A 72089-nucleotide genomic window follows, 5' to 3' on the forward strand; every position below is an offset into this window, starting at 1 on the left:
CATGTCATATTGCAGTACAACTAACATGGCAGATTCAGTGCAAACGACACGGCAGATCCAGCATAATTAACATGGCAAATCCAGTACAATTAACATGGCAGATCCAGTACAATTAACATGGCAGATCCAATACAAAATATCATGACAAATCCAGTACAAAATATCATGGCAGATCCAGTACAAAATATCATGGCAGATCCAGTACAAAATAGCATGGCAGATTAACTACACATAACATGGCAGATTAAGTACCCATAGCATGGCAACTGCATTTATCCATTCAACGTGTTTTCCTTCAACTTCTGATGCCCCTCAGGAGTCATTCTCCCAACTTAACAAAAAATTCACAACATCTAGGTTACAAAACAAAATGTCCACAAGGACCATGTCACAGCGCCCCAATGTTTCTTACGGATTGCCTGTCCCTTTCTTTGTTTTCTTGTGTTTTGCTTGAATCTCCAATCCCGATTTGTATCTTATCTCTTTTGGACGCCCCTTTGTGATGGAATGGGGCGGGTTCCTGACCTGGGTTTGTGTGCTTGCTGTTCCAGATCCTATCTCCGAGTTTTCTGACGATGGCCCCGTGGATGAAGGCACACTTGACGTGCGGGGGAACCGGTGTAAGGCTTCCTCAGCTTTCCTCTTCTTGATCTCATCAAGCTCTCTTTTTAGGGCCTTCCTGTGTTTTTCTGCGACTCTCGCTGTCTCATCACTCTTGCATGCTTCATCAATTAGCTCAGCATAGTTCTTTGTCAGCACAACGTGCCTCACGGCTTCCATGGTTGACTCCGGTCTCTCGTCATGTACAGCCAGGACTGCGTTTGTTGTCTGCGGCGCCAACGCGTCGTCAGCGTCCCAAGTCCATCGCCGCCTTATGAAATGGCAGGGCATCCGTGTCACCACGTTCATGTCCATTACTTTTAGTATGTGACAACACACAATGCCGTCCCGTTCAAACTTGCAGCATTGCCAGTAGTATTCGCCTTGGCCGATCGAGGCTTTCACGAAGTAGTTCCTTCCCTTGTCCGGGTCATCAGGTTCTGAATCTGACATGCCCAAAATAGAACACACTTTGAATGTATGTTTGTTCACCTGGAAAGCCGTGAACATGCTGGCGCGCTTTATTTCTTCCTGGAATCTGCAAGTTATGTTTGTTTTTTGTTAAAATATGGTGTGCTGTTTTTTGTAGCACATTATGTTGTCGTGACTTATAGAAGTACATTTCGTTTGAACATGGCAACTGTAGTACATTAAACATGGCAACTACAGTGCCTTAGACATGGCAACTGCAGTACATTAGACATGGCAACTGCATTGCATTAGACATGGCAACTGCAGTACATTAGACATGGCAACTGCAGTGCATTAGACTTGGCAATTATAGTGCATTAGACATGGCAACTGCAATGCATTTTGAACTGGTCATTGTCATTTCCATACAAACACCCCCACTGGAAGCGCAGTGCATAAAACATGGCAACTACATTTATTAAACATGGCAAGCTTAGTTGAGTAAACATGGCATTTGTATTCTTAGTAAAAATGGCAATTGCATTTTTAGCAAACATGGTAAATGCAGTTCAGTAAACATGGCAAATGCATAACATTTTCAGTTGGCATTGCCATTTGCATACCAACATGCCCATTTGGAAGTACAATGTATTACACATGGCAAGTGCATTTCATTGAACATGGCAACTGCAGCTGATTAAGCACGACAAAACAATAGTTCAATAAACATGGCAACTGCAGCTGAGTAAGCATGGCAAACAGTATTTTCATTAAACATGGCAACCACACATCATGGCAACTGCATTGCATTCTATATGGCACCTACTACATGCGTGCTTTGCGCAAATAAGACTGTAACGCAACTGACTTATTTGATAAAGATCTTGTTGGTGTATATCTTGCTCATTTGCCTCTCCATCGGTAAATACATTAGCAATTTTGGCTGCTTCAGCGCGGTGTTCGCTTCTTGCTGTAGCTCAGATCCCAGTATTTTTTGTTGCAAAGCTATGTACTGCTTGGCAAATTGAAGCAATGAGTTGCCAGGGCTCACGTACCGCTTCAAAACAGCATTGAACCCCTCGCTGCGCTGCGTAGTCTGCAGAAATGGGAAGAAGCACTGCATGAAGTAGGCCGGCACCCAGTACATTCGCTTCTCCCATAGGCTAGCAAGAGTCTCATTTTCTTGTACTTGATATGTTTCAATCATGGCCATCCAGCTCCTTTCAAACTCCTCCACTGTCAAGCTGTGATCCACGCACAGCTCGAATGCCTTGTGCAGCTCTGGACAGTCATCAAAGAACGGTCCTAGCGTCTCCTCAGCCTTTTTTATAATGTGCCACATGCAGTGCCTGTGCACTGCCAACAGAAAGACCTCCTCTATGCCTGCGCGCATGCTAAAATCATGGTCTATTATTATTTTCATCGGTGCAAGGCCATCCATGCACTCCAAGAAGGTCTTGAACAACCAAACGTACCCATCCGTGTCTTCGTTCCGAACGAGCCCGCATCCGAACTGCAACGACTAATTGTGGTTGTTTATTCCTATGAATGGAGTGCACGGCATCTTATACATATTAGTGAGATACGTCGCGTCGAATGAAATGCAATCTCGGAAATGTTTGTAGGCTCTTCTTGCAGCACCATCCACCCAATACATATTCCTGACACGGTCCTCATCGTCCAATCTTATCCTGTAGAAGAAATCTGGATCTTCCTTCGCTTTCTCATCAAAGTAGGCCATCGTGGCTTCTGCATCAGCCAACTTGCTCTCTCTACGGTATTTTGCCTTTAGATTTGTGACGTCAGCTGGTATGTAGGGCATGCTACTCAGAGTGCCATTTTTGCAGTGGATGAGTGATAGTATCTGCACCATTCTTGGTGGACCGATGTTACAATCATGTAGCAACTTTATGAATTTCTTCTCGAGTGGGGTGAATCCTTTATGGGCGATCAGAAACTTCACCAGGTCAAACTTCTTTATGAGTTGGTGATTGTGCTCATCAAAATATTCAGTCACCGCCCACTGTGCTCCATCTACGTTTAGCTTACACCGGACAGGGCATTCCGTCTTGAGAATGATTCCTCTCTTTCATTCCGTAATGACAGGCGCAACACCTTTCCCCTTCTTGTTCCTTCGTGCCTTGTGGCACCTCATCTCACCTCTGCTGTATTCGTTTGTTTTCTTAATCTTCCTATGGTATTCGGTGTTGACCGCAAACCCATGGAACTTTGCATATGTCTGGTAGAATTCCTTTGCTTCTTCGAACGATTCAAATCTCTGCCCAATGTACGGTGGCTGAGGTACCATGATCTCTGATTGCCCACCATCTTCATCCCATTGTGCTTCGTCATTAGTTTCATGATTCACTTCAGTATCGGTGGCAGTTTGATCTACTTGAGTGTTCCCAGTGCTTGTGTTCAAAGGGGTGCTTGTCGGCATTGCAGGAATGATTGCCATTTCTGACTCTGACTCGGTATTGTTTGCGACATGACTTGTGGCTGGCTGGAGGACTGCGTCTTCCGTGCGCTCAGAGCTTCCCGCAGTAGATGCCCCTGCGCCGCTGTTCATTGTAGTTGTAGTCAGTAGATGTCCTGTAATAGAAAAAAGGACAAGCGTAAGATCTTTTGCTTGAATGACATGTTTATCGTAACGGAGTACATCAACTTCAAGTGATTTGGCATGACATCATTCAAAACAATCAAGCTGTTAGTCTGCATGTCAACATGCATGGCAACTGTACTTGTCTAGTCATGGCAGCTACTGTCCAACAAACATGGCAACTACTGGTTTTTCACTAGTTGCAGCAGTCATGCATGGCAACCAGCTCATTTTTCAGTAGGAAAACTTTGATTCTATGTGCATGGCAGCTGTAGTCCTGCATACATGGCAAATACTGCCACCAACACATGGCAAACTAGTGTGTTCTATCATCAATTTTTTTATATCATAGTCTCGAGCTCACTATGCAAATTTTTCATTTTACCTTGTTGTGCTGCATGTGCCCATCTTGTGTGGTGTGTAACACCAAATTGATGTGCTCTATCTGCATTGTGTGAAGCTTGCCATGAGACGTTTGCCAGGGTAGAAGCATCGTAATAACCTGTAAGCATGGTATTAGATGGGTAATGCATGGCAACTGCAGTTGTCCAGGGATGGCAACTGCAGTTGTCCTTGGTTGGCAACTGCAGTTGTCCATGGATGGCAACTGCAGTTTGTCCAGGGATGGCAACTGCAGTTGTTACGGGATGGCAACTGCAGTTGCCAACTATGCTCCTTCTGCTAATTCATCGTCTGCAACTTCACTTTTTATGGACTCACCTGTGTATGACGTCGATGGCAGGTACATGGGTGCCTCCTGATGCCACGTGTTGCACGAAGGCTCTGCATTTTTTCCCGACATAACTCGTGAGTCTTTTGCCATCCTTTGCAAGTTTATTTTTCATGTTCAGACCAGTATGTTTCATTTTCGTATGCGTTACCCTGATTTGCCACATTAGCTACTTGAAGTTGGCTGCCCATACATTTGTCAGTGTTAGCGCCCTGTGACTGAACTTGCCATGGTGCCCCCCTCAGTGTGTTTTGGTCATAAGAACCTGCAAAAAAATGACAGTGTAGTACATAAGTAGAATGTCATCTTGATCGTCGCGAACATGGCAAACTTTATTTTTCTTTTATTTGCATGCATCATACCAATGCCTGCGTACTGTTCTAGTAGTGGTAGCAACGGCCCTGCAGAAATGAGTTGACTGTATTCTGATGCATCCCAAGGGGGCGTTTCTGGCCTTTGAGAACCGAAAAGATCAGTGCCATCTCCGTGACTCATTCTTTTTCCGTGTCTCGTTTCTGCCACTGTGCTATCAATCTCTGCATGAACAAGAACGCATCAACAATCCACAAAAAATGTATCCTTGTGATGCTTGCATGTAGAAGTTAACACGTCAGTGTTATCACATTTTCATGCGTAGGCAACTAGCATATCATGGCTAGTAGGACATGTACGTCCACTATCTTTTCTAAAATCTGGGTGCTAGCCATCCATTCGAGTCGATGGCATCAGCCACTACAAATAGGATGGCAAGCAATAAGTTGACATGGTGGCAGTTGACGACAATGATAGGTGGCAACTGTTGTTAGACACCAGTGGCAATTAATTTTGACACCCCCCATTATTCCAAATTTCTCAATTTTCTCTACCTTCTTATGGATTCCTACACATCCATTCATTTACCAACTACGTGCATCAATCTACAGAGAACTTATGGTTATCTCAAATGTAGTACATGGCAGATCTAGTGTACTCTGCTTAGCAACTGCGAAGACACACAACCCATGTAGTGTATTACCCCTGTAGGATGGATCTAGTTGCCAAGCTCGTCGATAATTTTGCAATTTCCTGTGCCACGTAGAAGGATGAGAAGCAGTAGGGATGTAGCGACCCGACCCAAATGGATCAAGTCTCTGTGCTTAAGTGTCATCCCTGGATCGGTATGCTGACACACACAGTACTCGAGGATTTATAACAGAGGTAAATCACATGTATAAAGTAACGTAAATACTATTACCTCAATCCAAATAGCGGAAGTAACAAGGTTGTGGATTCCCATCAACACTAACGGCAAAGTTGAGTGTAGAAATCGTAACCCTAACGTATCACTTACTCATCGTAAGATCCTGCAACATGAGACGTTGCAGCCACAAAGGGTCAGTACATTGAATGTACTAGCAAATTCACACCATAGAGCAATGATGAATAATAACTATCACTACATGCATATTTGGCTGGTGGAAAGCTCTGCGGTTACAGTTTTGCATAAAGCCAATTTTTCCCTACTACAAAGGAATAAATTTTATTTAACTATCATGGTAGTTGTTAAACATTGAGAATGGTTGACAGCATTCTCAATCCCAATTAAGCATCATCATTAGACCCAACAAAATTAATTATAAGTAACATGATGAGATCAACATGATAATCCAAGAACTAGATACTCAAGATGTCCATAACCGGGGACACGACTAATCATGATTAGTTTGTACACTCTGCAGAGGTTTGCGCACTTTTCCCCACAAGACTCGATCGCTTCCGTTGGATTTCTCGCACTGCATGGTGTTTGAGAAACGGATGACCGAGACATAGTCTTTCAGAAACATTAACTCCCTACTCCGGGTAGACCATACCAAACCTACAAAACCCACTACCTGCTGATCTACCTGTTCAAGAGCTTCACGTAACTTACTCAGCTATGCTAGACCCCATAATAGCTTGTGGCTGCACACGGAAGTTTCTAGCATGAATAATCTTATGATCCCTTTGAGCCTGGGTGGCGGTCCATAGGATGATCACACGATAAACCCCGGGATATCCAAAAAAATAGGCAATCACTGGGTTCCCCAGGTGCCTCAATCCACCCAGATGTGTATTTAAGTAGCCACCTTAAGTTGAACCATTAAGTAACAATCTCACATCTGTCATGGAATACACTCAAACCCAAACCACGTCTACGAGCATAGAATTGCGGTATAAGCATAACATAGAAGTAACTCCCAAGGGTTTGATAGTAACAGGACAATAGGTTCCTACCTCATCAACTACTCTCCAATACCCACATATTAATTAGATCATACTAATGCAATGTTTGAGGGTTGAAACTAATGCATAAAAACTGGGTATGAAAGGGATATGATCAAAGTGTGAACTTGCCTGTACTGTTGATGAAGAAACTTCGCACTCGACTCCTGATAGTTCTATTCGCCACACTCCGTTCAATCTATCGTGAGCAATCAATAGTAACCACACATAAGCAATCACTCAAAGGATCAGAGAGAACGACGAAAACAAATCGGAAAACATGAAAACCAAGCAAATAACTCTTGAAACATAAAACAATTCCTAACAGTACCAAAATTGTGTGGATTTGGCCTTATCAGAAAGTTCATGTCAAGAGCTTCAATTTGCAAAAATAATCAACTAAAACGGAGTTATAGAACTCGAGTTATAGACGAAACATGATTGAATACTAATCTGAACTAAACTCAACTTTTATATTGTCAAAAACATGTTTAAGTTGGTTTCTGGATAGAGGGGATCATAAGGAAGAAGTGGGCGTTGGTTTCGTTGGATTTGGATAAACGGTGTAAAATGTGTGACCATTTGAAGAACAGGGACTAAACTGTAAAATAAAACAACTACATCTAGGTCCCTGGCAGAAAAATAAAAATAAAAAGAAAAACTATACCGAACGAACGTTCGCTACCGAACGCTAACGAACGAAAACCGTTCGCTCCAGAGCCTAAGCTAATGAACGCTCTTTAAATAAAAAAACGCTTAGAGAAAGAAAAAAACAAATGGATCTGGATCCTTAGATCCAGATTGGACGGACGAGGAGGGGCAGCGGTTACCACGACGGCGGCGGCGAAGTCCGGCGACACGGAAGAGCGGCGGCGGCTCGGCTTCGGTCGGGGCGGTGGCTCCGGGCGTCGGAGAAGGCGGCGAGGAGCAAGGGGAGGGGCGACGTGGAGCGGCGGTTGCAGTGGTGGCGTCGGCGGCGATTGACGGCGATGAGGGCGACGGCTGCGGCCTCCGGCGGTGGTGGCGGCGGCGGTGAGATGCGGTGATGGCGGCGCGATGCGAGGGGGAGAGAGAAGCGGGGCCGGGGTTCCGGATTTATAGGAGGAGGGCAAAGGCGGCGCGGAGGTGGCCGGGTCGGCCACGGCGCCGGCGGATCGCGTGCGCCGGCTGGACTCGGGAGGAGTCCCGGTCGGGGACGACGGGCGAGGCGGCGCGGGCGCTGGGCTGGGCTGGCGCCCTGTTGGGCCGGCCCAGTTTGGCGGCGGAGGAAAAGAAGGTTTTTTTTGTTTTTAAACATTTTCCAGGCAAACAAAAAAAAGATAAAAAAAAGTAAATATATTATATAGGCATATAATATATCAAAATTTTCAGAAAATTATTTTCTACAACTTGAACATTATTCTACCTTCAAATAAAATACACAAAAATTCTAATAATTCAAACAGTGCTACTGACCTATTTAAAACTCAATAAAATCATTTTAAATAATACCAAAATAATTCAAATTTATTTCTCTCAGATTTTATGATGTAGGGAATCATTTTACCCTAATTTCCATATATTTTATTTTTGGAGAAAAATAATTTGAATAGAACCCAAATAACTCCAATTTGAAAAATAGTTTCCAAAAGGACTTTAAATTGGATTTCTTTTAAACTCCCAACTCATATTTCATATATTTTGAAGAAGTCATTTTATCTTCTCTCGTTAAAATCATTGAGTTGCTTGAAGTTTCTAAAATTGAAAATAGTTCCAGATGGAATTCAAATCTTTTCAAAACCCTTTTCATTTATTTAAATGGAAGAAGCCATGTCATCTTCTCTCCAGGGTTTTGTATTTGAAAAGAATTTGGATTCAAAGAGATCAGAAAGGAAAGATGAAAGTTTGGGAAAGTCCTTTTATTCCCTCTCATTTAACTTTCAAAAGTTCAAATTTCACTCAGTCAATCACACAGCAATCAAACAAACAATCTATCTATCTATTTATTATAACATTCCAAAATTTAGAATTTTGGGATGTTACAAACCTACCACCCTTAAAATGAATCTCGTCCTCAAGATTCGGAGAGGCTAGAAAGAAATAGGTTAGGTTCGGGGTCTTCTCAAAATCCATCGATCATCACAGGGGCTCTGGGGGTGCTACCACCCTTAAAGGCATGGTTACCACCCTTAAAGGGGTGGGGGTGCTATGCTCGTAGACGTGGTTTGGGTTTGAGTGCATTCCATGACAGATGTGAGATTGTTACTTAATGGTTCAACTTAAGGTGGCTACTTAAATACACATGTGGGTGGACTGAGGCACCTGGGGAACCCAGTGATTGCTTGTTTTTTTGGATATCCCGGGGTTTACCGTGTGATCATCCTATGGACCGCCACCCAGGCTCAAAGGGATCATAAGATTATTCATGCTAGAAACTTCCGTGTGCAGCCACAAGCTATTATGGGCTCTAGCATAGCTGAGTAACTTATGTGAAGCTTTTGAACAGGTAGATCAGCAGGTAGTGGGTTTTGTAGGTTTGGTATGGTCTACCCGGAGTAGGGAGTTAATGTTTCTGAAAGACTATGTCTCGGTCATCCGTTTCTCAAACACCATGCAGTGCGAGAAATCCAACGGAAGTGATCGAGTCTTGTGGGGAAAAGTGCGCAAACCTCTGCAGAGTGTACAAACTAATCATGATTAGCCGTGTCCCCGGTTATGGACATCTTGAGTATCTAGTTCTTGGATTATCATGTTGATCTCATCATATTACTTATAATTAATTTTGTTGGGTCTAATGATGATGCTTAATTGGGATTGAGAATGCTGTCAACCATTCTTAATGTTTAACAACTACCATGATAGTTAAATAAAATTTATTCCTTTGCAGTAGGGAAAATTGGCTTTATGCAAAACTGTAACCGTAGAGCTTTCCACCAGCCAAATATGCATGTAGTGATAGTTATTATTCATCATTGCTCTATGGTGTGAATTTGCCAGTACATTCAATATACTGACCCTTTGTGGCTGCAACGTCTCATGTTGCAGAATCCTATGACGAGTAAGTGATACGTTAGGGTTACGATTTCTACACTCAACTTTGCCGTTGGTGTTGATGGGAATCCACAACCCTGTTTCTTCCGCTATTTGGATTGAGGTAATAGTATTTACGTTACTTTATACATGTGATTTACCTTTGTTATAAATCCTCGAGTACTGTGTGTGTCAGCATACCGATCCAGGGATGACACTTAAGCACAGAGACTTGATCCATTTGGGTCGGGTCGCTACAAGATTTTAAATAATACCAAAATAATTCAAATTTATTTCTCTCCAATTTTATGATGTAGGGAATCATTTTACCCTAATTTCCATTTATTTTATTTTTGGAGAAAAATAATTTGAGTAGAACCCAAATAACTCCAATTTGAAAAACAATTTCCAAAAGGACTTTAAATTGGATTTCTTTTAAACTCCCAACTCATATTTCATATATTTTGAAGAAGTCATTTTATCTTCTCTCGTGAAAATCATTGAGTTGCTTGAAGTTTCTAAAATTGAATATAGTTCCAAATGGAATTCAAATCTTTTCAAAACCCTTTTCATTTATTTAAATGAAAGAAGTCATGTTATCTTCTCTCCAGGGTTTTGTATTTGAAAAGAATTTGGATTCAAAGAGATCAGAAAGAAAAGATGAAAGTTTGGGAAAGTCCTTTTATTCCCTCTCATTTAACTTTCAAAAGTTCAAATTTCACTTAGTTAATCACACAGCAATCAAACAAACAATCTATCTATCTATTTATTATAACATTCCAAAATTTAGAATTTTAGGATGTTACAAGGGAGATCGGGAGATTCACCTGCTTGTAGCTGGTCTTCTTTGAAGGGCGTTGTTGGATTGGGGGTGGGGGGGAGGGGGTGGGGGGGTGGGTGGGGAGGGTGGGGGTGTGGTTTGCGGTGAGATTGCCCTACGGATCTGCTCTGGTTGCCATGGCAACTAGAGAACGCCGGCGATGGAGGTAGGGGTTCGGGAGGTGGGAGAGGATGTCGGCAGCTGAGATTCGGGAGGTGGGAGAAGAGGCCGGGACGACTGGATCGTGCGGGCTGCTAGGTCCTCTGGCCCGCACGTCCGGGCGGGATTGCCACACATCGAACGTGCGGGCCGTGCCTTTACGCGCGCGAACGTGGTCGTGCGGGCTGGTTGCTGTCATGCCACACGAGGCGTGTGGCACAACTACCCGATACACCACACGTGTGGCAGTTATCGGGACCTTTTTTAAGACTAACCGCATGTTGTTTTTTTCTTTTCTCCTGCAAAGTACCTGCTTTCACAAACTATACATCATCAGAAATAACACAGGCCTTGTCGCCGTCCTTAAAGACGTGGAGAAATCCATGGAAAGGGATGGACCACGTGGTGAGCTCCTTTCTCTAGGAGAAGTCGAAGTTATTCTACTATCTACTTGTACAGAGGCTGACGCGGTCAGCTTCACTTGCTGTGTCTGTATGACGCCGACCGTTGGAGGGACGCAGGGCGATGGTGCGTCCCCTGTCCCCCCAACGGTCCGAGCAGGCGAGGAATGGGATCCAACGGCTGGAGGGAAGGATGGGTTGCGGAACTTCCTTGGAACAGCATGTGCTCTTCCTCTTCGGCTACGCGCGCTGACTAGAAACGCACGCTGTCGTCTCGCTTCTGAGCCTCCTGGTCGTGCGAGTCCCCTGGAATGGAACACGTACGGGCTCTACTCTTCTCTCCTTTCAGAGTCCCACCCTGCGACTGTACTCCTTTCTTCCACACCTTGTGTTTCACTGCCAGATAGTCGAAGTCCAAAATAGATTGCCAAATGGAAACCCATATAAACCGCGCCCCTAGCTTACTCTCGATCAGCTTCAGCTTCATGTTCAGGCAGCCACGACGATTGAGCGTTGGTACACAGCACAGGCAACTGCAAGGCCACAGGTACCTCCAGCTACCTCACTACATAGCGCAGCAGTCTGGGCAATGGGGGCGTGCGGCGTCCTGGCGGACATTGCCACTGTTGCGCAGCTGTCCGGGCTGCACGCCATCATGCTCATCGCCCTGGCCGCGCGTCTCCTGCGGATTCCGCAGTGTAAGATGGAATGCGCCAAGCTTGAGGAGTGCGCGCGCAAGCTCCGCGCGCCACTGCAGTGGCCAACCACCGGCCAGGAGATAGCGACGCAGCATCCGGCGCTGGCGGGGCTGGTCGTCGTGGCGCTGCTCGAAGCGGCCGGCCTCGTGGACTCGTACCGCAGGAGCACGCTCTGGTGCCGCGTCCGGACGGGCAGGAGCACGGAGACGCGGTTCCGGGAGATGCAGAGTCGCGTCAACTACTTGCGCGCGCTCATGCTCTGCGTGCACGCCAATCTCCTCACACAGCGACCGGCCGTTCATCCTCCGTCAGATACCAGCAGTAACCCGTGAGATTATTCGATCGGAAAATGATTATGTACTCCGAGAGTGTATACTCTCACTGCTCACACACCACTTAGGCTGGTCATAGTGGGGAGTAACTTAGACTAGTAACATACATATGTTACTAGTCTATGTTACTACCTTCATAGTGGGTAGTGTCATAGGTGTGGTAACATAGTTGCCTTCATTTATTACTTTGTAGACTCATTATGCATTGAAAACCGCTATGTGATGGTAACATATTATGTTACTCTATTTGCCTCTCTCCTCATTAACTACTTGCCACATCATCATTTTTGCTTATGTGGCATCTATGTTACTACCTATGTTACTCGCACTATGACCAGCCTTAGACCAATCGATTATATCCTTTTATTATCATTTTGAATAGACTTTATTACTAGTAATTACTACTACTAGGTACTTAAATGAGTTCTATAAAAACTTCCTTCTGGATCCATATGACTTTTCATTGTATTTTGATATCTTATGATATACTATTTGATAATTTTGTAGTTGTTGATCCGTTTTGTAACAAGCATGGGCACTTGTATGAGCTTTTAGACAAGATGAAGGGCTAGGCTGAAACTGCTATGTTTTTGTGTGTCTATCAGTTTCAATGTTTTGTGTTCCCCACAAAAAAAAACAATGTTTTGTGTAGTTTGCACTCCTACAGTGGAAAGAAAGAATCTACTCCCTCCGTTTTGTGTGGTTTTAAGGATGCAAAAAGTTCTCCGAGGAACCGATAGGAGCAAGAAAGTTTACGTACAAAGTTGGGAAGTTTTTGAAGGGAACTTAACAAAACAGCCCACACTCTTCACATTGTTTAATCAGAGCATCTATAATCATATATAGCTAACCAGTCCTCTCAAATGTCCGTGGACTCGTTCGGCTGCATTCGTCGACAGTGACGGTTACACCTCAAATGCCCTCTTCCATAACCAGATATCTCATCATCAAATCCTCAAATCCATACAATTACATGCGACGTAAAAACCTAGTCTAAATCTTCGCTGCCGCTCGTTCGCCACCATGTTCGTGTCCATGTCCGGTGGTCGGCTGAGCCTCTTGATGTGAAGGTGCGGTCGCCGGCGAGGAAGAGTAGGACATGGGACATGGACCCAACTCACAGAACTCGAGGGCCCGCTGCCTTCCATGCCCTACTCTTCCTGTTCAGGCCCGGTGGCCTGGACGTCGCCGGTCGATGTGAGGTCCATGATAGACCCCTTGTGGTTGGAGCCCGACTCCTCCACCATGACGCGGTTGTGGCGCTAGGGGGTGTCGGTCACCCGTAGGATCCAAGCGCCATTTGTGCGGACACAATGGATTCGCGCCGGATCGAATCCGGTCGCTGTCGGGCGGACTCCACCCGAGAGCGGCGGAGCGCAATGCGGACGGCCATCTCCTCCTCGAGCCAGCAGGAACGAGGTCCCAGTCCATAGATCCGGAGATCTCGGAGTTGGATCCACTGTCCTCCATACCGGAGAAGGCCGGAGATCGCTGGAAGAGAGCTTGGGGGCGGAGTGGAGTGGCTAGGGTTTGGTCTAGGATGCGGATGGGGACAAATATATGTGGCATCGAGATGAGTCAGCATGGAACGGATTTGATGTGGCGGACGTGTCCGGACCTCCCATATCCGCCCTAAATTCGGGTTGGATATAAGAGGCGCTGGTCAGTCCAGGTGTATAGGGCCAGTTTAAGATACATGGGTCAATTTTTGTGAAAACAGTATAGGAGGGTCTAGGGAGCCCGCCTGTAGACGCTCTTAGTCTGTTTAGGAAAGCAATCATAAAGTCCCACCAGTAAGAAACCCCCGCGGGGTTGGAAGCATATGAAATTTTCAAGAAAAAAGCTAAATAGAAAATATGAAGACATTTGCCAACCAGGATAACCATTTTAATATTATGTTTAATAGCAAATGTAATTATCCATCCTTCATCGGATATAATTTATCCCAATCCACACATGGTAACTTGTACATTTTTAATCCTCTCAAGATAATAACTATATTGCGAACCAACCTGTGGTTGGATGGTTAGAGGGACTGTGGTATCCCCAGCCCACCAGGGTTCAAATCCTGGTGCTCGTATTTATTCCTGGATTTTCGGCGATGTATATTCAGTGGGAGGAGACGCTTCCGTCGATGACGAGGCGTCTACGGTGACATCATAAATCTCAAGATGATATGTCGGCCCAGTCTTTCGGAGGCGCTCATAGGGGTAGGGTGTGCGTGTGTGCGTTCATATGGGCGAGTGTATGCGCGTGTATATGAGCGCTTGTGTCTGTACTGGTGTTCAAAGAAAAAGATAATAACAATATTAAAGCTTTTGCCTGTTGTATTAAAAACATACAATAGAAGGCGAATGAGTAATCTCACTAGATGCATGGACATCATATTCATATTTCTTTTAAACACAGTACATATGCAAACCTTGATATGTTATTTACAGTCAATTAATGTTGTATCGCGACTCTTTATACATAATTGCATACTTTAGATTTAACTTTTTCAGTGCTTTTCCCGACTTTGTTGTTATTTCACCGGAATGAAAAACCCATTTTTATCTTGAGCAAAGCTTCACTTCAATCATGAAATAGGTAGTTGACCTTCCAAGAATAGATTCTGACCATGTCTACCATAAGATGGTTGGATAACCGCAACACAATTGGAACCTACTTGAACTTACCGATAAACCGGTTTCGGTGGTTGTGGCAGTTGGGGGCGATGCTCCCTGTTCAGCTTGTTGTGCTCATGTTCTCAGGGCTCCCTTATGAAACTTGGCGGTGGAATAGGTACTCAGGGCAAAATTCTTGCACTTGCTCTAGATGATGCCCATGATGGCGGCATTCTTAGCTTGTGCGTTGTATGCCTTCCTGAAGGCTTCATCGTGGTGTTCATGCTACTGCCGGGAGTTTCAGGTGGTCTTCGGGTAAAACCCAAGCTCCATCAGAGTGAGCGGCGACAACACATATGTCTTTACCTTCTTGGAGGCATTGGCTGGAATCCTCGACTCTTGTGGAGCGGTGGATTCATGGTAGTTGTGCACGATCACCTTGTGGTTTGGGCGGGCTCCGGACGGTGGATGTACGCCGAGACATCAACCTCGGGTGGCCCTGCAACGACAGTTCTATGGGATGGGCTCGTGGCTTGGAATGGCATGTGTGGTGACCTGGTGTTGCGAGGGTAGCGAGGGTTCGATCTGGCTGGTATGTCGGGGTGGCGGCCCCAGAAGTTTGGTGCGGAGTTTGTGGTTTGCGGTAGTCATCTCGTATAGCAAGTGCTACAAGGCGCTGGAGTCATGCGGCGTTGCGGCTCAAGTGCTGGTGGGGGATGTCGCAGCAGCGACTCCAGAGCCCGAGGTGTGTTTTTGTTGCGATTGTGGCCTAGGGTCATGCGGTCGATGGGGCTTCGTTGCTTATGCAGGACTTCGGCTTGGTTTCCCTTATAGTTTCTATCATAAACAAGGCCACTTTGTTAGGTTTACGATCTAATTTCCCTTATAAACTAAAACAATTTTGTTCATAATGCAATGCGAGAGCTCCTGGTTCTCTGGCGAGGTTCCTAAAAAAACTCCCATTTTTCTCCAAAAGGAGGGCAAGCCCTTGCCCAATAAAAAAACAACTTGATTTTGATATACAATTCCTTGGATTTCTAAAAAATAATTATATGGCTATTTAGTTGCAAATTTGATTTTAATTACCTCTTCTCAAAGTATATTATTTGCAAAACCACTTGTTTGGCCTTCCTTATAGAAAAAGGTCTCGTCCTCTGTTTCTAGTTGAATTTAATGAATTCAACTTTGAATATTTCTCTAAATGACAAACTGCTAGCTTTACAAAGGGATCACATCATCATCTGTTTATCTAAAACTTCCCCGAATTTCATGTAAGCATCTCGGCAGTATTACCAATTCCAAACATGCAATTCCTGCCACCCAGTGCCCAATTAAATATTGCAAATTAACAGAAGGCCAACAATTCTACAGTGCCCTGTACAACTATTCAAACTTTCATTTCTTTTTCCCTAGCTTTTACACTGATAGCGGCCCCCAGGAGTCCAGGACCCACTGGCTTCTTACCCAGCATGCAGTGCAGCATACGTGAAAAATCACAAAACTGGCCCTTTGGCCAAAGTTCAACACAAAATGGCCCTCTTTTGAAAATATTTCATAAAATGGCCCTACACGCATGACGCCCGCAGCCGGGGTGCCATGCTAGATATCATAACACCCCGGTCAAGGCCGCCATATTGGTCAGCGCTCACTTGCCACGTTGGCAGGGCTTGCCACCATGGCGCCCTAGGCCAGGGCGCCGTGCTGATGGTCATGACGCCCCTGCTCAGGGCGCCATGCCCCTTGCGTGAACAAAACAGAGTCTCCCATGTTTTCTCCTCCACAAACCCTCACTTTTCCCCTTCTCCACCCCAGTCGCCCCACTCAAGCCCCTACCTAATGCCCACAAAATTTCGTGGATCAGAGCTCCAAATCGGTGATTTATCCTTCCCTTCGATCCCTCAAGGTATTCTCCATCATTCCTCCTTTTTTTGTTGGTTGAAATCTCCACATTGTGGGGATTTGGGGAAACCCTAGGTCGTCCAATTTTGCTATTTTTGTTGATGCATTTTGGTGTTTATGATTCTAGATGGCGAGGATCGTCAATGTGCATCATGTGGACTTTGTCTCCTTTGAGAAGGGAGATGCGGAGTATGGTGACCCGAAGAAGAAGCTGGTAGTGATTGTGTTTCCCACAAGTCCTAGCCTTGAGGAGGTTTTGGTTGAGCTTCGAAGAAGGTTGAATTGGATGGAAGAAAGCGATGGAGTAGACTTTATCGGAAGGTATAATGTTGGGTATGGGCAACATATTCGTTGGAAGATAATGCCTCTTGACTCCGAGTTTCATTGGGAAGCATATAAAGAGAGTGTGTTGGTCTCACAAGATAAATCATTTGAGTTATTTGCCACAAAGGTTGTTCGTGCTCGGCTGCACATTGATTTGAATCGGTGTGCATCTTCATATGATGTTAGAAGCCCGGTTCGAGATTCAACACATGTCACTCCAGATGTGCATGACACAACAATGAGCCAACCTCCAATGACCCAATGTTTAAGCCCCGACGGGAATGACCAAGTTGATAATGAAGACTTGCACATGGATGGTGGTGAGTTTGAGGGTGATGAATCGGAGGCTTATCTTCATGACCATTATGTTGGTGATGTTGAGGCAAATTGCATGGAAGAGGACATGGACCATGAGATTCCATACAATAGGTCCTATGCGTGGGACTCGGAGGATGAAGGCCCAGATGAAGAAATAGATGAGGATGGTTTGACGGCTAAAGAAGCCAATGCTTTCAAGAACGTAATAGGCCGTAGTCACAAGACATCATTGTTTCGTGATCTAAGCCTAGCCGATAAGGCGATTGTTGATGGTGGCACAAGTAAAATTCTTGCACCAAGGTTAACTTCAAAGCGAGATACCAAAGCAAGTGTGTATGGTGTTAGTGAAGGAACAATCTTTGAAAGCTTGACAGAACTTCAAATATGGGCCAAGGACTACGCGGTTAAGTTTCATCGGCCATTCATTGTGGAGAAGTCAAACTCGAAAGTGCGTTATGTGGTCAAATGTGAGGAACACAAGAATCATTGCCCTTGGGTTATCCGTGCAAGATGTGTCAAAGGCGGGCCACAATGGAAGATTACAAGTTTCGTGTTTCACCATCGATGTAGTGGCAAGGATATTGATGATGCTAATGTAAAGGATGATCACCGTCAACTGACCTCCAAATTCATTGCATATCGATTTTTACCCTCCATAAAGATACTCCCAACATATCCCATTCGGGCTTTGATGGAGATGGTGAAGGAGGTTTTTGGGTACGAGGTGAAGTATGGGAAGGCATGGAAGGCCAAGCAAGCTGCCTTTGAGATATTGTATGGTGGTTGGGAAGAATCATACAACCGCCTCGCGATGGTGTTGAAAGCAATTGGATGGAATACCAAGCAAGGAAGGCGGATTCACACAAAATCCAGTCCTTTGATAACATAGAATTTATTTACCAAGTTGATGAGCACAGTGGAATGTCGCGTGACGGCGTGCCATATGGAGGTGGCTCCTTCAAGGTTTATCTTAAGATGGGCGCGTGTTCATGCGAGAGGCCTACATTGTATCATCTCCCGTGATCTCACTTGTTGGCTGCATCTCGCACTAGAAATGTGAGTGTCAACATGACCAACAATGTAAGATTGGAGGAGTATTCGATCAATGCGGTCAAAAATACATGGGCTGCGAGGTTTCATCCATATCTAGACCAATCTAAATGGCCGGAATACCATGGAACCCCACTATACCCTAATTTGGAAATGAAGGTGGTGACACATGGAAGGCGGAAGACAAAGCGTTTCTTGGGTGACATGGATGATTGGGGTGGTGGATTCCGTAAGGAATGGGGGAGCCAACATTTCGCAGAGCCTCGTGATATCAGCCGTTGCGGTGAATGTAACAATGAGGGGCACAATAATAGAGGTTGTATCTCAAGGGGCAAAAGAAAGAGATCAAAACGAGATGGTGATGGTGGTGATGGTGGTGTGAGCCACGGTGATGGTGTAGCTCAAGGACGTGGCCGTGGTGACGGTGGAGCTCGAGGACGTGGCCGTGGTGACGGTGGAGCTCGAGGACGTGGCCGTGGTGACGGTGGAGCTCGAGGACGCGGCAGTGATGACGGTGGAGCTCGAGGACGTGGCCGTGGTGATGGTGGAGCTCGAGGACGTGGCTTTGCTTACTGGCTTAGGACGTGAATCTTATGTATGTGTTGGTCATGTTAGGTGTGTGGAATGTGTGAACTTATGTATGACGTGATCCTTTTGTATGTCCCGCATTTATGTGTGACATGAACCGTTTGTATGTCCATGAAACTTTCTATGTCCCGCATTTATGTGTGAACTTATGTATGATCTGATGTCTTATTTTTGTTAAATAATATGGATCAAACTAAGTCCTTAATCTGCGGGAAACTAAGTTAAAAAAATGTGCAGCACCATGGCGCCCTGGGAAAGGGCTTCATGTAAGTATGCACAACGCCCTAACTTGGGGCGCCATGCATGGCACGCTGACTTAATTAGCATGACGCCCTGAACATCAGAGAGCAAAATTTGGGTCCTTATCCGTTTCTGCAGCCAACAGGCATGGCGCCCTGACCCAGGGCGTCATGCTGTCAACAGGCATGGCGCCCTGCCCCGGGGCGCCATGCTGTCAACTAGCTATTTGATGATGCTGATGCTGGCTATTTGCTGAGTACTGCTGCTGCTGTTGCTGTTGCTGGAGTTTTGCTGATGCTTCAAGAACATTAAGTGGAAGAGAGCCATCACAAATGCATCAAGTCTCATACATAGTTCAAGACAAAGTTTCATACATAGTTCACCACAAATGCATCAAGTATCATACATAGTTCACCACAAATGCATCAAGTTTCCTACATAGTTCAAGACAAATGCATCATTTCCTTCCTTCCCCCCTCTTAGCCGGTGCAGCATCCTTCCCCTTCACTAAGCGCCTTCTCCTCTGCAACGACACCTCCACCTCCTCCTCCTCTGAAGCGGCCTCGATCACCGGGGCCTTACGTGCCTTCCTGTCATATTTGTGCGGAGTATACTTTCCACGTCTTTGACTAGGCTGGGGTGCATCGGGCATCTGCGAGGTGTTGATCTCATCATGCGTCTGTTTTCGCCGCCCTCCCCCTCGCCATCAACCGAGTCATCGAGTGGGTGTTCTGTGGCACTTGATGATGATCTCGACCTCTACGTAGAAGGCATTGCGACATCGATGGAGTGGCAGCCTAGTAGAGCACCCAGGCCACGTGCCCAAGACTTGCTCTGCTGTGAAATCAACATGTCAAAGTAAGGAGACAAACATTAACAAGTGAGTATTGAAATCAATTTACGAAGTGTCATACCTCAACAAAAGCTTTTAGCTTGTTGTACGCCTCATCACCTGGAGGGTACTTGAGTGCCTCGCTAGCGTCGTTCACATGCTTCGAGAGCTCGGATTGCTGTTTAAAAAGACAAAATAAATCATGTTCGGCTCAATGTTTCTTATGGTTCCAACTAGAGATAACGGTAACTTACCACAAAGCGGACAACGGGCCATCTCTTATAAGTTTGTTGTACTACATGTTGGCCATCCGGTCAAACCCCGGATTAGGTTCATGCAATATGTCATTTGGATCAAATGACGGCGGTTTTATTTGAGTACGAGTAATGGAACGAAACCACACGAGATAGTGGTTGAATGCTTCCGTATCGAAAGCCCGCGGGGGAGGCTTAGAAGTAGGTTCACGCAATGAGAGTTCAATCTTATTGATCTTGTGCTTGAACTCCTGGATGTACATGTCATGCTCACGATTCCACTTCTTTATACTCTTCTGCTTCATCTTGTCCAAGCTGCTTATTCAAATTCATCATGTTCGTTAGTAGCATGAAACAATGAAAAGAATACCTTCATGTAGTATTAAGCATTTACCTATGCAGATGTATCGAAGTGTCCTTGAACTTTGGCGAGGTCTCCTGATATAAGCCAAACTGTGTCATAACCCGCTGTGGCTGATGAAACTCAACGGCATAGTAACAAATCAATGGGCAACGCATCCGCCATAGGTTTGCTTCTTCATAACACTTTCGGTTCAATCTGAAAGTCAGACTTCTGCCAATATTACCTGCCGTTCCGTATGGCTCCCAGGTCACCTGTAGCGTCAAATAATAAAATAGATGCTTATTATGATTTTTAGAAAATCGAAGGGGCAACACAGTCAACAAACTAACCTGCTCTGGGGTCATGATGTCGAGCTCGTTGCAATAGTGCAAATACATGGTCTTTGAATTGCCAACAAAACCTTCAACCTTGTCCCACTTATACGCCCATGTAGGCATACGGTCCGGGTCATCATGATCATCCCATGGCTCATAACCAAGACCCGCAGGCGTTGGCCGCCCAACTGGCAAGCGTTCCCAACTCCAGACCGACAAGAGAAGCATGGGACCACCGATATTGTCTTCCTTTGACTTGGCGGTGTTCTTTGGATCCACGCCCCTACGGCAAGCCTCGTCCAACTACACACAAATAGTAGATATGTCAGTACAGACCATATAAAATATCTACATTGTTAAGATACTATGCAAAACTAGTTACCTGCCGATACAAATAAGCTAGTGCCGCCGTACCCCAACTCAGTCCATGTTCCCACCCAGCAAACAACTTTAACCACATAAAGGAAGCATTCACGCCCGTGCCATCCGAGAAAAGAGTTCGGCTGACTACATACCACAAGTATGCCCTGCAATACTGTTGCACCGTTTCATCATCAACATCATCCGGGCACTTACTAAAGTTCTCAGCAATCCAATGATAACTAGCACCGGCGGACTTCCCTTGCACCCCCGACTCCTTCCCAATGAGTCCCACCATAGTCTCACGCCATCCCTCTGAAACTGTGCTAAAACAAATAGGCTCTCCTTTGATAGGAAGTCCAGTGATCATTGTAACATCCTGCAAAGTCACCGTCATCTCTCCAGCAAAGAAGTGGAAAGTATGTGTCTCAGGGCGCCATCGGTCAATTAGTGACGTGATCGCACAAGGATTCATCTTCAGCATCGAACGAGACACGAGTGAGACAAATGGGAGAAGCCCAGTATTTCGGATATACTCCGTGTATCGCTCGTCATATTCCATCTTCTCATGAACTGCACAAGACCTCAAGTGAAGCTGATAAAAACCCTTCTTTCATCTGCCATGAACCGTGCACGATGAAGTAGATCGTACGATGGATGGATCAGAGAAGCCATCCTACAAAATTACAATGCACATCGTAAGCCTCCTTTTCATTTGTAAATATCCAGAATAATGGAAATATAAACATACATACAGGTGCAAATACCCATATCCATACAACAAATGGATACATACAACTACAAATCCGTACCTAAGCCAAATCATCCATACAAGTGAATATGCACACACACATTTGCACACAACCTTCTATTCTCTATGTCAAATTTGCTACCAAATACATAAAAACTAAAAAACCCTACTATAAGTACCAAATACTAATCATGCCATACATATCCCTACCCATACATTTCTAATACAAATGCAAATATCAACAAATTTTGAAAAAGGGGATGAACTAGGGTTTCTACACATGGGGTGAATGCAACAAAATTAACCAATAAAAAGAGGAGAAAGTTGGGGGATTACCTAGAGGATTAGAAGGGGGAGAAGATCCACCGGTTTTCCCCTTCGATCTGTCCTTCTTGGCCGCGGATTTGGAGGAGGGAAGGGAGGGGCGGCGGGCTGGGCGGTGAGAGGAAGAACAGAGACGAGCCTCTGTCTCTCTGTAGTGAATCGCGGCGGCAGGGGTAATTTCATCGAAGGGGCATGGCGCCCCCGCCCAGGGCGTCATGGTCACGCCCATAGCGCCCCCGCCCCTGGGGCGTCATGCAACCACAGATGGGCCCAGGCGTACCGACGTGGCTGGTCAGCGCCACGACATGGCGCCCTTGACTGGGGCGTTATGATGTCTAGCATGGCGCCCCAGGTGCAGGCGCCATGAGGAAAGAGCCATTTTATAAAATATTTTCAAAAGAGGGTCATTTTGTGCTGAACTTTGACCAAAGGGCCAGTTTTGTGATTTTCCACACAGCACACACTATGACGCCCCTTCCGTGACGCGGAGTAGCACGGAACCTCCCAGGAGGGAGAGCAGCATGAGTTCCAAAGAACTTCTCAGGAACACTGGAACAAGAAGCGGAGAGCAGCAGAAGTTCCAAGGAACTTCCCTGGAACTTCTCTCTATTCCTTAATCAAGAAAACGAATTCCTCGTTAACATATATACTCCACTAGCTTGTGTGCCTGTGGGCCCATCCCACTAGCTTGTGTGCCTGTGCAGACCCGGTTTCAACAAGCAATGCAATGAATCACCGTCCCTGTCAAAAAAAGTAATGGACCCAACGATGGAAAATAATGGATTAGATTCGCTTTGCATGTCCTTTTCTTTGAAAAATTCAGAATACACTTTGAGCGGCAGCACAACCCCCTTTTTTATTTGAATACGTACAGGTGAAAAGAAAACTTTATAATGCATCTCTTTCTAGATTTAAGGATTTATATGTTTTAAAAGTTCTCAGAAATCAGAGTTCATTTTTCTATTTATTTTACAAATGGATACATACTGTGGAGTGAGCTAAATGGTTGCTGAATTTGGACAAAAAACTATTCATTTTTAAGTTGTGCAGAAAAACTAAAAAATGAATATCCCTCCCTCCCTCCCTCTCTCTCTCTCTCTCTCTCCCTCTGCGAAAAACTATTCATTTCTAAGTTGTGCAGAAAAACTAAAAAAGGAATATCCCTGTCTAAGGTAAAAGTTCACTCATCTTCATGGCAGCGTAACGATTACACAGGAGTTAGATTGTTGCATGTCATTTCTATTGAAATCAAGCAAAACAAGGAGAGCGCAACCTTTCTATTTGAAAAAATAAAAATCCGACGAAGGAAAACAAGCATATAATAATAAGAAGGGGTGGATAATACTCCCAAAAGCATCTAAGAATAAAATTGAGCAGAGAAAAGTAACGCATAGCCAGAATCACACACATTTTATTATGAAAAAAAATACTACTATCTATTAATAGAAGGGAAATTCGACATGGATCTTTTCGAATTAAGGTAAATTCTGAGTGGAGGCCTTGGCTGCTAAAGTCGTCCTGTGGAGCCCACCCTAGTGGAAAAAATTGGCAGCCGTATGGTGCCCTCGCTTGGGTAAAAAGAGGACCCAACACAAACATAGCACGCTTAGCCATAGTAGCGAGGAGCCTCCACACAACTCAGCTGAGGAACAGCTTGGGTGGTCTTCAACTCTTTATCATGGGGAAAAAGAGGAAACATGATCAGGGAAGGGACGACGAGTCGACCTCCTCCGATGCCAAGCGGTATAGGTCTTGCCACTGCCAGAACAGGTTAGTACTTTCCCTCCTCACTCCCTTTTGCTGTTTGCTCTGCTGTTTTCTCTAATTTTCCTTTTGACATAAAAAATTGTAGAAGGATGTTAAGTGATGGAATGTCTCGGGAGGGGTTTTCAGATACCTTCTGTGACGCAGTAATCGAACTGAAAGACGCCATACAGGTATATTCATCTCTTGATTCACCGGAAAACTGGAGTGTTTCTTTTCTCTGTCGATAAATATTGCACTGATTGGGTTTTTCTTTGTGCCAACATTACTTTGACACTCTGGATTAAGCTTGAACCCTATTTCTGTTACTGATATGCTCTTCTTGAAGACACAATAGCCTTAATCCTATTCATGTGATGGAATCCACAGCATATAAATCACCTACGAGCTGGTTTATGGACCGTATGGTTATGATCTCACCTAAGTACGTTGTTTCTAATGCATACTGTCGTGGAATTAACACATCAGATATCCTTAGTGTGAGGACTTAGTCGCGAGGCCAACGCATCTATGTGGTAGCTTGAGAGGGGTTGAGCGGAATCGAGAGACGCAACACAAGATAAGGATTTAGACAGCTTCGGGCCCCGGAAAACATCATCCGATAACAACCCTACATGTTGTTTGAGGCTAGATCTCATTATCATCACGAGGGAGTCGCCGTAAACCGGCTCTCCTCTAGTTGTGTCTAGCCCTAGAGATTATTGTTTGCTTCTCCCTCCTTGGGGAGCCCTGCCCCTCCTTATATAAGTTAAAGGGGCGGGTTACATGTAGAGTCCATCTCGGACTAAAAACTTAAACTATTTTGACTTCCCTTCTTGGGCTTCTTAACGTCTGCCGGTTTAATATTGTCTGCCGGTTTAACATTGTCTGTCGGTTTATGATTGACTTAACACCTACAGGTGCTACCATCTGTCTTAACTCTGCCGGTTTAACACTCGCCGGTTTACCGTCTGCCTTAGCCATCTGTCTTAACTGTCTACCGGTTTAACACCGCCCCGGTTTACCAAGTCCCAGCCGGATTATGACTCCGGCCGGGTCATACCGCGGGGTATATCCCCGACATTAGCCCCCAGTTTAATTTGGGTTTATCCATGTTAAACTGATCCCGACATCCTTAAATCTTTGTCACTTCCTTCTTCTAGAAAATCCGGTTTAATAGGCCAGCTTCATAATTAACTTGCTGACATTGGTTTCTCATAGAAAATATATTGTGAAGAATAACTCCCTTGATTCAGCTCCCAATGCAAAAAATATTGGTCCTTGTAATACTCATCTAATCTTCAGCCGGTTTAAGGATGTAGAACTTGCTGGTTTATGATTACCACCATTGTCGGGTTATAAAAACTGATAATTCTGGGTCATGATTGTTGCCAACGCCGGTTCATGATTGTTCCTAACGCCGGTTCATGATTGTTGATGATGCCGGGTTGCAGACATAGGGTCATAATGATTGGTGACGCCGGGTCAATCTGGTTTGCTCAAAACAGAGAATTTGAAAATAGTTCTTCGATAATAATATAATACCTGTAGCCCCCAAGTCTTGAACAGAATAAAGTGATGATTTGAGACTTGTTTCCATATAATTACTGCCACTTTGAAGAAATCCATGCTGTTCATCTCAGTCACTAGCAAAAAACTGAATACTCCATATATGTAGCCCCCAAGTGACGGGTTGTCATGCTTGCAGCAACTTGAGACTTGAACTTGTATTATGCTCATAAAAACTTCAACCAGTGTAGCCCCCAAGGGCTGGGTCATTATGCAATAATGAGTAGGGACTTTGTAAATATAATCATGTAGATTTGAGCAATGATGTATAGCCCCCAAGGTCCGGCTCGGTAAGATAATATTGAGCTGGGACTTGATATATACTTCAATGAAAATAACATCATATGATGTGACCCCCATCTTGGGGCTTGAATCCACGTCCACAAGGTTAAGAGCCTTGTGCTTTACCAACTGAGCAGTGGACCCTTCAATATAATGAATAAAAAACTTTGTACCTTGAATTGTTGACAAGAGCAATTGGTAGCCCCCAAGGGCCGGCTCATTACGGTGTGATGAGTCGGGTCTTCAACAAGGTGAGCAAACAATGACTTTGCATTAGCCCCAAGTGTCATGGTGCATGATTAGAGCGATATGAGACTTGTGTATTTGATGTAATCTCAACTTAAATAATGTAGCCCCCAAGTGACGGGTCGTAAGCCTGCAGCGACTCGGGACTATTCCCTCTATTGTAGAATAAATCATATCAATTGATAATATGATAGCCATTGCGCTAAAGCGACTTTGAAAACCTCAACCATAATATTGGTTATTGATAACCATAATAAAAATCCAGCCATGTTGGCTATTAAAGATTTGAATAATATACCCAATGATTTATAAGCACCGCAATGCTTCGCGTACGCCGCTGAGCTTGTGCAGTGCTGTCACCGGCGGTCTTCCCCGACCCTCGTCCTCAAGCTTGATTTTGCGAAAGCCTTCGACTCCATTGACTGGAGGAGCCTCCGTCGGATCATGCGGGCTCGTGGCTTCCCCGAGCTTTGGTGCGACTGGATGGACGCCATTTTCCAGTTCTCTCGCTCGGCCGTCCTCCTCAACGGCGTGCCGGGGCGGTGGTTCGCGATCCGATGCGGGCTGCGCCAGGGGGACCCGATCTCCCCCTACCTTTTTCTCCTGGTGGCCGACGTCCTCCAGCACATGATCCGGCATGACGGTGTTCTGATGCACCCGTTGGTGGACGGCGAGCCCCCGGTCGTGCTCCAGTACGCTGACGACACCCTCATCGTCATGCGTGCCGACCCGGCGGGGGCTGTCCGTCTCCGGGCCATCCTGGACCTGTTCGCCGCTGCAACCGGCCTCACCATCAACTACCATAAGAGCACGCTCGTCCCCATCCATGCGGACGCCGCGACGATCGTCGGGGCGGTGGCCGCCATCCAGTGTACGGTGGGGGCGTTTCCTCAGGCCTACCTCGGGCTCCCGCTGTCCGTGGACAAGCTCAAGCTCTCGGACTTCGCCCCCATGATTGCTAAGGTGGATCGGTACCTGGCTGGGTGGCGTTCCCGCCTGCTATCCCCCTCGGGAAGGCTCGTGCTGATCAACACCGTCCTTGATGCCATCCCGTCCTACGCCATGTCTGCCCTGCGCCTCCCGCCCAAGGTCGTGGCTGCGCTCGACTCCCTCCACCGCTCCTTCCTCTGGAACGTGGCGGACCGCGCCTCGGGTGCCTAGTGCTTGGTTGCCTGGTCCAAGGTTTGCCGATCGAGGGCGGAGGGCGGGCCGGGGGTGCGGGATATCTCGGCTTAGAATGACCGCCTCCTGCTCAAACTACTGCACCGGGTCCATGCAACGACACCCGCTCGGTGGGCGCGGTGGCTCTGGAAGGATCACCGTGGGCGCTTGCTGCTTGGCGCTAGCGCGGCCACGGATAGAGGACCGCACTGGGCGGACTTGCCGGCGCTTCTCCCCCTCTACTGTGGGCTCACCAGGGTTGCCGTTGGGGCGGGGGAGGAAACCTCCTTTTGGCACGATTGCTAGATGCCCCCCGGCCCCCTGCGTTGTGCCTTCCCGGCCCTTTTCTCGCACGCCTCCCTGCCTGAGGCCACTGTTGCCCAGGTGCGGCGGGAGGGGCTGCCGGCCCTCCTGGTCCCGCGTCTGACCCGCGTCGCTGCCCGGGAGCTGGCCGAGGTGCTCTCTGAGTGCTACCCTCAAATGTTGTCGGGATGACGCGGTGCTCTGGCGGGGTAGGTTCCGCGAGGAGGATCCTGGTCACATAGACGCCTGGCTTCTGGCGCTTGCTGCACCGCGAGGCTGATCCCATGACAAAACCCTCCCTCCTCCCCCACCCCTCTTATCTTTGTACATGTTTCTGGTTGTAATTTGCTGTCCACGCGTGTCGTTCCGACCGCGCCCCCCTGTATCTGCTTTTTGGTGGAAATATAAGATTCAGGTGGGGGAGTTCTCTCCCCCCCCCCCCGGTGAAAATTCAAAAAAAAATTATAAGCGCATGATTCCAATGGCGCAATCCGAATATATACTGGCGACTTATAGTCCAAAGCCAGGCCGGGTTAATAAACACCGGTTTATAAGTGATTATGTACTGACAACTTGTAGTTGAAAGTCCTGCCGGGTTAATGAACACCGGGTTAATTTGATGACTGATAGTCATACCGGGTCAATAGATGCCGCTTCAATCATAAATTTATGAAAAAGAGAAAAATGTTGACAAAGGCAAATAAAACCGTGTAGTCAAGGTGTCGGGGGTTGGGTGCGACATATGCCAAAGGATGGCTTATCATGGTGGGAGCGAGTAGAACGTCGCCGGTGCCAGAAAACGGGATGAGGCGAAGACATGCACGCCGGCGAATCTTACCCAGCTTCGGGGCTCTCCGGGGAGATAACACCCCTACTGCTGCTCTGCGGGGTCTCCGCATGATCACTAAGGCGAAGTGACTACAAGGTTGCTCCTAGAGCTGTATTCTGGAGGTAGGAGAAGGCAAGGCTAGCTCTCTTCTTCCTATATGATCTGGTCTAATGCTAATGGATTCGAACCCTTTGCATGGGTGCCCTGGGGGGGTTTATATAGGCCTACCCCCCGGGGGTACAATGGTAATACGGCTGGGTGCGGGTCCCAGCCGCCTGTCTCTCAGGCTGCCGTCTCATCTGCCGACTGCTGGGGCCCGCCGACTAGCGGGCCCCGCCAGCGAGTCCGGTATTGTAGCCGTGCTCCTGATGACGCAGGCTCAGTCATGGGGTCATGGCAACAGTGCCGCCGTCTATCAGGCGATCACTGTCGTCACTCCCCGTCTTGTCTGGTTAATGGCGCGTGGGACCCGTGGGAGAGGCCGACCAACTATAGGGGGCCGACCCCCACAGGGCCGCCTTCGGGGCGTATCCACCGTCTTCCATGCTCTCACTGATAGGCCGGTCCGCCGTCTCTGAGCCGTACAGGTAGGCCGTCGTGGCCACAGTGTGCCGCCCACTGTGGCTGAGGTCAGGGAAGGCATGGCAACAGTGCCGGGCCACGCTGGAGATCTCCAGCGGTACGGCACACTGTAGCCATGCCGGCCCCTCGTAAGCAGGAGGTGACGGCCATGCCATGGTCATACCCGCCTCGCCTATCGTGACAAGAGTGGAGTCGCGGGCCGACTCTCTATAGCCGGCTTCTCCGGAAGTCGCCGGCCATGAGTCGGCTTATCCTGGAGTCGCCGTCTGGGACTCGGCTTATCTTGGAGTCGCCATCTAGGACTCGGCTTATCTGGAGTCGCCATCTGGGACTCGGCTTATCTTGGAGTCGCCATCTGGGACTCGGCTTATCTTGGAGTCGCCATTTGGGACTCGGCTTATCTTGGAGTCGCCATCTGGGACTCGGCTTATCTGGAGTCGCCATCTGGGACTTGGCTTATCTTGGAGTCGCCATCTGGGACTCGGCTTGAGGGGCGCAACCTGCCCCGATGTCTTGAAAGGTTCTGGGGCTCGGGTTAGCCTACCTGTGGCCCATTACTCCGACACAAGGCTTTTCAAGGGCTGCCAGGCCCAGATTCGAGGCTTTTCATGGGCTGCCAGGCCGCTGAGTTAAACCATTTTGCAAAGCCTTTCAAGGTGGGCCTCCAACTAACCAATCGTCATTTTAACTTTGACAAGTTCAGGGTCTGTATAAGATTGACTTGTCAAACGTTCGGCGGGTCATGCCAGGATTACCTGGATAGGAGTTACTTACTTGATGAAGGCAGGTTAACCCGGGGTTTTAGGTGAATACACCAGGCTTCCAAGCCGTGCTTGATAGCATATTACAAGGGTCCTTTCAAATTCTTTGTTGCATTGCACAAAGAGCCTTCAAGTAACTTTGTGAGCTATGCTCTATGGGTGCCTATGTTTGAGTTGTGCATAGCAACAAAACTCTCTTTGTCCCCTTGGGTGTGAAGCTCCCAAGCTTTGTTGTGGCGTGATAGCCGGATTAATGGACAGGAATCCGCTTTGTCAGATGAAGCCCCCATTTGTTATATTTTTGAGTTGTGCTCGCCGGGTGCCTATGTTTGAGTTGTACTGTGCGACAAACTCTCTTTGGCCCCTTTTGACTTTTCGGAGAACTCGAACTTTGCGAGAGATATTTCTTTTTGAACCAGATGTTAAACCGGATTTTGAAAGCTTCAAAGCTTTATGGGAGATTGATTTCCCTTGAACCGGATTGTAAAACGGATATTTGAGAGCTTCAGTGAGACTGACTTCCTTTGAACCGGATTTTGAACCGGAATCCTTTGATGACCCAGAACTTCTTCACTGAGCCGGGATTTTGTCATATACTTTTTGAGCCGGAAATTCTCGGGCGGCCATTAAATTTCCATCAATATAGCAATAGCCTTCGGAACCGGGTTATCTTTCCCTCCATCGTCCTGGCGTTCTTACATTCGCTTAAACTGGCAAGATTTGCTGAGTCATGTCATCATAGCCCCCGAGTCTTAAGACGACTCAAGGAGTTGTTTTGAGATTCTCCATATTTAACCATAGCAGAAGGTGTATATCATTGGTGTTGATAACACGATGTAAATCCACAGAAGGTTGATGTGACTGCGGCGGGTTATAAATGATCCCGTATGAGCCGTGTCAGCAACTCGGTCAATGGTTCCTTCCAACTGGTTGTTTGAAGTGGACCAAACTGTAGTGGCAGCGATTTGTGCGCATGCCCATTTATCCATCCAATGCAGACCGCGGCTGAATGATAGTTTGCCTCCAAGGTATTGGAAGAAAAACTGGGCTACCCAAGCAGTGACTTGCTCATACTCAATAAACAGCTCATGCAGATAGGTGTGGCCCGGTGTGTTGATGTAGACTAGGCCGCGAGGGACGAACGGTAAATACAACTGCAACATCAGAGGCGGTACAGACAGATGAGCCGGCCATGGCGTTGTAAGCCGGTGTGGACGGGCGAGTCAATCACAGGCGCGGTCCCGGCAAGCTGATGTAAACCGGGTCGTAAGGGCGGCGTCTTGCACGCATCCATTCACCGTGTAATGTGGCACGGACGAAAACCGGGCAGGACGTTGCCAGCGCGTGCTCCGTACTGTCAGGACCCCGACTCGATGTCACATCGATCTAGCCGGTAACACCTCATATCACTTTGCGGCCTCAAGCACGGTATTCCCACGGGTGTCGCCTTACCTTTGCCCGGGACCGTTTGCGTCTTTTGGCTCACGTATATGATAGTGTCGCTAGCATCCATATGATAAGGAGCCCGGGCTGACATGACTAGTCGTAAACCCAAAGTGGCACAGACTTACAGGGACAGGCATCCATGACCCAGCTTCGAACGTGTCGGTCATCAGCAAGTGGGTCCGGGCTGTAGCACTGGGCTAGCAGGACTCCGGTAAACCGGGCTGTAGCGGGCTAACAGGACTCCGGTACTCAATGCGTGACATTTCCCCGAAGGGACAGACACAGGAACGAAGAAGGACACATGCCGGCCAGCCTAAGTGTTCCAGAGCAGTAGCAAGCTACCATGGCTCAGCGGTAACACTAGGAGACATTTCCCGGTAAGAGAGGCTACTAAAGATAAACAACTAGATAGCCAGATCCCACACATACCAAGCATTTCAATCATACACACAATATGCTCGATATGTGCAAATACAACGAAGCATCACAACATGACTCTACGACACAAGTACTTTATTTAAGGCTCAGGGAGCCATACATAACATACACAAAGGTACGGGTCTCACGACCCAACATTCAAGTCATACAGTCATACAACCAGCAGCGGAAGTAACTTGTCTGAGTACAGACAACTAGTAAAATAAAAGAGGCTTGGAAAGCCTAGCTATACTACGTGGTCCTTCATAAGCTCAGGATCACCACCTGGGCCTTTAGCCTACTCGTTGATGTCAACGTCTACGTAGAACCCATCAGAAGGGGTTGCAGCGTCTTCTGTAAAATGTAAATTATAGCAACATGAGTACAAAGGTACTCAGCAAGACTTACATCAGATCCTACATACATGCACATTGTCAAGAAGGGTTGGTGGAGTTATTGCAGCAAGCCAGCTTTGACTCTTGGCTAGACTATCCTACGATACCTCAACTTGAAAATGGTTTTGCGCACACGAGTCCACTACTCACCACTTCAATACACTACCGAGGATCCGCCTCCGTCTTCCTACGGAAGAGCCATCCTCGGCACTCACACTTATCTTGAGGCTTTTAGCAGTTTCCATTTACTTGTCTATGAACTGTATAGGCAACCAAGTAGTCCTTTACCGCGGACGCGGCTATTCGAATAGATCATGATAACCCTGCAGGGGTGTACTTCTTCATACATGTTTCCACCACTTAGCGTCTGCACACGACATGTGCTCGGCAGACTTCAAGCGAAAGCCGACGTGGGTGTAGACCACGACCTACCTAAACACCTAAGCCTCTAGTCCAGGTTTATCGCCTATCCAGGTTCCATCCGCAGGGAGTCCGGCCGAGGTTTCCCATACGGCCCCGAACGATGTGAACAGGGTTCCCGAGATACCTAACGGGTATTCGGTACACCCGGCCACGTACCTACCGCATCACAGCCCACCCCTATGGTCAGCGCTGTCCACGGCCTCCAGTAGGCTACAAACACCAGAAACTACTTGCAACTCCTGGACAGAGAGCTAGGGTGAATAAGAAGTCGAGCGGGGTCATATTTCAGGGCCCAATGCATGGTAGTAGCTGTATCTTAAATCACACATACAGATCTCAGTGCTTAAGGTCGGCTTCAATGAAACAACCCACCATGTACTCCTACATGGCCTCTCATCGATACCTTTACCAAATCGTGTTCACCACACCACTCTCATTACCGACATAATCATTTCACTCTAGCCCATCACCCAGATGAACCAGACCTGACACTACTCTAAGCATAGCAGGCATAGCAAGGTAGGAACAACACATACATATGGCTCAATCAACTCCTACACATGCTAGTGGGTTTCAACTAGTTACTGTGGCAATGACAGGTCATGCAGAGGAAGTGGGTTCAACTACCGTAGCACACAGCAGTTTGAAACGCGTTGTCTTAATGCAGTAAAAGAGAGCAGGAGCGAGAACATGGGATTGTATCGATATGATCAAATGGTTGGTTGCTTGCCTGATGGTTCGATGCACTGATACGGTTCTTCGTTAGGGTAATCACGGTACTCCTCGGAGGCAGATCCTGCCGCAAAGAACACTGATACACAACCATCACCAAACAATGTGCAACAATACGATGCATGCATGAAACATGGCAATATGAGTGTGTTGGGCTAATGCAACTAAGACCAGAAGGGTTTGAACAAATTTGAATCAAAGATTCAAATTTCAAACTCAAACATGGCCCTTTAAAGTGTTTTTCCTTGTTCTGCATTAAACATCAAGTTAACTTGTTTAGTCATGCATGAAAATAGTACAGATAGATAGATTGGATTTTTCTGATCATTTTTCATATATAATTTGTCTGATTTGGAGTTACAGAATAAAAGTTATGAATTTTTGAAGTTTAAATTATATTCTGGAATTCCTATATTAGAATAATTCCAGAAAATCAATTACTGCGTCAGCCTGACGTCAGTGTGACGTCAGCAGGTCAACGGAACAGGTCTGGGTCAAACCTGACAGTGGGTCCCGCATGTCAGGGTGATTATTTAATTAAAGTTTAATTAAAACTAAACATGTTTAATTAACAGGGCTGGGCCCCACCTGTCATTGACTCAGGGGAGTCAACCAGGGCCCACCCGTGGTCAAAGTCAAAGCCAGCGACGCCGGCGTTTAGCCGCCGGCGAGCCCGACGCGGCGGCGGGAGTGGTTTTGGCCATTTCGGCCACCAAATGGGCCGCGGAGACCACCGGAGTGGAGCTGAGGGCAAGCCGCAGCTCTTGGTGGAGTCCGTTGGGGTCGGGGTGGCCGGAGTTGGCGCCGGCGACGACTTTGGCGGCCACCGGGGTTCGGCCGAAGATGAACTTGGCGCTAGAGGGGGCGGTGAGGCTCGGGGAGTGGCTAGCTAGGTGCTGCGGGACTCGGTGAGTAAGATGGACAGCAGCTTGTGGCCGGAGGGTGGCCGGAAGCACGTCGGCGACGAGATCCGCGGCGGTGCGGGCGTGTGATCCTCGTGCGGTGGCTACACGGCTCGGGAATGAGAGAGAGAGAGGGTCGGAGGAGTAGCTAGGCTCACAGCGCTCCCGTAGAGGCCACCGGCGAGGTCGGGGACGAGCTGAGGCGGCGACGGCGTTGAAGGGGATCTCCGGCGACGGCGAGCTCGGGCGAGGTTGGTGCGGTGGTCTCGGGCCGCACGAGCACACGGGGCTCGGCTAGCTCGATGAAGTAGACGGCGGCGGAGCTCCTGGACAGAGTGGCACGGCGTGGGGTGGACGGAGGGCGTGGCTACGGCGAGGAGGTGGCGGCGATGGCGTCGGCCATGGCTGGGGCGTGCAAGGGGGAGGAGCTGGAGAGGAGAGGGGGTGTCTGGGAGGTTCGGGGGAGAGAGGGAAGCCGATCCACGGCGTTAGCCGGGCGAGGGAGGCGGCGAGGCGGCGAGCAGGTGCGTGGCACCCATGCGGTGCTCGCCGTCGAGCACCTGCCTGCCTGCCTGGCCGGAAGCAGCTCGCTGGCGCGGTGCTGGGCTGGGCCGGCAGGTGGGCCGGTGCTGGGCGACAGGTATGTTTTTTCCATTTTCTTCTGTTTTCTATTTTTTTTAATACTTCTGCAACTTTGTTGAATTTAATAAAATACCTAGACAACTCCAAAAATCACCAAACTACTCCTGGTCCATAGTTGGATTATTTCCAACATGAAACATTTTAGTTTGGAGTTATTTGAGCATTTAAATATTTTATATAATTTTAAATGCCCAAATTCAAATATTTATGATTTAATTCAAAAACCCTAGGATGGCCTAGGAAAATGTGCACCACTTTTGGCAGAGGTTCTGAACCAAGACAAAAATGATGGGCATTTTAGAAGGGCATTTCAGGTTCATTGAAAATTATTTTTAGTAACCCTAGTTGGTTTCAGGGGGGACTGGGGGTTCTGTCATCCCCATTTCAAGTTTCTGATGAAAGAGTAAACATGATGCAACACTCTAATGCATGACTAGCTAGGGTGTGACACGTACTCATAATATAAACCATGTTTTATAATGAATAATTGTCCTGCATATCAAAATATACGGTCCAAAGTAATTGTTCCCTTGATAAAAACAATATATATCAAGAAACTAATTTCAAATGGATATCACCTGATTTGTCCGGACATCGGAAGATTCATATGTAATATCCGTCAATAAGCTAACAATAGTATAGCCCATCGGGTGTATACATAATACTCTGATGATCAGTGGTTGCAGAGGTTTGCCGTAACTCCTTTTTTAACACTAGTTCCTTTTAAAAATCTTGATACCCCCACAATAGCAATCAGCTGAACACTTTGACGTGAGGCTGGGAGACTCAGAGCTGAGTCGCGGGCGGCGGTTTGAACCACAGCAGCTTGGCGCGATGACGGAGGCAGCACCCGGATGCTGATAGTGGATAAATACATCTCCTCTGGCTTTTGTGGACAGAGGCAGAAGTGAGGCTGATAAAACCCATAGCAAGCGAATATGTCTATGCCCAACTGGTTACGCGCGCAACTCCAATCCCTGCCATTGCCCCTTCATGTTGATGCGAGCCCTTGCATGTGCATGGCGCGCTCTCTCTCTCTTCCTGTGCACACACTGACACATGCATGTCTTACATCAACACATCAATGCTTACTTTATCTTCCCTCTCCTCTAACTCCATCACTTTTAATTTTCTTTTGACAATTTTAGATGGCTCATATCTTTAAAACCAAAATTGCGTTTTTGAAACTTTTTGCATATTTGAACTCGTGACGCCAAGCCCTTTAAAGCAAGATCAGTCTTGGATACATTTGAAACACATTTTTGTTTGAAATAGTGAAGAACTTTCTGAATAGTGGGTTTGCATTTTTCTGCAAACTGTGAAGAACTTCTCATTTTTATTGTAAAGTGCTAAATAAATGAAATCAGAAGTTGAAGAACTTTCTGAACAATGGGTTTGCACTTTGTTAGAAATATTAAAGAACTTTGCTAGAAAATGTATTTGAAGTTGGAGAACTTTATAAACAGCTTTCCTGAACTTTGATGAAATGTTGATGAAACTTGTTTGAGCCATGTACAAATTAAAGAATGTTGCTAGAAAATGTATTTGTGGTAAACTTAAATATAAAAAATTCAAACTAGTTCAAATATATTCAACATTGATCTTGTTCTAAAGGTCTTTGCGCCAGAGGTTCAAATATATAAAATAAAATAAAATTTAAATAATGGTTTAGAAGATATAAATGATTTAAGTTTACAAAGGGGTGGTAAATGATGGGTTTGTTTGGGAGAAAGAAGAGAGAGATACATGCAGCCTGTTGACTTGATGTGCATGTGGGATAGTTGATTTGACGTGCATGATGGATGGACTAGATATGGGTTGCGCGCGCAGTAGGTTAGACAAAATCCGCTTCCCATAGCAAGTATGTTTTCTGTATCCACCGAAACTCGGCAGCAATTTAACTTGAGCACTAGAAACTTCCTGGCATCTTTAGACTGATGGAGTTGTCTCTCCAGTATGTGCAGTTTGGTCTTTTGGTCCTTCGGTTTGTTGTGTTGTTTGACAATAGGCATTAATGACAGAAAACAAACCACCGGTTCCAGGCAAGAGACAACGGGGGCGGGTCAAGACGGATTACGTAAACTGACCGGATCAATTATCTTTTTGTGCAAGAGCTTTTGACTTTTCCCAGCCGGTTCAATGCTTCTTTCCTTGAGCATACGGACGGAGCTGACTGCTGGAGGCGGAGGTGAGGTCGTAGAAACGGCCGGCCGTCGGGGTGACGGCAGAGGTTCAAAACGAGCAGTGGCCGGTTTAAAGCGGAACAAGGCCGAGCTCCGCGGCCGGCTTCAAAACGAGCAGTGTCTCCCGGCGGCAACCTGTGGTGGCGGACCGACCCACAGGCAGCGGGGCGAGCCCGTGGTGACCCGGCAACGGCTCGAGCTGAGGTGAACCGGTGACGGCGGTTCGTGGAAGAGCACGGCTGAAGTGGCGCAAGGTGATTCCAGTTTGTCAGGCCGGCACCCAGCACGGTGATTCAGGGCATCACGAGGAAGAAGGCGACAACGATCTTGGCGACTTGGCGTCAGCGGTTTGACGCGGTAGTAGAGTGTAAGACAATAGGCTTTGGGGGGAACCGGCACAACCCTCTAGGGGTGGCCTATCATATATATATATATAATGAGGTGGTATACAACGTTACAATATACACATGTAAATACAGTCTAACACCCTCCCTCAATCTTAGCCACTTTCTAATGAATCTAGAAGGGTAAGATTGCGCCTGCAAGTCTCAAACTGTGGCAAAGGCAATGGCTTGGTGAAGATGTCAGCAAGTTGATCCTTGGAAGAAATAAACTTGATCTGTAGTTGCTTCTGAGAGACACGTTCACGCACAAAGTGATAGTCAACTTCAATGTGTTTCGTTCGGGCATGGAATACCGGATTTGCAGAAAGGTATGTAGCACCGATGTTATCACACCAAAGAACAGGAGGCTGTGATTGGGGTATACTTAACTCCTGAAGCAAGGACTGTACCCAGATGATCTCTGATGTGGCATTGGCCACAGCCTTATACTCAGCCTCAGTACTGCTACGCGAGACAGTAGCCTGTTTCCGAGCACTCCAGGCAATCAGGTTAGAGCCAAAGAAGACAGCATAACCCCCCGTGGATCGCCTGTCATCCGGATTGCCAGCCCAGTCTGCATCAGAATATGCTGAAAGACAACCAGAGTCAGACGGCCGAATATGCAAACCATGAGCCACCGTGAAACGAATATAGCGCAAAATCCGCTTAACAGCAGACCAATGAGTGTCACGGGGTGACTGCAGATACTGGCAGACTCGGTTAACAGCATAGGAAATGTCTGGTCGCGTGATCGTCAAGTACTGGAGCCCACCAACAATACTCCTGTACTCTGTCGCATCAGAAGAAGAAAGAAGCACACCATCAACAGCATTGAGCTTATCAGTGGTAGACATGGGTGTAGTCGTCGGTTTGCACTTAAGCATCCCAGCTCGCTGCAACAAATCCAGAGAGTACTTCTTCTGCGTCATAACAAGGCCAGCAGCACGAGAAGTAACCTCCACACCAAGAAAGTAATGAAGCTTCCCAAGGTCCTTGACCGCAAAATCAGCACCAAGTGAGCGAACAAGCGCAGTAGCAGCCGACTGAGAGGAGCTGACCAAAATGATATCATCTACATAGACCAACAAGTACATAGTAACCTCAGGCCTTTGAAGAAGAAACAATGAGGAGTCAGCAGTTGATGATGCAAAACCATGAGCACGAAGAGCCATTGCAAGACGAGCATGCCAAGCACGAGGAGCCTGCTTCAGACCATAAATTGCCTTGGACAGACGACAGAGATGATCAGGGCGATCCGGATCAGAGAAACCCGGAGGCTGGCGCATGTAAACCTCCTCCGCCAAGACACCATGAAGAAAAGCATTTTGAACATCAAGCTGACGAAGAAACCAACCTCGAGTAACAGCCAGAGAGAGAAGAAGTCTGATGGTAGTAGGCTTGACCACTGGACTGAAGGTGTCTTCATAGTCAAGTCCAAAACGCTGTCGAAAACCACGAGCAACCAGACGAGCCTTATAGCGCTCAATGGACCCATCAGAATGCCTCTTCACTTTGAAAACCCATTTGGAATCAATGACATTTACCCGTGATTGTGGAGGAACAAGAGTCCATGTCTGATTGCGAAGAAGCGCTTGATACTCCTGCTCCATGGCCTCTCTCCAATGAGGAATGCGCATAGCAGCTTGATACGTGCGTGGCTCAGAGGATGGATCTGCGAGAGCAGCAGACATGCACGCCGCTAACCAAGCAACTGTGCCATCGTGACGTTGCTTAGGCTGAAAAATGCCACTCCGACTGCGCGTATGTGGACGTAGAGCAGCAGCAGGAGCCGGCGGAGGCGAAGGTGACGGAGACGTGACGGTCGCCGGAGATGCAGGAATCACCTCAGGCGAGCTCGGGACAGACGACTCCGGGCTGCATGGCGAAGACTGGCCCGACGACAGGGGCTCAGAGGCCATGGGCGAACCGAGAGTGGGCGAGGCCAGCTCCGGTGACACCGGCCCAGACGGCCTTGGCGAGGCGAGAGCAGGCGAGGCCGGCCCTGGTGAGAAGGGCCCAGACACCCTGGGCGAGGCAGGGGCGGGCGAGGCCAGGCCTGGTGATGACTGCCCCGACGCCCTGGGCGAGACGGGGACCGAGGAGGCCGGCCCAGTCGGCGGGGTTGCAGGGCGCGACGATGGCGAAGGCAGCCCAGAAGCCAGAGGCGACCGGGCCAGGACGTCGATCGGCCGTGCATGAGCACGGAAACCGAGGCCATGCAGGGGCGCCATGTGCTCCTCATGCACAACAGAAGGTGCCGAGGATGAAGGCGATGGCGACGAAGAGGAAGATGGCACTTCCAGAATCTCCAAACGAGCCCCACGACCAGTGCCTGCACCATGGTTAGGCAACAATAGAGGAGAATATGCAACATCATCAAATTGGTCAGAAGCAACAGAGGATGAATGCATGACAGGTGGCTCGGTAGTGGACACAGGGAGTTTGGCAAAGGGAAAAACATGCTCATCAAACACAACATCCCGAGAGATGTAGACACGATTAGTGGGCACATGAAGACATTTGTATCCTTTATGAAGAGAGCTATAACCAAGAAAAACACACTTCTTGGAACGAAACTCGAGCTTACGCTTGTTATATGGACGGAGATGGGGCCAGCAAGCACACCCAAACACCTTGAGAAAGGTGTAGTCCGGTTGTTCATTAAGGAGAACTTCAATGGGAGTCTTCATATTCAAAACACGAGTGGGAGTACGATTGATGAGAAAACATGCAGTGGTGAAAGCATCACTCCAAAAACGAAACGGAACAGATGCATGGGCCAAAAGAGTCAGACCAGCTTCAACAATGTGACGATGCTTACGTTCTACTGAACCATTCTGCTGATGTGTATGTGGACATGCTAAACGGTGAGTGATCCCAAGCGACTGAAAGAAGGAGTTGAGGTTGCGATACTCGCCACCCCAGTCCGACTGAACATGAACAATTTTGTGCTTGAGAAGGCGTTCAACATGTTTTTGGAACTGAACAAAAATGTCAAACACATCAGATTTACGTTTGATAAGATAAAGCCAGGTAAAGCGGCTGTAAGCATCAACAAAACTGATATAGTAATTATGACCACTAACAGAAGTCTGAGCAGGACCCCATACATCTGAAAACACAAGTTCTAAAGGATGTTTCACCTCACGACTGGACTCCGAAAAAGGAAGTTGATGACTCTTCCCCTGCTGACAAGCATCACACACTGCTACATCTTTATTACTAGACACACTAGGAAGCTCATGACGACGCAAAACATGCCGGACAATAGGTGTGGCCGGGTGACCAAGACGAGCATGCCACTGTGACGGAGATACCCGAACTCCACTGAAGACGCGAGCGACGCCAGGATGCTCCAGACGATAGAGACCTTGGCAGAGCCGCCCACTAAGAAGAATGTCCCTCGTGCCCCGATCCTTAATAAAAAGATCAAAAGGATGAAATTCACAAAGCACATTATTATCACGAGTGAGTTTAGGAACTGAAAGAAGATTACGTGTCACAGATGGAACTCGAAGAACATTGCGAAGTTGAAGACTCCTATTGGCATGTCTAGTGAGAAGTGATGCTTGACCAATATGAGAGATGTGCATACCTGCTCCATTGGCGGTGTGGATCTTGTCGGAGCCATGGTAGGGTTCACGAGTGTGAAGCTTCCCCATCTCACTGGTCAGGTGCTCTGTCGCCCCAGAGTCCATGTACCAGTGGGGATCAATGGAGTAGGACTGAGTGTGTCCCTGTGGCTTCTGCGGCGGCGGACGATCAGCCATGGCGACCTGACGAGCAAAGTTGCGTGTATCCTTCCCGTCATTGCCGAGACCAAGAAAACCCCGCTGGAAGCGCTTGTGACACTTCGAGGCCCAGTGCCCATCGCGACCACAAAGCTGGCACACACGTGGACCGCCAGCCCCTGGTAGCGTCGCAGTAGGAGGAGGGGCCGAGGCGGGTGGTGGTGACTGCCCCGAAGGAGCCCTGGATGAAGCAGAGGAGCGACCACCCTTGGTGGCGGCGTTTGCCGAGAGGGCGCCGTTGCCCCTGGATCGGCGCGTCTCGACTCGTTGCTCAGTAAGCAGGAGGCGTGAAAAGACCTCGTGTGCTGGCATGGGCGTGGAGTTGCCCCTCTCATTGATGATCTCGACTAGGGCGTCATACTCCTCATCAAGACCATTGACAATAAACGAGTTGAACTCGGAGTCGGTGAGGGGCTGTCCAATGGAGGCCAGCGTGTCGGCGAGACTCTTGACTTTGTTGTAGAACTCAGTGGCGGTGGAGTCAAGCTTCTGACACTCCCCAAGTTGGCGACGGAGCCCAGATACACGAGCCTGCGACTGTGCCGCAAACGAGCGCTCAAGAATAGTCCATGCCTCGTGGGACGTCTTGGCGAAGACAACAAGCCCAGCAACGGCCGGAGAGAGCGACCCCTGGATGGAGGAGAGGTTCGCCTGATCCTGCCCTGTCCAGACACGGTGAGCCGGATTATAGACCGGACCGTGCACGCTGTCAACCAGCGCAGGAGGGCAAGGGAGAGAGCCGTCGACATAGCCAAGCAGATAGTGACTCCCAAGAAGCGGAAGAACCTGCGCGCGCCAGAAGATGTAATTGTCCGACGACAACTTGATGGTGATGAGATGGCCGAAGTGAAACGGCGGCGGCGGCTGCGATCCCATCGAGGAGACTGGCTGAGGTGAGACCACCGTGGAGACAGTCAGAGGGGCAGCCGGCGCGGTGACAGAGGGCGCGATGGCCGCGGTTGACGCCGCGAAGCCTGCCAGCGCGACGTCCTCCGCCACCAGCGGCGCAGTGGCCGAGGGCGCGACAGCCGCGGTTGACGGGGCGGCGGCGGTGTGGGCCACAAGCGCCTGCCCGGGCGAAGTAGCAGCCGGCGGGAGCGCGAAGAGGGAGCCGACGCTCCGTGTCCCGATCGGCGCCTGAAGGGAGGCGGCATCCAGCGGCCTCGAGAGAAGTGCCGCGAGGGAGGCCGGCAGAAAACCGGTGGCGGTGGAGCCGGACGCAGCGGCGGACGTCATAGCAGTCGGGCGACGGCGGCGGCGGTGGCGGCGGCGGCGGCGGCGGCGGTTTAGGGTTTTTAGGCGGAAGCGGACATAACCTAGCGTGATACCATGTAAGACAATAGGCTTTGGGGGAAACCGGCACAACCCTCTAGGGGTGGCCTATCATATATATATATAATGAGGTGGTATACAACGTTACAATATACACATGTAAATACAGTCTAACATAGAGGAGATCAGAGCAAACCACGACGGGTCACAATGGTGATTGCAATTCTGAATTTTGTAGTTTTGAGGCTGGGTGACCCGGAACCAAGGCAACAGTGAGGGTAGACGATTCAAGGCTGCCCGACTGTGACAGCTTAAAGTGGCGGATTGATGCTGCAGTGACGCGGCGGCTGGCCTCCGGAGCAAGCCTCGACGGAGGTGCGTAGCACTGTGGTGAAAACCTAGGCGAGCCGGATGGCTGTACGTACACGCGCGAGTAGAGCATAGCAGAGGAACAAGTCCACGCCCACGACCCCATCTGATCCGCACGCTCGAGGTGGCCCTTGGCATTGGTGAGCCCCCAGGAGCGGGCAAGCAGCAGGCCGGCGAGGCACATCCACGCGCGGGCCTCGGCGAGCGGGAGGAGCAAGGCGGAGTGGGGCGGGCTGAGCGGGAGCAGACCAGCGGGTACGGGCACCTGCGGGAGCCGACCCCGCGGGCGCGGGAGCAGGGGAAAGAGGTCGGGGCCACGGCCGCGCGCGGAGGCGCACGGGCGAGCAACGCGGAGCTGCGCGCTGGATTAAAGCGGTGAACCGGCGAGGTAAGGTGAGGAGAGCCGCGGGCGCTCGGCGAGGCGACGGCGGAGGCCGGCCGGCTTGGCGCGGGCAACCCGGGCTACGTCCATGCCCACAACGGCGGCAGCAGGACGACTTTAGACGCCGGCTTGAGGCGCGCTCTGACAGCTGAGGCGAGTCAGCCACAGTTTGTGTCTTCCGCTGCAAGGCCGCGCTGCAACAGCCCGGAATCAGTTTGCATAGAAACAGAGCAACGGTGACTCGCAGGTAGGCGATTTGAAACGACTCGGCACGAAGTCCTTCCGGTGACTCAGAGCAAGGCTGAAGCGGTGACGGCAGAGGTCGGCCGGCTCGCGGGCGGACTCGTCCCACAAGAACGACGGCGGCTCGGACTAGGCAACAGCAGGTTATTGGGTGCAACCACCGGAAGACGGTAGCATGTGTTATCTTCAGCCATTTGGATGGAGAGCTAATAATAGGCTAGGTGTGTAGGCATCGTAGTCTGTTTTTTATCGTCGGATGTGGCACTTTTCAGATTTATTTTTTCAACTTTTTGCTCCGATTATGAGCTTCTTTGGACTTAAGACCTTGTTACGTTTTTATTTAATAATATGGCTGCATGCATTAATTGATGCAGAGGCCAGGGGTTATTCTTCTTTTCAAAAAAAATCAGCAATACTTATTAGGAATCAGAATAGCTAAGGGGTGTCTCTTTTTGTTCCTGTCTCAATATTTCTTTACTCACTTTCTCTATAATTGACTAAGCAGCATGGACTTAATGCAAACTTTCAGCAATTTTCTATTATAGACTATGCCTATTTTCAGTTTGTTTTCTTTATAGGTTAAACTGGCCACGGAGGAAAAGCTTGATAGAAAAATTATAAGGCTTAAGCAAAAGAGGAAAAAAGATAAGAACAAACATAAGGAAGATATCAGAATACTGAAGGAAGATTTCACAATACTCAAGAAATATTTCAGAATACTGAAGGAATCTCATGAAGAGCTCAATTCAAAAATCCAAGAGATGCGAAAAGAAGGGTGTGCTGAAGTAAATCATTACAATAAATCTGCATCTCAGAGGTGAGGAGTTTCTTTAGCTATGGTTTGACTAGGATACTTAGAGCATCTCCAATAGCTTGTCTATATGGATGTCTATACTCATTTTTCACGACGTGAGCCCAAAACAGTCGTCCAACAGCTTGTCTATATGGTTGTCTAAATATACACGTCCTCTAAATCAACCTCGACAATGTCCATGCCTAGGCAATGTGAAGGTGTCGTCTAAACTCATCTGCAGTCATGATTTCTTCCTCTCCCTAGCGAGGGCCCACCCGTTATGGTCCCTGTATATAGACGTTCTGATGCAAAACTGGACGTGTATATGAGGGAATCTTTTTTGACCATTGTCTATATGAATATATAGACATTCAAATATACAAATGCTATTGAAGATGCTCTTAGAAGGGTGTGTCATCGAGATGTGGACTCTATTACATCAGTCGTTATCATCATAGCATAGGTGTGAGATAGTATTTAAATTGTGGGTGGTAAACATGCCCCATTTACAGAACTGAAACATTGAATCAATTTTAAATTCTAAGAATAAAAACTTGCACTGAACTTCTTCTAGTGATATGTTTACGATTTTAGATTTACCAAATACCAGGACACTTATCCATGGCGAAGACAGCGGCTGGCGACCCTGGGTACTTGACCGGCCTCGCTGTCTACTTGACAGTGGACGTACGTATAATAAACAATGGGCGAATCTTGTTTGACATTATGAATTCATGTGATTTACCCAGGCGACTCTAGTAGGCTTTTCTTAGGCTGGCCAGAGTGGGGTAACATAACCGGTAAAATGCACTTGGGACTAGCAAACCTGCTTATGTGGCACACAATTAAAAAAAAAAGAGAGGATTAGAGTAACATCGGTAAATATTGTATCATGTTAAATGCTAGGCTAGTTTGTGTCATGCATGACAATAAATATAGTCATCTATAGTACTACTTTATGATACTATGCACTATAAAGGTTGTATCATATACTAGTATCATATACATGATACTACTATATGATACTCCCCACTATGAGTAGCTTTATAATAAAATAATGGGGTAACTAACCAGGCCTACCAAACGGCCGATTAATAACTGAGTAATGGTCTAATTAACTTTTTTTTGACGGAATGGTCTAATTAACTTGGCGTACCAAGCATCCCGAGTTGATTCTCAAAAAGAAAAGAAGCATCCCGAATTTAGCAGCCACATCGCGTTATACTTCCAAAACTATTACTACTGGAGAAACAACACGAGCAGTCAGAATTTGAAACCTGTTCGTTTCTCACCCATCGTGGAGACGGACCGGCGGCGGTCCGCTCACCGCACTCACCCGCACCAGCAGTCACCGCACTCACCCGCACCAGCAGTAACAGCACTGTAACAACCACCAAAAACGGTACCCGGACTATAAAAAAGATTCTTCAAAAGCGATAATTCATCATGGAGCCCGGGCTCATCTACTCCCGCCCAGCAAAAAATTCAAAAAAAATACTAGAAAAATTCAAAAAATTTCATTTTTTGTGGTGGTAGATATTTTGACGCGTGAGGTGTGCCCCAAAATTCAACTTATTTGGACATTTGAGTAGCTCTCAGCGAAAAAGACAAATCGGGTCAAAACAGTGCGTGAACAGTACACATTTTTACAGACCCTGATTTTGTCTTTTTTGCCGAGAGCTGCTCAGATGCTCAAATGAGTTGAATTTTGGGGCGCACCTCACGCGTCAAATTATCTACCACCACAAAAGAATTTGGAATTTTTTAAATTTTTCTAGTATTTATTTTGATTTTTTTTTCTAAGCGGGGTGCAGATGAGCCCGGGAGCCAAAACTCCGCGTCCCTTCAAAAAGCGATATTTTCAGGAAGGAAACAATGCACAAACATTGTCATTCCCCAGCCAAAGACCGTAGGTTTTCACCGTAGAGAAAGACCGCGTTTCCAAAACAATGCCTTCAACAAGGCCACTGCGAGATACAAACAATAAAGGCCAGACCTTGGATTTTCACCCTGAAAACCAGACTCGATACTCAAAGGAGCACCGCCAACAAAGAAATCATCCAATGCTGCTGGCCCCACTCACAGAGGCTACTACTACAAGTCACGCACCACCAGGCTCACATGAACTCATGCCCGGTCTGGATGGGAACATACCCTGCAAGCCAAGTCTGAACAAGTGCCTCTAAAGCAAAGTCTTAATCACATCCAAGACCCCACACCTTCGCCACTTGCAGGTCCTTCAATCATGCCACGGTATTCTCCACATGTGTTGATCCCATGAAAATCTTGATGCAGACATGTCCCAAGATGTCAACAAAAATAGAGGTTGGCGATACCGCACTCAGCCAATGGCGGGCGGTGCGGATCCATCCCCTGGATCGGCTTGTGGACTACTTGTCCCATCATTTCTGATTAGTAAGTTTTGATTTAGAAATAGATAGGCTTAGGATTTAAATTTTGAGGTTGGGGCAGGCGGGATTGGCCGTTGGGGAAGATCACGCCTTCATGAGCTTAGTCTTTGGTTTAAGGATTTGTTCTAAGTAGATGCTACCTTCAAAATTTAAAGCATTAAATTTCATTGTTAGGACAAATCATTAAATTTCATAGATGAGGGATTTTGGTGTATTAAGCCGAACATTGATATATTATATATTAGTTCATTTTATAATTACAATTATAGGGCTATTGTGTTTATACTTTTACTACATTATTTATGTGCGTTTTTGGTTTGGAAGTTTGATGCTATTTTATATGTTGTGTATTCGAACATCCGGTATTTTTTTTGAGGGATGGTATTCATCTTCAGATTTAGACAATTAGACTCAAACTCGCCTAGACTCCACAAAAAATAGGGTTTTTATCAGTTATGCCACTAGTTGTGTCACACTATTTAGTTTTGTCACTAGGAATTTCAACTGCTCAAAAATGCCATTGCTTCATAGGCGCATGCTCAAAAATGCCACTGGAAATCATTATTGTCAGCTCAAATCTCGTTTGCCATGTTATAATGATATAAATACCTATGGACCAACATGTCAGCTCTCCCTCTATCTCACTACAATAAAATGTGGGTCTCACTTGATCCCAACAACGTTCTTATTTTCTATAAAATTATTCACCTTCTTACTCCTGACAAGTGGGGGCTACACTTATCATTGTGAGATAGAGAGAACTGACATGTGAGTCTAGGGGTATTTTTATCGTATAATATGGTCAACGGATTTGACATGAGAATAACGATGTCTAATGGCATTTTTGAGCAAACATCTAACGAAATGATGGCATTTCTGAGATATCTAATGGCATTTTTTAGCAAGCATCTCATGGAATTATGGCATTTTTTAGCAGTTGTAATTTCTAATGGCAAAACTGAGTAGTGGCACACAACTAGTGGCATAAATGATAAAAAAACAAAATTATGGCTCCGCCCTACCATACATGTTGATACACAGTAGCACTTTCGATAGAAGTGTACTAAGTTAGGTGTGATATTGTAAGTGATACAAACAATCTAAATAAACAAGTATAATTTGTACTTTCTTATATCATACTTGTTGAACCAAATTATAGAAGTGTACTAAGTTTTGTTGAGAAATTCATGGAAATTCATACAATTAATCGTTCATATTATACAATCTAGGGTCTAGTACTGATTATGTAGACAACATAGTATAATTTGAATTTTTGAACCAAATTCTCTTGTGTTCCAGTTCTTTCTCAATCAATTTGAAGCTTATTTAGTCTAATTATCTTATGCGTAGTCTAAACTGCTAAGATGGTCCTACTACCACCCACTTTAGGAAGGATGACATGTCAGAACTGAAATAGGCATCCAAATAATGAGTGTTGCAAATAAGATGGGCCTAAGCTACTTTACTACACTTATCTAGTTATGTATAAAGAGAAAACGTAGTTCACAAGATGAGTTTTTTCTTATGTGGCTTATAAAATAAGAACAATTCACTGTTGGTCCCCTCTTTTAGAATTTAACCTATCTTCTGATATGTGTTTGTCAGATCGCAAGTAAGCCAATCAACAAGGTTTCGACTAGTAATTGAAAATAATGTGAGCAGAACAATTTACAAAAAGGAAACTGTAGAGACCGAGGATGGAGGAGGTCACATAAAAGTTGCCATGTATGATGGTGTCAATCGAATTGCACATGACCACCTTCTTGCTTCAGCAAAAGTTGACCTAGTTGTCATTGAAGGATGTTTCAATGAACCGAAGCGAGATTCTTGGTCTAAAGAGGAGTTTGAGGAAAGCATAATAAAACCTCGAAAAGGAATCACAAGGCTAGTGAAAAATGGTACATTTGATCTGACTGATGGGTGTTGTGATCATGAAGGTGCCATTATTATGGATAATTCGCAACAAAGGGAAGTTAAGCTTGGAGTAATGATTGCAGTGCCTACAGGTGTAAGAGTTCTTGAAGGAGTATCAAATCCTTTCAAAGTGCAAGAAGGCAAGACAAAAAGTAATTGTTTTTTCTTTGAATATCCTATCAGTTACTTTAATCTCAGTACTAAAACATGGTCAACTTTTTCTACATGTGATATGTTACATAATCTACTCTAATAAATAGGAGCATGTTTGATACTACCACAATTTCCTTTTGTTACTTTGTTGCCTCAAAGTGATTACAACTTTGATTGAGGGAATGGTGAAACGTTCTGTCATTGTATTCCTCTATCTTGTTTACGCTAGTTGAGGTTTTTTTCCAGAGCCAGGATCAAATAAAAAGGGTAAAAAGCCTTCTCCAGTTCCAATGCGAAACTTGGCACAGACAACCAGCACCCACACAACACAACATGGTGAAGTCTTGTAATTATCGTTTTTCTTTCTCTATTTCTCTGTTTATATCAACTAACTTGTTTATGGCTCACCAACAGGCCAAAGTCCTGTTACTCCAGACGAGCAACATAGTCATCCACCACCTGCCATTCAAGATGTATTGCAGAAATCAGGTAACAAGTTAGTGCTTGAAGCCTCCGTTACCACTAGACGAGTAAAAGTAAATGATTGCAGATGATAAGCCTACACTTTCCTCATGTGCAAGAATTTGGTTGTGTATTTTTCATTTTATTTAGTTTTATTGTCTTGAAACTTCGCAGAACGTGGAAAGCATACAGAATTTCTGACTGATGACACTGCAGTGGATAATCGAGTGAGTTATCCACCAGCTATTGTGCCACAGATGGTTGAGGGAAATGGTGAAGCCTTCTATCTCAGACTTCTTTATCTTGTTTACATTAGTTAGTGTGCAAATGTTCAAATGTTTGTTTCCAGGGCAAGCCCTAAACTGCAACGGTCAACAGTTTTCTCAACAAATCCCAGTGCAAATCTTGTGGCAGCCAACCAATGCACACTCAATGCAAAATGGTAAGTGCTAGTATAAGGTATTGTTTATTTCTCTGTTTCCCAAAATAAATGAAAGTGACTGGTTTTCGGCTCGCCAACAGGTCAAGACTATAGTCTGCCACAAACAAGCATTCAGAATCCATCGCAGGCAACAGGTAATAGTTAGTGCTTCAAGCCTCCTCTACCACCAAATGAATGAATGATTGCGGATGATATAATACTTTGTATGCACCTCCAGGATATTGTCCAGTCTATCAACCCTTACTTGCTCGTGAACAAGATCAGTATACTAGTTTCTTTGATGCAAGTTGTCAACTTGCATTTCCCAACCTTTCAGCATACACGACATTGAATGATATTCACCAGGTAACTTTGATATGCATTGAGGAGTTACTAATCCGTACAATAAGACTCCAGGCGAAGCTAGCATCGGGTTACGCCTAGGGCTAAGTTAGCTTGAGTGATGCACTCTAGTGATTTTCAATACTTTGTAAGAAGGAATTACAAGGGCTGTTTTTACTAGGCCTAGGGCTATAGCCATAGCTTCCCCAAGCTTGTCTCCACCACTAACTCCAGGTTCGTAGTCTAACAAAAGTGACAAAAGTATGTATTAGAGTCCACCTGTCCAGTTACCATTGTTTCCATATCTATAAAGGATGTGTGATCCTAAGGGATAGCAAACCATTAAGCCTAAACTTTTCTACAGTACATTATGGTGTTACCAAACATATGGAATGGTTTTGAATTTTGGGTTTGTTTTGCTACATTACCTTGTGTCTAAGTGTTTTTGTCAGTTTCACCTGTCATGGGTATTAGGATGATTATATGAAATGCAATTACTCAAAGAGCAATAATTATATAAAAATTTCCCAACAAAAAAGTGAGTATATATATATATATTTTGACATTTTAATGAATTTCATAAGTGCTTTACTCTATATCATAGGAGATTGTAAATTCTCTTTTGACATGTTTTGTTTACTTTATTCAGTGGACTTCCATCCCTGAAGGGGAGATATCTGTGGGTGATGTACATAATTTAATTGTCCCGACACAAATTCAAGATACTTGTAAGTTCAAATTAGAGGCAAATACCGTTTGTCTTAACTTAATAATCATTCTGATAGCATATGCATGTGTCACTTTCATACTTTTGGACTTATTTACTTGATGAGTACAAAACAATTATTCAATTCATCAAAACATTAATATGTTTGTTTCATGCCTAATTTTAACATGATCCCTCTTACCTCCTGCTTTCATATTTCTTAATTTGCATAGAATATGTTTACCCTTATACTTTACCCAGTTTCTAAAATTGCCCCCTGGCTGTACATATTAATTCTTGCTATTACCTTCTAATTTTGTAAGATATCACTTATTGATTCCCAAGTAAACTCCACTAGGTTAACATGTCGGGGACACATGTTAGTTATCTTTTTTTTCCTCACCCAACTCTGTTTCAGCAGAAAGGGACTATATGTGCATGTGGTACATGAATGCAGGGTCAAGAAAAATGGCAAAATGAATAAAAGAAGAGGTTAACTGGGTCACTATTTGTCGTGTCTATATTTCTTTACGGAGGGAGTACATGTCAGTGGCTCAATTATTGAACTGTTGTACCTATAAAATTGATAGGTGGTGTTCGGACAGATAAGTAAAAATGTACTGAAACCAATTTTATGCGTTTTCCAAAATTCATGCGGTACACAATAAAAGATAAGCATATTGATCCTCAAAACAAAAAAAGATAAGCATATTTGCGGAAAAGCTTGTTGGAGCCAAACTTCATTGACCAAAGGGCTTGTGCCAAGCTAAGTTGTGACTATCTTGTGTGACTGTTCTGTAGATGGGTCATTTAGATGTGGTCAAGTATTACTTCAATGGGATAAGCCTCATGTGGAGCCCAAGGAACACTGGAACTTCCTTGACGAGCTCATGCCGCTGCATAGCACACAGTCAAGGTTTTATGGAGAAAGTTTCCCCAGTACAAGCCTCATGGATAAAGTCCATAAGTTACTTGCCAGCACTTCATCAGGTGATTCTGTTTTGAAGATGATTACCGGTGTTATGAGTCGAGCCATGCAGACTCCTCAGAGGAGAGGCGTTCTCATTCGTGCAATTGAGCCATATGATTCAGATGATAAGTGCGTTGGTTAATCCAAGGCTTTCTCTCTCTCTTTTTAGAAGTTTTCATTACTTCTGCTGGAAATCGAGAGGATCACTTTCATGTGCCTAACATTTTCAGGCCCCCGGTTAAGAAGCAAAGGAACGCCAAATATCAACTGCGGTTTGTCAACAGGGTTCGCAATGACTACTACACCCAGGAACAAATCAAATCAGAGGATGGGAATCTCTTAAAGGTAGCTTTGTATGATGAGAATAATCTGGTAGTCACATCTGGTCCGCTGTCTTCAGCTTCTGTGGAGGTCGTATTACTTCATGGCGATTTCAATGCTGAAGGCCAAGATTATTGGACATCACAGGAGTTCAGTGCCTGCCTAGTGCATTCACAATCTGTAGAAGAACCACCAGCCTTGGGAGGTGATCGTGTCTTGGCACTGACTCATGGAGAGGCAGACGTTGGTAATGTCAGTTTCCAGATTTCCTCCTTCCATGCCAGAACTGGAAAGTTCAAGATGGGTGTTGAGATTAAAAACGTACGAGAAGAGAGTGTTCAACAAGGAATCACTAGCCCATTTCTTGTGAGAGTTCGCCAAGGAGAAGGTATAACTTTTTGGGTTAATCTTCTTGTCGAACATGATTTCTCATGCAATTTCTGTAGGATATTTCATCCCCCAAAAAATCTAGTAAAACATTGCAGTCCTTATACAATTTTTTTCCTAAAATAATATACTACTCCCTCTGTCCGAAAATACTTGTCATCAAAATGGATAAAAAGAGATGTATCTAGAACTAATATATGTCTAGATACATCCCATTTTATTCATTTTGATGACAAGTATTTCCGGACGGAGGGAGTATATAGTAAGTAAAATTTAAACCAGGAAGTAAGATATTTAATAAAATCCTAACATACATTTCTGAGAAAAAGTAAATACATAGTAATAAACTGGGCAATCTTTTCTTTTTTTTCAGAATAAAAACTGGGTAATATTCGGCTCTTCGCAGACCACTATTATTCAAGTAATGTATTGCCACTTTTCATAAAGTATGTTTATCTGAAACTCTTCAGCCCTTTAGTAATTGGAACTGCTACAAATGTGTCATTGTCGTTTCTTAGCATTTCAAATATAAAAGCATTCACGGTAACTGAGATTTGATTGACCATGGGAGTTCCTTAATTGTCTCTTTCTCTTTAGCTTGAAATTTTTGGGTGACCCGGGCAAGTATCACCTCCGTTCACATTATAAAATGTTTTAAATATTTTAATATATACTACATACGGACTGAAATGAGTGAACAAATACACTAAAATATGTCTATGAATCCTTTGATAAAAAATAGAACTTCTTATAGTAGTGAATGGAGTGAGTACCTCAAAGCAATTGACATACCGTTATTTATCTATACCTGTGTAGAATCAAGTCACCATCGGATCACATCTCCCGAAGCGTTGCTCAGAGTAAGAATGGAATTGCCCAAACAAGTCTGCGGGGCGCTGCAGTGCGATGCCACGGAAAACGTCTGCGAGTCATCGGTAATGACCTTTATCCCCTTTTCTAACGTGTGTGTGTGTGTGTATATATATATATATACGTTTTTCATAACGGTTTTATACTAAGATGAAGTTTGGGATGGTGTCGTCGGCGCTGTAGGATCAGTCGTCGCCGGAGAGAAATGTCTTGGTGGCGTCGAAGGTGGACGACCATGACAGCATAGTACAGAGCGGGAGCGGCGTGTTATTATTCCCAGCCCCGCCGCCGTCGCCGGAGCAGGCGCGGGTGCCGCAGCCGGAGCCGGGGCTCAACTGCCCGCGCTGCGACTCCACCAACACAGAGTTCTTCTTCTTCAACAACCACTCCGTCACACAGCCCCGCAACTTCTGCGGCGAATGCCGCCTTGGGCTGGGCGCCGCGCTTGACATCGCGGATCGCGCCGCCGGGGCTCCAGCAGCGGCCGCCTACGTAGCTGCCGCGTCAGGGACGTCAACGTCGACGAAGCCCAGCACCACTGCCACCGCTTGCGCCACCTCTGCGCCAATGTCGATGGTGGAGCGGGCGCGGTTGGCCAAGGTGCCGCAGCCGGAGCCGGGGCTCAAGTGCCCGCGCTGCGACTCCACCAACACCAAGTTCTGCTACTTCAACAACTACTCTCTCACCCAGCCCCGTCACTTCTGCCGCGCATGCCGCCGCTATTGGACCCGTGGCGGCGCGGTCCGTAACGTCCCCGTGGGCGGCGGGTACAGGCGCAGCGCCAAGTCCAAGGCCTCCCGCAATGTCCCCGTGGGCGGCGGGTACAGCTGCCACGCCAAGCGCAGCGCAAAGTCCAAAGCCTCCGACGGAGAACCTGCGGCGGCAACAGGGGCAGCATCGTCTGCATTGACGGCACCGAAGCCCGACACTCCTTCTTGCACCGGCACCGCACCGCCGGGTCTCCACCACTACTCCATGTTCTGCACCAAGAGCGAGTCGCCGCACAGCAATCGGTTTGCCGACAACTTCGACCTGGCGAGCTTCCGCCTTGGCTCCCTCTTTGCTGACGGAGGCGTGCACCACCAGCCGGTGTTGCAGGGGATGTTCGACTTAGGGCTTCAGAGAGGCGGCGGCAATTGCAAGGACGGAGCCAGTTCCACCACCACGTGACAACGTCGGCCAAGAGAGATCCACAACTGGATTACCCAAGCGACAGGGGCATGTACACAGACGTCGTCATCAACGACGTCAACAGTGACGACTAGAATTTCTATTCCAGCACTAAGTAATGCAGCTACTAAGGTCTAGATGAATCCCCAAAATTCACGCCCTCCTTAGAGCATCTCCAACAGCCGTGCTAAGCGCCGCGCGCAAAAAACCTGTTTGCCGCGCGCGCTTCGGCTAATTTAGCGCTGCCGCCAGCGCTGGCTCCAGCAGCCGCGCTATAACGCAGCGCGCGCGCGCGCCGCTCCAGCAGCGCACAAAAATACAGCGCGCGCGCCGCACAAACCACATATACATTTTAAAGAAGAGGAGCAAAAATGATCAAAGAAACAATAAATAGTTCAATTTTGTTTATCATTACAACTCAAACAAATAGTTTATCGTTCAGTACAACAAATAATGCAATAAACATAACAAATAGTTCATGAACAATACAATGTCGAATACAGAAATCATCATGCTCTTTGTCGTCCATGCCATGCCCACCACTCTTCAATCAGATCATTCTGAAGTTCATTGTGCATTGCGGGATGCCGAATGGCATGATAGGAGGCAATAAAACGGGCTACCCTTTCAGCCCTCCGTTTGAGCAATACATACCTTGTAGGCGTTTTGTCGAACACCTTGCGGGCGCGGCGCGGCAGCGAGCGCTCGAGCGCTGTTCCTCGGACGACGGAGGCGCGCGAGCGCCGGCGGGACTAGGAGGGGATGGGGCGGAAGCGCGGCGGCGCGGGGATAGGCCGGGGATAGGCCGGGGAAGCGTCTGAACGGTCGCGGGGGGGAGGGGGGGGGCGCGGGCGGCGGCGGCGGCGACGCGACCAGATGGGGTGGAAGTGGGAGAGGAAGTGCGAGAGCGAGCGCTCGAGTGTGCCGCGCGCTGTAGCGGGGCCCGAAATACACAGCGCGGGACAGTGTTTCCGACAGCGCGCCCAACTTGTTATAGCGCGCGCGTCGTTTTTGCGCGTCCGCTGGAGCGACCCGCCGCATTGCGCGCGCCAAAACGGACTAATTTGCGGCGCGGCGCTAGTTTAGCGTGGTTGTTGGAAATGCTCTTAGGGGCAACTCTATCGGGGATACCCATTTCATTTAGATGTGTCCAGTTGGGTTTGGATGAAACAGAACCAAAAGGGGCACGCCGCCTGAGGTGGTTCAGCATCTCCTCCGCTTGGTCAAAGAACGGGCACGCCACTTGAGGTGGCAGGCCACGGCGATCCGAGGTTCAACATCTATTTCTTCCTACGAGCCAAGTATAGAAACGACACTACAGAGGACTAGAGGAGCCTTGGACTTCCATGCCATTTCCGAATACGGGGCCACCTCCAAACCCCAAAATTTGTTGCGTAAGCCGACCGAGCGGAGTATAGCCCATAGACATGCACAACAGTGTGTGATGTCGATAATGACAAGCACATAGACAGCGAGGCAAGCCGGACAACAGTTGGCGATTGGCACATAGGTAAGAACGAGCAAGGATTCATGGTGATCAGGGCCGGCCCATAGGCTGGGCAAAAGGGGCGACCACCCTGGGCCCCAAGATGGGAGGGCCCCAACTATAACTTATATTAGTAAGAACTATAGAAGTGTACATTACATCTAAAATATTATTAAATGGATAAAATAGAGTCTCAATTTGCAGAAGCGTAAGTTCACGCCATATACTAATAAGTTATACCACACATAGGCAAACCAATCCGGCTAGCGAAGTTGAGTTCAAGTACATTAATGTCTATTTACAATGCATGTCTTATATCATAATGAAAATTATGATAAGTAGATTTTTGTGTTTAAACCAATACGCAATTTATAATTTGATAAGTGTGTAGGCATCTCATTTGTACGAAACCAAACCATGTGAATCTGGACGAGCCTGTTAGGTAATAGAATCATACGTAAAAATGCAATCAAGAACAATTTGGTTTTCAATGATTCTATTTCTAAACCCAATTTGGAAGCCACATTTTCTATCCCTTTAGAAGTTTCCATAAATATGACTGCCTAATATACACTAGAAACCCTATTAAAATATTTGTTAGTGTATATATAATTTAAAAATCTCTACCATAATATTCAATAATATCAAAAGATATATGAGCACACGCATAGATATGCAAATGTGTATACACTATATCGTTTATACAAAATGAGACGAATAAATCTGAAAGATTGTTTTAACACTAAAGAAAAAAAATTGGTACATCATAAAATTTTCATTTTGTAGAATGAAAATTTTCAATGATAATACATTACAATTGCATACAAATAAATAATAGAACTATTATTTGAAAACATTTTATGTGGCTAAGAAATAAAAATATATATTAATCATAACTGTAATATGATACACTTAGTTTACAATAAGTATTAAAGTTTAGTATAAAAGACAATTATTTTACATCGCCCCATACTCAAAAGTGCTTTGGACAGGCTCTGATGGTGATGGAACTGGACCTAGTCGCTGAATTAAACCTTGACTGCTCTGGGAAGGGGTGCAACCAGCATCAGATCTGGACGGTGGGCTACCTGCTAGTATTTCGTCGAACAGGTTGTGGGCGCGCTGTGACAAAGCTGTGCAACTCACACGGCGCATGTACCGAACGCACACCCGGGTTGGTGGACCAGATCGGGACGTACCAATTCCTGGTGATGCTGCTGCGGCGGGATCTCTGGTACGCTAGTGTGCGAGGAACCTGGAGCAGCAGGAGCGCCACCTTCGCTCGACCGCCTGGCCTCCCTCGACCTCCGACAAAGCCTCTTTGACCCATGTCCATGGCGCTGAAACCACATTCAGGGAGACGCGAGGTGATGACGCCAATGCCACATGCCATACCGAGAAATTTTCCTGCTCTTACTTTGATCCTTGCCATGGCGCTCCCGGTCTCGCGGCTCGGTGAGAATCTGGAGGGGAGGGAAGGGATTGCAGAGGCGAGCGGAGGGAGAGCGGCGTGTGGCACTGTGGTTTGCTTGGAGTACTTGGGAAAGAAGTTGATCATGGCGTTCTCTTCGGGTTACCATCACTCGGCTTACACAGACTCTAGTCATTCCTTATTATTTTGGAAATGTTAACTGGCGACCGTTTGCCAGGGGGAGAATCCTGGTGAACGCGCTCTTTTCTGTCGGATTCGTTATCCGAATCTTGGCACATGAAATGGACACATGTCAGATTTCTAAACTGTTCGCTGTGATACAAAAGCCGGTGAACCAAGTCCTATTTCCAAACACCACCACCCACCAAATTGGCTAGCGACGTTGGGCCTTCACCGAGAGGACCTGGGATTTGATCCCAGTACCTCCTTTTTCTTCTCCCTTTTTACCTAGGTGGCAAAATATTATTATTATTTCACTCAGGTACATGACAATTTTACTAAAAAAATAACATGGCAGTATTTATAATTTTTTTGTATATGGCAGTTTTATTATGAACTAGTAAACATGCCCGTGCGTTGCAACGGGAGAAAAAAAATACCACACGCCTCTAACCTAAAGCATCAACACCATCTATTATTTCAATAGAGAGTGCCCCATGGGTGTCATGGCGTATCCCCTTCTCGTCCTCACCGACTGTGGCTGCAGTGTCTACCTCATAATACGTTCAAACATGGTCAATCTCAAGGCAACGAGCTTTGCTAGCACATGAGATTCACTGAACCGCAAAAGCACAAGTGAATGTGGAGGATGTGAAGGCCAAACTCCACGAGCTACTCCCCACATCTAGTGCATAAGCACAACTACATATTTTGCATAGATATTAGAAGTACCATGAATTCAACTATCCTAAAGACACATTAATTTGATTTTTAGCATGTCCTATGTTTAAAGCTCGCACCAAAAACCATTGGTAATATCAGGACAACATCTTCCTTATATCAACATTTGGAAGCATACACACCATTACAGTGACCTTGCAAGGTACAACCTTCCTCCGGAATTAAATGTTGCTGAAATGAGTGTATATAGATGCGTTTCAGTGTGTAGATTCGATTATTTGAGTGACAGTTAATTCCAAACGGAGGGAGTATATTCATTCAAAATACGAAGTCTAGAAAATACCTAACCTAAGTACAGTCATATGAATGATTTCAAATCCATTTCAGCGTAACATCTCAGGAGAACAGAGTTTGGTAATTTTTTTATTCATTTACCCAACATGTTTGCATCGGAATTTCAGTTTGACTATTTATTGTACATCCAGCACTAGTAGAAAAGGGGGCAATGGTCCAGGCCGGTCCAGCCCATTAGTCCCGGTTCAATCCAGAACCGGGACCAATGGGGGCATTGGACCCGGTTCTTGAGCCCCGGGGGCCGGCCGGGCCACGTGGGCCATTGGTCCCGGTTCGTCTGGACCTTTTGGTCCCGGTTGGCGGGACGAACCGGGACCAATGTGCCTTGCTCCTGGCCCACCACCATTGGTCCCGGTTGGGGGAATGAACCGGGACCAAAGGCTTCCCTTTAGTCCCGGTTCATGCCATGAACCGGGACCAATTAATTGCCTATATATACCCCGCGAGCAGAGCACTCTCACTGCTCTGTTTTTCGTGGCCGGTGAGGAGAGAGCTTTGTGTTGCTTTAGCTCACCTCCTATGCACACGAGGTGTTCGATGGAATGCCCGAGCCACACTACTTAAGCTTTTTCCTCTCCAAGCTCCACCTCCAAGCTCCATTTTTCTCAATATTTGTCTAGGTTTAGCGGTCCGTCACGTCCCGTCCCCGTCTTCACCGCCGTCGATCGCCCGCGTCGCCGGCACCACCGTGGTGAGCCTCTTGTTCTTATCTTCTTTCTGAAAGGAAAAAAACTCTTACTTGTATGTTTATATAGATACTTGTATAATTTTCTTACTTTTATTATTGCATCTTATATAGTGCGATGGTTTTGGTATCCGCCCCCGTCGGCCCTCGTCCTGTCTATGATTCAGATGTGGTATATATTATCTTTTCATAACTATTGGTTCATTTATTGTTTATGACAATTATGCCGACCAACGTGACATAGATTTTATTTATCTAGGAGGTTGTTGAACCGGAAATTCCAACCGACCCTATTGTCGAGAGGTTAAATTTAGTTGAAGAAGAAAACAATTTGTTGAAGGAAAAAATTAGAAAAATTGAGGAGGAGAAGATGATATTGGAGTTGCATGTTGCGGATGTCGTCGATGATCACAAGATCAAGATGGATGCAATGCGCTTGAAGATTAGAAAGATTAGAAAATATGCCATTCATACCGAGGCTTGGTATCATTATGCCGTTGGATCAGTTGTTACATTGGTTGCGATTATGATCGCATTTGTTTTCGCATTGAAATGTTTTACATAGTTTCAGTGTATGGTTTAATTAATTTAGATGCTCTGCAGAGCTTTATGTTGTTAGATGAGAACTATGTATGTACTTTGGTTTTAATGTGATGATGAACTTCTATTAATTTGGTCACTTAATTATATAATGCACGCAGATGAACCGGCAATGGATGTACGGTTCAAGACACACCTCCGAGTACATTAAGGGCGTGCATGATTTTCTCGAAGTGGCTGAGGCAAACAAGCAGAATGGTTTTATGTGTTGTCCATGCCCTGTATGTGGGAATACGAAGTCTTACTCTGACCGGAAAATCCTCCACACCCACCTGCTTTACAAGGGTTTCATGCCACACTATAATGTTTGGACGAGGCACGGAGAAATAGGGGTTATGATGGAAGATGGCGAAGAAGAAGAGTACGATGACAACTATGTGCCCCCTGAATACGGTGATGCTCCTGAAGATCAAGAGGAACCAGACGATGTGCACGATGATGCTGCAACGGGCGAAGCTGCTGAAGATCAAGAGGAACCAGACGATGTGCCCGATGATGATGATCTCCGCCGGGTCATTGTCGATGCAAGGACGCAATGCGAAAGTCAAAAGGAGAAGCTGAAGTTCGATCGCATGCTAGAGGACCACAAAAAAGGGTTGTACCCCAATTGCGAAGATGGCAACACAAAGCTGGGTACCGTACTGGAATTGCTGCAGTGGAAGGCAGAGAATGCTGTGCCTGACAAAGGATTTGAGAAGCTACTTAAAATATTGAAGAAGAAGCTTCCAAAGGATAACGAATTGCCCGACAGTACATACGCAGCAAAGAAGGTCGTATGCCCTCTAGGATTGGAGGTGCAGAAGATACATGCATGCCCTAATGACTGCATCCTCTACCGCGGTGCGTACAAGGATCTGAACGCATGCCCGGTATGCGGTGCATTACGGTATAAGATCAGACGAGATGACCCTGGTGATGTTGACGGCGAGCCCCCCAGGAAGAGGGTTCCTGCGAAGGTGATGTGGTATGCTCCTATAATACCACGGTTGAAACGTCTGTTCAGAAACGGAGAGCATGCCAAGTTGATGCGATGGCACAGTGAGGACCGTAAGAAAGACGGGAAGTTGAGAGCACCCGCTGACGGGTCGCAGTGGAGAAAAATCGAGAGAAAGTACTGGGATGAGTTTGCAAGTGAGCCAAGGAACGTATGGTTTGCTTTAAGCGCGGATGGCATTAATCCTTTCGGGGAGCAGAGCAGCAATCACAGCACCTGGCCCGTCACTCTATGTATGTATAACCTTCCTCCTTGGATGTGCATGAAGCGGAAGTTCATTATGATGCCAGTTCTCATCCAAGGCCCTAAGCAACCCGGCAATGACATTGATGTGTACCTAAGGCCATTAGTTGAAGAACTTTTAGAGCTGTGGAATGGAAACGGTGTACGTACGTGGGATGAGCACAAACAGGAGGAATTTAACCTAAAGGCGTTGCTGTTCGTGACCATCAACGATTGGCCCGCTCTCAGTAACCTTTCAGGACAGACAAACAAGGGATACCACGCATGCACGCACTGTTTACTTGACACCGATAGTATATACCTGGCAAGCTGCAGGAAGAATGTGTACCTGGGCCATCGTCGATTTCTTCCGACCAACCATCAATGTCGAAAGAAAGGCAAGCATTTCAAAGGCGAGGCAGATCACCGGAAGAAGCCCGCCATGCGTACCGGTGATCACGTACTTGCTATGGTCAATGATTTACACGTAATCTTTGGAAAGGGTCCCGGCGGACTAGCTGTTCCGAGTGACGCTGGGGGACACGCACCCATGTGGAAGAAGAAATCTATATTTTGGGACCTACCCTACTGGAAAGACCTAGAGGTCCGCTCTTCGATCGACGTGATGCACGTGACGAAGAACCTTTGCGTGAACCTGCTAGGCTTCTTGGGCGTGTATGGGAAGACAAAAGATACAGCTGAGGCACGGGAGGACCTGCAACGTTTGCACGAAAAAGACGGCATGCCTCCAAAGCAGTATGAAGGTCCTGCCAGCTATGCTCTTACCAAAGAAGAGAAGGAAATCTTCTTTGAATGCCTGCTTAGTATGAAGGTCCCGACTGGCTTCTCGTCGAATATAAAAGGAATAATAAATATGGCAGAGAAAAAGTTTCAGAACCTAAAGTCTCATGACTGCCACGTGATTATGACGCAACTGCTTCCGGTTGCATTGAGGGGGCTTCTACCGGAAAACGTCCGATTAGCCATTGTGAAGCTATGTGCATTCCTCAATGCAATATCTCAGAAGGTGATCGATCCAGAAATCATACCAAGGCTAAGGAGTGATGTGGTGCAATGTCTTGTCAGTTTCGAGCTGGTGTTCCCACCATCCTTCTTCAATATCATGACGCACGTCCTAGTTCATCTAGTTGACGAGATTGTCATTCTGGGCCCCGTATTTCTACACAATATGTACCCCTTTGAGAGGTTCATGGGAGTCCTAAAGAAATATGTCCGTAACCGCGCTAGGCCAGAAGGAAGCATCTCCATGGGCCATCAAACAGAGGATGTCATCGGGTTTTGTGTTGACTTCATTCCTGGCCTTAAGAAGATAGGTCTCCCTAAATCGCGGTATGAGGGGAGACTGACTGGAAAAGGCACGCTTGGAAGGGACTCAATAATATGCAGGGACGGATATTCTTGGTCTCAAGCACACTACACAGTTCTACAGAACTCTACCTTGGTGACCCCGTATGTCGATGAACACAAGAACAGTCTGCGCTCCAAACACCCGGAGCAGTGCGACGACTGGATTACATGTGAACACATCAGGACTTTCAGCAGTTGGTTGGAAGCACGTATCAGAGGTGACAACACTGTTTGTGATGAGCTGTACTTGTTATCCAGGGGACCATCTTTGACTGTATTGATTTGGAAAGGATACGAGATAAATGGGAATACATTTTACACGATTGACCAAGATCAAAAGAGCACCAACCAAAACAGCGGTGTCCGCTTTGATGCAACAACCGAGAGGGGAAATGACACATATTATGGTTACATAGTGGACATATGGGAACTTGACTACGGACATGATTTTAAGGTCCCTTTGTTTAAGTGCAAATGGGTCAATGTGTCAGGAGGCGGGGTACAGGTAGACCCACAGTACGGAATGACAACAGTGGATCTGAAAAATCTTGGGTACACTGACGAACCGTTCGTCCTAGCCAATGATGTGGCACAGGTTATCTATGTGAAGGACATGTCTACCAGACCGAGAAAGAGAAAAGATAAGGAAGCGAATACATCATACGATGAGCCAAAGCGCCACATAGTTCTTTCAGGAAAAAGGGACATCGTGGGAGTGGAGGACAAGACAGACATGTCTGAAGATTATGAAAAGTTTCATGAAATTCCTCCCTTTAAAGTCAAGGCTGACCCCAGCATCCTGATAAACGATGAAGATTATCCATGGTTACGGCGCAATAAGCAAATGACACAAGCGAAGAAAAAGTGAAGACTTTCTCCCGCAACTATTATGATGATACCATGCCAACTTTGTAACTGACGAGTATGATACCATTGTCCGTTTTGTACATGCACATGCTATGTGTGGGTCAATTTATGATACCATGCCAACTTTCAACTTTTTCAGAGTTCATTTGAAATGCTTTAATGTCTTATGGTTCGGCCCTCGTAATAATTAAAAATAGCAACAATAAGTATTTTGTTGTAAGTAGAAACAAAATAAAATAAATAAAGCAAGAAAGAAAACAAAAAAACAAAAAAAGTGGAAAGTTTATAATTTTCCTAAAACTAAAAGCAAAAAGAATTAAAAAATAAAGCAAAAAACAAAAGAAAATAAATAATGCAGAAAACAAAACAAAAAAACAACAATAAGTATTTTGTTGTAAGTAGAAACAAAATAAAATAAATAAAGCAAGAAAGAAAACAAAAAACAAAAAAGTGGAAAGTTTATAATTTTCCTAAAACTAAAAGCAAAAAGAATTAAAAATAAAGCAAAAAACAAAAGAAAATAAATAATGCACAAAACAAAACAAAAAAACTGGAAAAAAATAAAAATAGCAACAATAAGTAAAGAAAACAAAAAAACAAAAAAAATGCCCCCACTGGGCCCCCACGGCCTGAATACGACTTGAATCCCTACTATGGGCCAGGATTCAGGCCCGCAGTAGGCCCAGAAGGCCCATCAGGCAAAGCAGTCGCAAGTAGGCCCATAAGCCTGCAGTAGAGAGGAGTTCGAGAGGGGTGCGGCAGTGGGGCTTATAAACCACTGCGCGCCCCTCTCAACTAGCGAGGTGGGACTAAACTTTGGCCCCGATGCGGGCAGCACAGGGGCCTTTGGTCCCGGTTGGTGGCTCCAACCGGGACTAAAGGGGGGGGGGGCATTGGTCCCGGTTGGTGCCACCAACCGGGACTAAAGGCCGCAGCTTCCCGCCCTTTGGGCTGCCGAAAAAGAGGCCTTTGGTCCCGGTTGGTGGCACCAACCGGGACTAAAGGGTGCATTAGTCCCGGTTTGCGCCACCAACCGGGACCAATGCTCTTTGTATATAAGTAGCACTTCGCAGTTTTGCAGAGTTCATCGCCACCAGTTGCCCCCCGACGACGCCGAGCACATCGACGCCGCCAGGCTGCCCCGACGCCGCCCGCCGCCCCCGCCGTCGCCGTCGCCCGCGCCCGTCGTCGTCGCCGGCCTCCCCGAGCCCGCGCCGTCCTCCCCGAGCCCGCGCCCGCCGTCGTCGCCGCCAGGCTGCCCCGTCGCCGTCGCCCGCCCCCGCGCGCCGCGCCCCGAGCCCCTGCCCCGTCGCCGTCGCCCGCCCCCGCGCGCCGCCACCGCTGTGAGCCGCCGCGCCGCACCGGCTCTGTTTTTTTTTCATTTTTATTAGTTTAATTTTTTGTTCAATGTATATATATGTGTATGTATGTGGCTATATATATATATGCGGCTCTGTTTTTTTTGTTCATATATATATATATAATGTATATGTGTATGTATGTGGCTATGTGTATGTAATGTTCAAAAATTGTTCAGAGCATGTTTTTGTTCATATATGTATTTATTGTTCATATGTGTATTTATTGTTCATGTTTTTTTCTGTTCATAGATTTTTGTATCTATTGGCTCTTCGTCGCTCTGTATTTATTGTATCTATTGGTGATATTAATTATTGTATAATATGCAAATGTTTGTATATTCATATGAACAATGCATTAGGAAAAACCTTTGTTTTTTTTCGAAATTTTCTATTTGAACATTTTTTTTAAAACAAGCAATACTAAAAGAATGAGAGGAAAAAGGAAAATAAGAAGAGGAAGAAAGGAGAAAAAGAGGAGAGGAAGAAGAGGAGAAATAAATAAGAAGAGGAAAAAAGAAGAAAAAGAAGAGGAGAAGAAGAAAGGAATAGAGGAGAAAGAAGAAATTCTATTTTTTCTTCTTTCTCCTCTATTCCTTTCTTCTTCTCCTCTTTTTTTCTTCTTCTTCTTCCTTCTTCCTTTTTCTCTTTTCTTCCTTTTCCTTAATTATTTTCCTTTCTCGAGGGAGAAGAAGAAAAAGAAGAGGAGAAGAAGAAAGAAAGGAATAGAGGAGAAAGAAGAAACTTCAACACGAGCTAGGGGGTGGTACCGATACCCCCTCCCCGATAACATTATTTTCCCATGTATATGTATGTCGCGTCGTTGTCGATATAACCCCCTCTAGATAACTTCGACATGAGGGGCGGTCGATATATATATATACCCCCTCTCGACCGTGATAACTTATACAACTGCAGCACCCCCCTTGGCCCTCTCGCTCGACCAAAACTCTCGAGGACACCCAAACCCTAGAGAGAAAACGATGTTGGTCTCCTACCCCCTCCCGCCGCGCCCCTACCCGACAAATTAACTCTCTCGAGGCCACCCAAATTTATCAAGTTAAAAGAGCGTTATCGTCGAGGCCACCCCAAACCCTTGAAGCGTTGTGTCGAGGCCACTAACATGATTCCTTATTGTGATTAGCTAGCTAGTTCTACGTTTGCCACTAATATATATATATATATATATATATATATATATATATATATATATATATATCCATCTGTACCATGTTTGAATAATAATTGACATGTTGTAAATATTTGCAGAAACTATGGAGCACTCCCGAGACGAAGAAACAGAAGCGATGTTGGGGGACATAATCGCAAATGGATCAAGTGATGATGTTGCGTCATTTCTCCTCGACACCGTTGATCAGCTAGATGAAGAAGAGGGCTATGTTTATGATGGTGGCTTCGACCCATTAATGCCGGTACAAGAGGAGGACTATGTTCATGATGGCTCCGGTGACACAATGGAGGTACAAGACGAAGGAGACCGTGCTGACTGCTCCGGTCACCGAACCGAGTCCGGCCAGGTATATATATATTAGTTAAGCCCGTGCTGACTAGTTAATTGATGCATCCATTGTTTTGGTATATGTACACATATTAATTACTGTCGTCTTTCTTCCTTATAATTTCTAGCCCTCCGGATCGAGCACAACTTCGGTAAGGAGACGAGGCCCGAAGAAAAAGTTGAGCTCGGATGAAAAGTTTGAGATCATAGAAATCGCGCCCGACGGCGAACCGATTGAACCCATCCGGACAAGGAAGGCATTTTCTGCTCAGTGCGGGGTTCTTGTTAGGGACAGGATCCCGATCAGCATCCAGCAATGGTATAAGCCTGCTAAGGATGAAGACGCTGAGGTGTCTTATGTCAATGATATGCAGAAAGAAGATCTTTGGACTGAGCTGAAGGCAAATTTCACCCTACCGCCAGAGGAGGATCCGGAGAAGCCAGTTAAAGAGCAATTAATCAAGTCTTGTGCTCTTAAGAAGATGGCAGGCCTAATGAGGAGGTGGAGGAAAGAGCTGAACCAGTTTGTCAAGGAAAAAAAGACACCAGAATTCATCGGCAAATATGAGAAGATCAAAGATCACTGGCCCGCATTTGTGGCCCACAAGACATCGGAAAAGAGTAAGAAGATGTCGGAGACAAACAAGAAAAATGCTGCGAAGAAGAAGCTTCACCATCGCACGGGGTCAGGTGGCTACCTCAAAGCCCGGCCTAAGTGGTCCAAGGCTGAGCATGATCTGCTTGAAAAAGGGATCGAACCAGAGACAATGCGCTGGCCAGACCGTTGCCGGACTTGGTTCTTCGGGGCTGGCGGAACCTTGGACCCTGTAACAGGGAAGTGTCAGTGGACGGACGAGCAACTGCAAACACCAGTCAAGAACCTTCGACACTATATCGATGCAGCGCAGCGAGGGACGTTCCTTCCAAACAGGGAGAAGGACGAGCTCACAATGGCCCTTGGGAATCCCGAGCACCCTGGACGGACACGAGGCACGCCAGGCTCCATTCCGTGGAAGGTTGGTTTTCCGGACGCAGGGGGTTACAAAACCCACGAGAGGAGGAAGAAACTGGAGCAGGACCAAATGCAGGCGCTGCTTGGAAGGGTAATGGGGCTAGAGGATCGAGAAGAGGAACGAGAAGCAGCAGATCGCAACAAACGACATGCCGAAGCTTCCCCCGAAGCTACCCCGCCATCTCAGCGGAGAAGCAGCGTGGCTTCCACCGAGCTGCTTCAGCCGGAGCATGTCTTGACGGCTCCTGCCAGCTATCCCGTGGATGGTATCACGGAGTCTCAAAATTGCCACATGATGGCGCGATGGATGAATTTGAAGGTCAAGGCGGCTGTTGGCCAAGTTTATCCTAGTGGACCCGGCACAACTTATCACTGCCAGCCGATTCCAAAAGGATATGCTAAGGTGATGGTGGATGAAATAACGGAGGGATTTGAGGACCTCGTGCTTGACCACCCTACCGGTGAAGGGGAGACTAGGCTGGGTTCTGCTCTGAAGACTCCATGCCTATGGAAGAAGGAGCTCATCAACCTTCTGAACTGGACGCCTCCGCCTCCTCCTCCTGCTCCGGCGAGTCAGGGCACTCCGCCTCCTCCACCGCCTCCTCCTCCGGCGAGTGACGATCAGGGCACGCGTGGCGGCACTCCGCCTCCTTCTCCGGCGCATGGCGGCACTCCGCCTCCTTCTCCGCCTGCGCCGGCGCTCCCGAGCAGCCAGCAGCATCCTCCTTCTCCGCCTCGCCAGCAAGGGCGGAAGAGACCCGCCGCCGCCCCGGCTGCTCCGGCGCGTCGTACTCCTTCTCCTCCGCCTCGTAAGCAAGCACGAAAGAAGACAGACGCCGCAGCCGCTCCGTCTGCTCCGGCGTCTAGCAGCACAACCAGAGGCGGGAGGCAATACAAATACGGTCCATCATCTCTCAAGCCTCTAGAGAAGTTACCGTACGAGAGGTCCGAGGAGGAAAACGATACGATTGTGCAGGCCCACGTGAAGGAGTTCTTTGAAGGGGTGAAAGCAAAGAGACATCCACCTCCGGAGGAGAAGGTAGATCCGGTGAAAGCAAAGCGCACTATCGATGCCCTGAGGAAACCACCAAAGTCTCCGCCGAGAACCAACTATGAGCGCATTACTGAACAGACATATCTCCAAGCCCAGCGGTCGGGAACTACTGTCAGTGCTAAAAGGTCAAAACAACGAGCAAAGGGGAAAAAATTGCCCAGCTCGGCGAACAAGCACAACAATCGTGCCCCCCGCTCAATGTGTCTAATGCTCCGGGGACGGTGGCCGGTTATGGCAATCTTGACGATTACCTGCCTGACGATGCACTTCCTGATTTCTTGAAGGTGGACGGACACAGATACGAGTACGGGAAGCCTCTCGTCAAAGATGAAAAATCTCTGACAACAATGATGCGAAGATTCCATAATTGGTACATGGAAACCTGCAGAGAGTCTGATGGTAAGAATGCTTTGTATCTGCATATTAAAGAGGAGCACGATCTCGTTGCAAATGATCTGTTGACTGTTCCATTTGAGGAGTTCTTCGAGTTCTTCAATCAAAAGGCCCTCGATAAATTAATGGTCTTTTGCTACTGCCTGTAAGTACTATTTCTGTCATTAAGTCTCTATATATAGCTCGGCTCTTTCATTGCATGCATGTATTTATAATTAATTATCCTCAATATATTATGCAGATTGAAGATCGTCGAGTGCAAAAAACAAGAAATTTATGATATTGGGTTCATTAACACAAATATCATAGATGTATTTCTGGTTGAAAAGAACGTCAAAGAGGCCGAGGACAACTTGCTACGATCGTTGATAAAAAATCAAAACAAAGATACCATACTCTTTCCTTACAACGGCCCGTGAGTGTTACTGTCGTGTGCATATTCGGTTTCCCTTATTACTCAAGCGAGGTTATAGTAATGTAATTGATGAGTTATGCATGCGTGCGCAGGTACCACTATATTCTTCTGGAGATTAAGCTTGAGCGTGGACTAGTAACCGTCTTAGACTCGAGACGGAAAGATCCCAAAACCTATGCGGACATGACTGAAATGCTCAGCAAGTAAGTTCAATCGATCATAATTATCGCACCATATCGGTAACTTTTTGTTCATTTCCTGATATCTCAAGTAATAATAATTATTTTCTTTGTCTTGCAGGGTTTGGAAACAGTTCACCGCAGAAGCTCCGGGACTGCCGAAGGAGCTGCGATATACATACCCGAAAGTAAGTACTACTGGCTAGCTAGTTGCGCGCATCTCCGGCCCGTTGATTCTATATATAGCTATACTTTCATCAATGCCATTTATAATGCTTCATTATCAGTTTGATTGACCTCTATTTCTCGTAAAGTGCTTGTGGCAGGAGGAAGGGAATGATTTCTGTGGATACTACGTGTGCGAGTTCATCCACACCGCGACTTTGAAAAACAAGCGGGGCTACTCTCAAAGACAATATGAAGTGCGTAAGCAATAATATTCACAATTTCATTTTATTACACCATCATTTCTGTTGAGTTTCATTCATATATATGTATTAATTAACCCCCTTCTTCAAATTAGACGTGGCAGATGCGGAATGAACTCCTAGAACCAGATCGCATGAAAGCAATTCAAGAGGAATTGGCGGGATTCTTTCTTGACCACGTCATCAGTAAAACCGGAGAATACCATGTGGAAATTGATTTCAAATGCTAGCTAGGGGTTTGTAATTATAAGAGATCTTATACATATTGTACATGTATGTAGCCAGTAGCGTCGGATACATGATACGAAAACTTGTTGTTCGACCAACCTCTCGGAGAAGGAGAGGTCGATCGATCACTTCTCTCGGTATGCATGACGAACTTCTGTACTGAATGGTTCTCTCGATCACTTATGTATATATAGTACGTAGCGTCCAAGCACGGACATAAGAGAGGACACTTCTCTCTATTAATTAGCTAGCTAACACAATATATGAAACACCTAATTAAATTACCCCCCCCCAAAACCCCCAACCTCCCCTCCTTTCAAAAAAAAGAACACAAAAACCCCAGCAACTGGAATGCTGACGCGTGGATGCATTTTGGTCCCAGTTGGTGCCACCAACCGGGACCAAAGGCCCCCTGACTGAGGTGGGCGCACAGAGCCACGTGGAGGCACATTGGTCCCGGTTCTGGATTGAAGCGGGACTAATGGGTGGAGGTATTAGTAACGACCCATAAGTCCCGGTTCATGAACTGGGACTAAAGGCCCTTACGAACCGGGACTAATGGATGGTTTTCTACTAGTGCAAAAAGTAAATTCAAAGATTCACCGAACTATAGAGCGATAAATGAACAATCATTCAGGTCGCCTTGATATAAAATAAAATATTAACACTGGTATGAGAAGTTTGTATGCATTAAGAACTACCTCCAAATACCCAACACTTTACAACATGTATATAGCCTCCAAGTAGTCAGCACTTCGCTGCGGACATACCTATTCGAAATGTTGGCAGGAGCGCTGCTGTTTCTATTAGAGGAGAAGAAAAACACAAGTTTAGGCTGAGACCTGGTTACAATTCGATGTGATGGCCTTAGCCTCCATCATACAGTATCACTCTGGTAAATGCCAACTGGGCTGAGTCTGACAGGGCGTCCAAATGGGCGCGCAAGAAGGAAAAGATGCTTGCTATAGATGTGGATAAAAGAGCCACTTCATTGCGGAGTGTGTGGTTCCGCTTTGTGATACCTGTGGTAAACCGGCACACGACTCTGGGGACTGTCCGATGCTGCAAGATCAGGCGCCGTCACTTATGATGTATGGAATTTACTGTGCTGAGCTCACGTTTTTTGAGTCTCCGATTGAGAGAGAGGTGGCTGATGAGATGCCGACCATGACTACGGGGATTGTCAAGGTCACTAAAGGGGAGGTTTCTGAGGCACAGATTGTGCAGAGGCTTCGGGAGTTGGCCCCCGGAGACTTCCAGTGGGATCTCGTCAGCCTCGCTGATAAGATGTTCAAAGTTGAGTTTCCTTCGGTGGAGGATCTGCAGAGGTTGCTGAGTTTTGGGATGTGTAAAGTGCCAGGAACTGATTGCGTCCTTGAGTTTCACGAGTGGAAGCAGGTAGAGCCTCAGGGCAAGCCGCTTACTCAGGCGTGGTTGCGGTTCTCTGGAGTCCCTTCCAAGCCGTTGCAGGATGCTCGGGTTGTGGCTAGTTTGGGTATTTTGATGGGAAAGCCTGAGAGGGTGGATATGGCGTTTACCAGAGCTCACGGGATTGCTCGGGTTCTGGTTAGTATTCTGAACACTGACTTTGTGCCGGAGGTTGTCAAATGGGCTTATCGAGGCAGGATTTATAGTCTAGTTATTGAGTTTGAGGATGTGAGCCTTCTGGCGGCAGACGCTCATGGGTCGGAGGAGGATATGCACGAGGGCGATGGTAGCGCGGGGGCTAAGGATCCGCCGGTCGATGACTCTGGACGGCAGCAGTCCAATGGACCGGGGTCCGAGAGCACGACGACTGAGGGAGGAGCGGCTCCACCTTCCTCGGTGCCTTCGACGACTTTGAGATTTGGGTCCTTTGAACCCGCTTCTGCTCCCCTGAGACTATGGAGCGATCGGGTGGAGTCCGAGGAGGCTTCTGAGTATGCGTTGCGTGCTTCGGATTTCGAGGATGCTCTCTGTGCTAGTCTGGGGGTTCCTGGTGATTCGTCGGTACCGGTTTGGGGAGTGGGGGAGGTGAGTCGGCAGGTGGCCACTCCCTCTCGTACTCACCACGGTGTTCCTCCCCAGGACGTGGCTGGTCTGTCGGTTGAGGGCCCGGGGCAGGAGGCCTTGGGTTGCCCTTCTTCTGCCGACGTTGGACTGTTGGGACACGAGGCGCCCGCGTCTGTCTTTGCGCTGGGAGGGGGTCTGGGGCAGGTGGCCTCGGACACCTCTTCTCCCGTCGCATCATTTCTGCTACCAGTGGCGCCCGTGCCGTCGGGAGGAGGCTCGGGGAAGGTGACCTCGGCGCCCTCCTTCCCTGAGGCGCCTAGGGCGTTGGCCTCTCCGGTGCAGGGTGGGGAGCTCGGGCAGGTGGCCCATGCACTCCCTTCCCCCCGTTCACCTCTAGCTCCGCCTTGTGGGATGAGCCTGTCACCAGTGGTCGGGGCTTCTGCTCAGCCTTGCCAGAGGAGTG

At 46.8% G+C, this 72089-nt stretch overlaps 1 protein-coding gene across 2 annotated transcripts; it reads left to right on the forward strand.

Annotated features, from left to right (window-relative positions):
- The first annotated feature begins 23816 nt into the window (after positions 1-23816).
- On the forward strand, positions 23817-54546 carry LOC123071779 (uncharacterized). 2 transcript variants are annotated; one of them, XM_044495362.1, is made up of 15 exons: positions 23817-23994; positions 24077-24161; positions 43859-44097; positions 48090-48550; positions 48798-48887; positions 48966-49040; positions 49188-49286; positions 49363-49455; positions 49536-49589; positions 49673-49800; positions 50426-50504; positions 51284-51581; positions 51683-52161; positions 52977-53095; positions 53214-54542. In XM_044495362.1, exons 1-15 carry the CDS (start codon positions 23903-23905, stop codon positions 54198-54200), a joined length of 3378 nt encoding a protein of 1125 aa, XP_044351297.1. In that variant the 5' UTR covers positions 23817-23902; the 3' UTR covers positions 54201-54542. The 2 variants fall into 2 exon arrangements, with proteins under 2 accessions (XP_044351297.1, XP_044351298.1); XM_044495363.1 differs by lacking the exon at positions 43859-44097 and having other exon boundaries at positions 23825-23994; positions 53214-54546.
- The last annotated feature ends 17543 nt before the right edge of the window (positions 54547-72089 follow it).

This window comes from Triticum aestivum, chromosome 3B, assembly GCF_018294505.1.
Source record: "Triticum aestivum cultivar Chinese Spring chromosome 3B, IWGSC CS RefSeq v2.1, whole genome shotgun sequence".
NCBI lineage: Eukaryota > Viridiplantae > Streptophyta > Magnoliopsida > Poales > Poaceae > Triticum > Triticum aestivum.

What these genes read in the sequence shown, in the direction of transcription:
- LOC123071779 (XM_044495362.1), top strand. Translation starts at nt 23,903, where the DNA reads ATGGGGAAAAAGAGGAAACATGATCAGGGAAGGGACGACGAGTCGACC. An exon ending in GAATCCATCGCAGGCAACAG is followed by an intron (nt 49,590 to 49,672) that starts GTAATAGTTAGT and finishes ATGCACCTCCAG; the next exon opens with GATATTGTCCAGTCTATCAA. An exon ending in CATTGAATGATATTCACCAG is followed by an intron (nt 49,801 to 50,425) that starts GTAACTTTGATA and finishes TACTTTATTCAG; the next exon opens with TGGACTTCCATCCCTGAAGG.